The sequence below is a fragment of the Hevea brasiliensis genome, chromosome 9 (assembly GCF_030052815.1).
Source record: "Hevea brasiliensis isolate MT/VB/25A 57/8 chromosome 9, ASM3005281v1, whole genome shotgun sequence".
Classification (NCBI taxonomy): domain Eukaryota; kingdom Viridiplantae; phylum Streptophyta; class Magnoliopsida; order Malpighiales; family Euphorbiaceae; genus Hevea; species Hevea brasiliensis.
The window spans coordinates 3023575-3078830 of NC_079501.1; the positions used below are offsets into that span (position 1 = coordinate 3023575).

The following is a 55256-nucleotide window of genomic DNA, read 5'->3' on the forward strand; positions in this document are numbered from 1 at the left end:
TTTTCTTGATATTGGGCCCAAATGGGCCTTAGAGTTGGGTTAATGAACAGTTAGGCTTACTACGGGCCTCGGGGGCTTTAAGCTGGCCCAGGTCCTAGTGTCGGTCCGGCCCACAGGTTGGGTCGTGACAATTTTTGTTAAATTAACAATTGAAACTAACTTGAATGTTAATTAGCAATTTAAATCCTTTAGTAATATGTGAGACAAAAAAATATTGAGTGTTCAAATTATCAATTGATTCGAAATTTATTGGTAAATTTAAGAGGAAAAGTCTTGCCTTTTTTTTTCAAAAGTTTATCTTTTTCTTTTAATTATCAACAAATTTTAAAATTTGTTGATAATTCTTAATTTTTTTTAATATAGAAATAAATTTATAATCTATTGATAAATCACGTATTCATATCTTCATTATTTTATTGTCTAATCATTTCTTCTTTTTGCACTTATTTTATTCTCTTTTCTATCATTTTATTTGCTTACTTTTTTTTTCTCCTTTTTTATTTTATAATGTATTTTTTATTTTCTTTAATATAATTTTCCATCATTTCATTTCTTCCTTTTTTTTTTCTTTTTTCAAATATCATTTTTCTCCTCCTATTATAATTTATTTCTAATAATTATTAGTTATAAAATAAAAACATTTTTATAACAATAAAATAATCTTTAATATGAAAAAATTAATCTAAAAAATAATAACAAAATTCATTATTTTAATTGAATTTTTTTTTATTTTTTTAAAGTTACCGATGAATTGTAATATTTGATGTTTTTTATTTTTATATTTTTCTCTCAATTTCTCAATATATTTTAAAATCTTTTAGAAAAAAAAAATTATCAATAAGGTTGACTGCAATCAACTTAATCCATTTATAATTTCAGAATTACCAACAAAAAAAAAAATCTGTTGATAGACTTGAAAATCTTGCATTGTATTTTTTGCGAGGTAATAATTTTTTTTTATTTTAAAAATTAGTTCACTGTTCACATGCACATCTCAATAAAGCCCATGTAATTTTAAAATATTAGAAATTGAGTAATTTATGTATTAAATCAAAATTATGGAGTTAAAATGACCACCAAACAGACAGCGAGATGGACCGTGCAAATCTACTGTGAAATTTTGCAGGAAATAAATGGCTTGTGGTGAGAGAATAGAGTTCGTCTTTTTTTTTAATTTTTCGATAAAAAACTGCATATAATTTAGTGGCAAAAATAAATATTTATTAAAGTTATTATTTTAATTTTAATAAAAATTTTATTTTTATATAAATTATACATATTATTTATAATTAATATAAAATTTAAAAAATTAATCCATAAATACATCCAATTTACTTGCGACCTTTAACTAAAGCCACGTCGTAATATTCAACTTCTTTTTTTTTTTTTTTTTCCGGTGGACTTCATCTTCGCTTTTTAATTTCACTAAGGAAGCTTTTTTTTTTTTTAATCGGTAGATGAGTTCCTCCTCTTAAAAGCACATGCAAATGTATCCGTACATTTCTCTGCCCCTTTCAACGCATTAAATTTATTAGGTGAATGATCGATCTCCCTCTCTCTCTCTCTCCACGAAGTCGATAACCACGCAATTCATGTTCGCGTGCCAACGTCACCATCCGAGAGTTACGTCTTTTGTGCTGGTCCACCTAACACCTTGTTTGAATAGGTGAAAACGGGAGAGAAAGAAAAATAATAGGAGGAAAATAAATTCATGTTCACGTGCCAACGTCACAAAGGGAGAGAGAGAAAAATAATAAGAGAAAAATAAAATTAATAATATATTTAAATTTATTTAAAAAAAAAGAGGGGGAAAATTTTATATTATTTTTTTTTAATTTATTTTCTCTTTAATTTAAAGAGAAAATAAAAAATTAAAGAGTTAAAATAAGTTATTTTAATAATTTTTTATTTTTCATTCTTATTTTTTATTTATCTAAATATAAAAAAAGAAAATAAAAAATAAAAAATAAAAAGAAAAAATAAGTTATTTATATTTTTTTTCCCACTAATTATTTATCGAAACAGAATGTAAAAGTCATCAAAAACTTTTAATCGTGTGGGTCTTAGTAGGACGAAGCAATTAAACCAACGTGTCCTTTCTGAATATTGATGGATTTCCGATTGATTCCTTCATTATCGCCCATTTATAAAAATTTCATCAAATTATTATGATTCTATTGGGAAAAGAAATGCTTGATTAAATAAATAAAAGTCAGATAATTTAAACACATTTAGCATTATCATTCGCTTTGGTTTATAGTTTTATAGATATTCTAAATATAGATTATATCAATTAATTTATGCTCTTATTTTTATAATTAAATAAAATTAATTTTACTATATATAATTTCATTAATCTCATAAGTAATTAAATAAAAATATAATTAATTTGATTGCTTAAACAGTAAATACAATACTTTAAAAAAATAAAAGCAAGATTTTGAAATTAAATATGATGATTGAAAAATTAAAGCCAAATCAAAAAAATATCAAAAAACTATTAAAATTTAATTTGTGTTGTTAAATTGAGTTATGGAGGTTGTAAATTTTGCTGTTTGTTTAATATTATATCTCTTCCTATAGGTAACTAAAAGAATTTAAAAAGTTACATTCACGTTATGCCATTATTAATAGTTATCTACCTACTGCCTTTAATTAATTAAATTAATGAAATAAAATTAATTTAAAAAAAATAATTTAATTAATCTTGAGTCTAAAAATAAAAAAAAGTTTTTTGGTGTAAACACCATTAAAATTAATATTAACTTTTAAAATATATTACTTAAAGAGTTTTAAAAAATAAATAAAAATTAAATACAATACATTTTAATCATATAAACTCTAAAATCATTAAATAATTTTTCAAAAATTTGTACTAATATTTAAATAGTATTTTTTAAATTGTTAAAATATTAGTAATATTTTTATTAAACAATATGTTAATTTTAGTTAAATTTGGAAAATAAACATATAACTTAAATAATATGAAATATAGCAATTCAAATTAACAATAAGGCTGCGATTAGATTCTAAGATTTATATTTTAAATTTGGCCCATGATGTTTTACTTTATTAACAGTTTATTTATTGAAATTTTATTTTATTAACAATTTAATCTTTATATTTTAAAATACAAGTTCTATTAAATTAAAAAATTTTAAATTTAAATTATGATTACTAAAAATATGTGTTAATTACTTTAAAATTCTTAAAACTTTTGGTTAATTATAAAATTATATATGCAAATTAATTTTTAAATATTATAACTATTATAAATAAGCCATATAATTTTGTAAAATTTTATTTGTCATTATTATTTTAATATATATATATATATATAATATTTTCATATGTTTTATTATATTATATTTTTAGATATAAAAAAGAAAAAAAATAAAATGTGAATTTGGAATTAAATTATTAATAAAATAAAATATCAAAAAGTAAATTGTTTTTGGATTGAAAATTGAGTTGAGACATTTTGGGTTTTTTTTTGTTAAATTAATAACTAAAATTAACTTTGTAAGTTTATTAAAATGTTAAAAATTAGATTACTTAATTTTAAAATTATAAAGATTAAGATATTGATTTAATTAAATCTTAATGACTAAATTATCTATAAAATAAAATTTTTTAGAGACTAAATTATTTTTAAATTGAAAGATAAAATAAGAATGTTTTGATTATTTTTACTAAAATAAACAATAACTTAAATGAAATTTTAAATCACAGGACCACCTTATAAATTTATTAAAATATTAAATATTAAATTACTTAATTTTAAAAATAAAATAATTAAATTATAAATTTAAAAAAAATTATAAACTAAATTATAATTTAGCCTACCTTATGAATAAGGAAGTGGCTTTCGTGAAATAAAATCCCTCTCCACGAATCCACAAGAACCACACAATTCACCTATGTGGATTGTCTAGCGTCAGCCCAACCAACGTCAGCTGCCAAGAGCCCAAGAGTTAAGACTTTTTGTACTGGTTGTATCAATTGAGAATTTTATTTTTTTTCCAACTTTAGAATATATTTCATTAAAGCATCATGTTGCATAATAGGCCTAAAAATAACTCCAAACTAAAGTTCAGGCCCATTACAGAATAAAGACCCAAAAGCAGAAGAACCCTAACTCTAATAACGAGACCCATGGCTTATTACAACTTACAAGAGCCCTACATCAAATAACCCAACCTAGATGATCAAGATTCGGATCTTATCATCCTCACACGAGCTTGAAGCTCTAGTCGCTGCCTGGGTTCCAAAGTAACAGATGACCCAACGTCGAGGTCCATCGCAACTACGCTAGGGATACCTCACAGTAGCAGATAACATACCAATCTACGCTTAAATGAGGCCATATAAGCAAATCCCCAAAACAAAACGATGTCCTAGAGTTCCTCCTTTGCTTCAACAGGGACCCAACTTAATCAGATTAAGGGCGATATGGTAGAGCTCTACAACACCAGCTATCAATCTAACAAGTAGCAGAAAAGAGAGTCCCCAAAGATGCCATATCCACTAAAATAGACCCCATAATACAGACCTATTACCAACAAGCAGAATCGCTACCCAGGAGGACAGCATCAGCACCGCTGCACATAAGATCCATCACCATCATAGGTTTCTCCAAGACCCTCTCCAAATCAAACCACACCTGCATGCAACAAAAGCAAGCCCAAAAGAAAAATACACAACCTCACCGTAAGGAAGGGAGGGAGACTCACGTTTCTGGCAAGAGGAAAGAGAGCCGCCCCCTACCCATAGGGGTGAAAATCCAGTAGATACGAGACCTTTGAGTCTCAGAAGAAAACCACACCCAGAGAAAGTCTCTCTCTCTCTGTAGCAATTACCAATTGACAACTTTAATTGGGTGTATCTAATGTAAGCATGCGCTATGAAATGCATGACATATAAATAATTAAAAATTTTTTAATAATTATAATATTTTAAAATTCTTTCATATATAAATTATCCTACATAGAATTGTAGAGATATTATTTAACTTATCCTCGTGTAACATGAAACATGATAATTTTTTTTTTTTGGTATAAATGATTCTGATTGCGAAATCATAGAAATCTTATTTATTCTATAAATTTATTCAATTTTTACAAATAATAATAACAAAAAATAATTGATTTATTGCAATGAAAATTAATTTGAATAATCATTAAAAAAATATTAATTTGAAACACGGAAGTTTGCAGTAATAACAATAATATATATATATATATAAAGTGGAAAAAAAAATAATTATTAAGTTCGAGAGCTTCATTCCTTTAATGCATTCCTTTATATTCTTTTTGGATAAATCATCGGAGAAGAAAGAAAACAGAATAAAAAAATTCCTTTTTTATTTGTCATTTTTATATTTGGATAAATAAAAATAGAAAGATTTTTAAATTTTTTTATTTTTTAATTTTCCTTTTGTTGGATTTCTGTGTTTCTCTCATAATATATATATATTTTTTAATTTAAGATTGTTTATTGATAATTAAAAAGGATTAAGCTGCAAATTAAGCCTTTCTGATCTGGAAAGTTTCTTTTTCCCTTTTTTTTTTTTTTTTTCCCATAATCAGAAAATTATTGACATTGATAATATTTGCATCGCTCTCAAGTTTAAAAGCAAAACAGGGTCGAAGGCCCAAGTAAATTTTCAGATAGAGCCCATGGGCCATTGACACAAAGCATTTCCATTTAAGAATTCAGATTAGAGAGGTTTTGGGGTAACATTGACCCACGATCCAGTGCCAGTCCATTTATAGAAAGGGCAGTGCTACAATGCACGGGCGCATGCTTTGCGCAACGATTTCCTTTCATTTATTTTTATTAATGAATTACATTTTTATTAAAAAATACTTTTTATAAATTAAAATTTCTGTTCAACTTAAATAATTTTTATCACGAGTTTGTTTGGTATTGATATTGAAACTATTATTAGGAAAATTCTTTCTTAAATTTATTAATAAAAAAATATTAAATATTATTTTCAAATTAAATTTAATACATATTAATTAAAAAATATTAAATCAACAAAATAACATTTTTCATATTTAATTTTTTTAAAATGTACCTTTTTAACTCTTAATTCGGGATGTCAAACAAGACTTAAATAATTTAATTATTAAAAATAACATTATTATCAAAATTTGAAAATGAAATTAATAATATTAAAAACTTTTAGAGAACAACTGTTAAAGGTTGTTTTTTCCTTAATCAATAGTCTCGGATTTAAACTCTACATAAGAGGCAACTTCAAAATTTGAAAGGATCGTTGTGCCTCTTTTATGGGCCTGCCCACATATAGATCCACATCCTCTGTTGTGTTGATCAGAAAATCAAGTATACAAACGTAATCGCATGTCAAAGGCTCGTCTGGATAGTGACATCAGGCTTCTAATAAAAAGCTCTGCGTCATCTTCTGCAAAGAACCTTGGCGTTTTTAGATCTCCACTTTCAAATTTTATGTCAATTGGGCATGCCTCTACACTAGCCTTAAACTTCACTTTTGCTTCGTGCAGCATAGCGGCATTGTATAGCCTCATGAATCATGACTGGTTTGTTACTCTTCAACTTTGGATGGTTGTAAGATTGATATTTTCGAACCAAGTCAGTGAAGTGTGGCGGTTTCTTCGAAAGGTATTCTTCCATGCTCTTGTTTCTCCCGAAGGTCTTCGATGCTTTCATCCTTGGGCCTCTAATAAGTGAAGCATCTAGTATTCCAGAAACAATGCAAGCAAGAGAAGCAATTGCAGGTACAGTTAGGATTTTCATTTTTTCAATATCTGGAGTAAATAAGTAGTTTGATAAGTTGCAGTGAACAAGAGCATAGAAAGAAGAATATCTTCATTTATTATTAGAGCTGTAGATAGAGAATCCATATAAATCTTCAAGAACAAAGCAAGGAAGCTCGATGATGAACACAAGATCCGAAAGAATTATCCTTGCAAACTCGTCACTAGATAACTCATCAAATGTCTCTACGTAACGTAACAATGACATATTTTTTTTCTTTTTTATGGTTGTTATAGTAAATAAATAATATATACAATATCATGTAAAATAGTATTATAAATTAATATGATTCGCATTAATAACAGTATATAGGGTATGCTATTAGGACTTAAATTTATTGTAATGCACTCTTTAATTTTGACGGCAAGCTCAGTCCAATTTATCCTTGTCCTACAAAACTCTTACCAAATATTGCAATTTCTGTTTCTCCATAGGCTTTAATGCTTCTACCTTGTGGTGAAAAGGTCCTACTGAAATCAATTGAGGTGTGTAGGCTGTTGTATTTATTGCTCGAAGTTTTCTTGAAATCGCGGAGATACAAATCTCAGGCCATAAGGATTCAAGTCTTTTGGAATGTCAATGGTTATGTGCAGCTCTTTGTTTTCATATTCAATTTGATTTGAAGCATCTCCTGTGTGATTCGTTTCCATCTCTGAGAATAAAGCCACAAAAATTTGGTAAGGGCATAATCAATGATTCAACACAATAACTTGAAAGAACGATTACCACTAGGCATGAGTTCAAAAGTTTCACTTTAATTTGCTATAATTAAACCCCATATGCCTATGAAATTATAAAAACCATTAAACTTTATTTTTTTCATAAATTTATTAAAATTTAATTTAATTTCATAAAAGATACTATAATTAAAAATTAAAATTTTTTTTAAGTTAATTTATTCAACTTCAATTATTCTATAAATAAAATTATCAGTTCATGAATTGTGGATCGACAAATTGTAATTGGGCGGGTCTACGCATAACAGACCAATTAAGTCAACGTCTCATCTTATGACACGAAACATTTGAATTATGAAGATCGATGGGGTTCAAATTGACTCCTCCAGTATCACCCAATGTTGAAAATTTCATCAATTGGAATCCTTCATTTAAAAGAAAAAAAAAAATCCAAAAAAAAGTATAATTACAAAATAACCTAAATCTTTTTATATTTTTCAATTTATTCCAAACATTTAAATATTAAAATAATTCAGATTTTCAAATTTTATAAAAAAATTTATCCAAAATTTTTAGAATTTTAAAAAATTATTATAATTTTACAAAAAAATTTTCAACACATTCTAGCACTTCATTTTTTTTTTTACTAAATCAACCTTACCACTACCGTTTCCAAACTTAATTTGATATTCATGGCGTAGTCAAATTCTTAACCATTTGATCAAATTGAATGATTTTAATTACACTATCTGTCTCTCCATTACTATTAAATTTCATCGTTATATATTTGATACCTAATAATTCTCCTCATTAGCACTAAATTTTATCACTACTTAATATCTAATAGTTATCAAAATGAAATTATAAAAGAGTTGAAAAATGTGATAAAGTTAGATTTTTTAATAGTAACTTTAAACAAGTTGATAAATAAAGTTTAAAATTTAATTAATAATAATCAAATCAAATTTTAATAATATTTAGAAATTTAGTTAATTTTGCTAAAATTTAAATGTTTGAATTGGATTGTTAAAACACAAAAGGTTTGAATTAGGTTGTTAGAACGCATCAGGTCACTCGTAGCAGTCCAATTCTTAGTAGGATTCTCATCAAATGCGTATCCATTGTTCCCAGTGATCAGGTTCACGCATTTTCAAGAGGCTGTTCTTTTTACCAAGCCAAAATCCCTGCCTGGGTTTCAGAAGCTGCTTTGCCATTTGGGAAAATTCCAGCGTTTCACATGCCTGAAATGTTTGAATAACTAAATGAATTGAGAGTGAAACAATTGCGTTGAAAAGATAGAAAGAAGTGTATCTCATGAATCCCATTATGGTTGGTCGGTGAAAGATGAGTTGAGAAGGTGTTGTGATCTGGGAAAATTTATTTGACGGCAGTGTGTGGCGAGTTGGTGGGAGAGGTGGAAGGAGACGTGAAAGATTAATTTCTTCATTTCAAGGCCACTTTTTGCAAGCCACTTTTTGCAAACCACATGACTTGATGATGTTGAAATAAAATCAGAAAATAAAAATCAAATTACTATTTTTTTAGTGGTAAACTATTGATCTTTTAACTTGTGTAAATGAAAAAGTTATGGTAAATTTAAGTAATTAAGAGGGTATTTAATTCACCTATTCAGTGCAGTTGAAAGTTGATAGACACTACAACAATTGAATTAGAATGCTTGATAAGTTTAAAAAAATAAAGTTAATAATTGATGGATAACTGACACGATATTTCTATTTTTAGAACTATTTCTCATCAGTTATAGCTAATTTTATTTTATTTTTTATTTTGACTATATTATCATTTTTTATTTAACTTAAAATTTGATATTATTAATATTTTTATCTTTTTTATTTGTAATTTTAACATTTTAATTAATCGCATTTCAACTTTGTTAAAATTTTTTTATTAATAATATAAAATATAAAATATTTATTTATATTTAAAAATTTAAAATTAATTATAAGTTTTTCTTTATATATAATAATAATTACTTTATTATTTTATCAATATTTTTAAAGTTATTTAATTATTTTTTTAAAGAATTTAATTATTTTTTTGTTTCAATAATAAAATAAATAATATAATATAATAAATTAATAATTATACATTTATTTCAATAATATAATAAATGACATAATATATAAATTTAATAATTATATATTTAATTTAATAATAAAATAAATAAAATAATATAATATAATAAATTTATAATTTTATATTTATTTTAATAATAAAATAAATTATATGATATATACGCTTATTAATCATTTCACATATCAACAGTTAAACATAATTTTACCAAATTTTTAATATAAATCAACTATCATCGGCTACCAATTATCAACTATTAGGTAACAACTATCAATTGTATTCAACGATTAAACTAAACAGGGCCTGAGACAAACTTATAACACCACATAAAGCCCTTTCGATTCTCTTTATTTCAAGAATTACAAATTTAACAGGCAACATCAAGCACACAACAGAAGAATTAAGGAACATGATTAACTCCAACGATTCAATTTCTTAGATCCCACATGATTAATTTATCAATAGAGCTTGCAGATTCATGGTAAAACTATCAATGTACGATTCTTGCATGTTTTCATCGAACAGCACTTTCTTCAACTTATAGCGATTGCTCTTAACCACCTTGGCCACCTCACTGCTGTTATCCATGACGGATTTAATAGCTTTGTTCAAGTTCTCCTTAGAAATCCACCCGTTTCCTTCTCTTTCCACTTCAACTGCTACGTTATGTTCTTTCGCCAATAGCATGGTGTTCACTATCTGGTCATCCAGATGTGGCGCCAAAACTATTTGGCAGTCGCTTTGCAGAGCCTCCCACATGGAACTAAACCCACAGGAGAGAGAGAAAAATAATAGGAGGAAAATAAATTCATGTTCACGTGCCAGCGTCACCAGCCAAGAGTTCCGTCTTTTGCGCTAAGGCCATAAGGATTCAAGTCTTTTGGAATGTCAATGGTTATGTGCAGCTCTTTGTTTTCATCTTCAATTTGATTTGAAGCATCTCCTATGTGATTCCTTTCCATCTCTGAGAACAAAGCCACAAAAATTTGGTAAGAGCATAATCAATGATTCAACACAATAACTTGAAAGAACAAGTTGACAAATAAAGTTAGATTTTTTAATAGTAACTTTAAACAAGTTGACAAATAAAGTTCAAAATTCAATTAATACTAATCAAATCAAATTTTAATAATATTTAGAAATTTAGTTAATTTTGCTAAAATTTAAATGTTTGAATTGGATTGTTAAAACACAAAAGGTTTGAATTAGATTGTTAAAACGCATCAGGGCACTCGTAGCAGTCCAATTCTTAGTAGGATTCTCATCAAATGCGTATCCATTGTTCCCAGTGATCAGGTTCACGCATTTTCAAGAGGCTGTTCTTTTTACCAAGCCAAAATCCCTGCCTGGGTTTCAGAAGCTACTTTGTCATTTGGGAAAATTCCAGCGTTTCACGTGCCTGAAATGTTTGAATAGCTAAATGAATTGAAAGTGAAACAATTGCGTTGAAAAGATAGAATGAAGTGTATCTCATGAATCCCATTATGGTTGGTTGGTGAAAGATGAGTTGAGAAGGTGTTGTGATCTGGGAAAATTTATTTGACGGCAGTGTGTGGCGGGTTGGTGGGAGAGGTAGAAGGAGACGTGAAAGATTAATTTCTTCATGGGCCGGACCGGCACTAGGACCTGGGCCAGCCTAAAGCCCCCGAGTACCGTAGTAAGCCTAACTATTCCTTAATCCAACTCTAAGGCCCATTTGGGCCCAATTTCAAGAATTCAACCGGACAGAGTTCGACCGTAAAATGGACCTTTCAACGGGGAGTTTTTGACTCACCCGACCTGTAAACGCAAAATATAATCACTTGGGGAGCTCAGCTCACACTCCACATACTCATAACAACATAAAAATAAATGGGAGCTCAGCTTCCTCATCCAGCCCAACACACATGCATAAAATAATAAGTTTACAGGTTCAATATGTCAATTTATATTACTGACCCAATTCAAATAAATATTTCTAACACATGCGAAAATTCTAAGAGTTAACAGGTTATTACAAATATTAATAAACGACGTGCGAAGGAGAAAAGTAGGTTAACCTCAAAAATATCCTCCTGTGGCCTGAAAAATATTGAACAGGAGTGAGCGTTCGACTCAGAGAGTAAAATATTAATTTTAATCATAATCTCTATAACTATCTAAAGCTAATGCACCCCGTAGAGTGAAATGCAACATCAGCAATATTTTTACATCATAACAGCAAAAAGGTAATTTGGAGCACTCACGCACCCAGTAATGTCAAATCATAAATATATGGGAGCTGATCCCCTATACAGCTCTCTTAAATCCAACCTGTGCCAGCGAAGAACTCAAGCCGGACTTTCGCTTAATAAACCAAATCGGGGTCCCAGCAAAGAACTCAAGCCGTGACTACCCCGAAGGACCGGGTCCCAGCGAAGATCTCAAGCCGTGTCTACCCGTCCTATCCATAGCCAACACCACATCACACGCACACCAACGCACGCACACTGCTCCAAATTACCACAACAACATATATGGCACTTTAACAGTTGTGAATACAATATAAAACGTGCCTAGAGTTTAACTACATATATATATACATATAAGTGATGCATGGGCATGCTTGAACATATAATAATATCGAAATTACAATTAAAATTAATATTTTACTCACAGACTTGACAGCGGTCATTGTGGCGGCCGGGCGGAGGAAGAAGGCTGTCCCGGCTCACCTGATAATTTTATTACAATCATTTAATAAATCTGACTCAATACAAACTAAGAAAAGACCAAATACGTTCTAAGTCATGCCGAAAATCTGGCAGAGTCTCCCCTATACCTAGGACCTACCCAACCTGAAAAAAAGCTCAAAACCCACTTCTATATTCACAATTCATACACTCACAACTCAATCACATCACACAGCCCCTCCTGGACCCATCCAAACAGTCCTCAATCACAATATGTAAATTTACAGTTTAGTCCTTATAATTAATCATTTTTGCAAAAACTGCCCAAATAAGCTCTAAAAATTTTAAAACTTTGCCCCGCGGTCCTTAGCAATATTACTAGGCTAATGCAAAAAGAATCATAATTTTTCTGAGCTACCACGAATATTTTATGGATTTTTAATCCCATTTAAGCACTAGAAAATTACGAAAAAGTAAGGTTCGGGTTTACCTATGCCAATTCCGACTCTAGGGACGCGCTCGGGATGTCTGACAATGGTGGGGTAGCCAAAATCTCGATCCAATTCGGAGACCTTTTCTGTGGTCGGTCTGTCTGTCTGGCCGGAAATTCACGGACCCAGACAATTGTCGAATTTCCGCGAATCGAAGATACCTACACGAAGCCCACAACACGGGGGTTAGTACATAAATTTTTCAAAATTTTTTAAGCTCATTTAATGCTCAGAAAAACACTACGAAGTTCCGTGGGACCCAACGAAAAACGGTGTCGAAAAATTTCGAAATTTATATTGCCGCGAAGCTCTCGACGAGTGGAGCGCTATGGTATTCTCGGTTTTCTCGTAGGGTTTACTGTTTTTGCGAGAAATCTAGCCCAAAAGTAAAAATGGGCTAAAACTTCCCGGATAAAAATTGGACAAACTGCTCGATGGATTTTGGTATTCTTAGTGTCTATGGAAAACTCTCGAGGTGTAGATGTTGTTTGACACAAGACCTGGCCCAATCGGTGGCCGGATCGGCCGGGAAGATGAAGCGTCGTGCGGGCGCATGGGAGGTGTTCGTGTGCGTTTTCTGCCCGCCTAGAGCGTCGGCCGGCCGTGGGGAGGTGGTGGGGCGGCGCGCCGGCGAGGTGGGGTGGCTGGGGAGACGGCGGCGCAGCCTGGGGGTGAGGGAGGAGAGAGAAAACGGGAAGGGAAGGAGGGGAGGTCGGGACGCATGCGGGGAGAAGAAAAAAGAAGAAAAAGAAAAAGAAAAAGGCCGGTCCGATTCGACCGGTCCGATCCGGTCTGGTTTGATTTGACCGGTTCGATTCAGGATACAAAATTTTGAATTTTTACTTTGTCTTGGGACTGAAAACGAGGCCAAAAATTTCGAAAAAATTCTAGAAAACTCAGAAAAATTCATAGACTCCAAATATATTTTTAGTTTTGCTACGTGGTCTTTAAATTAATTTTTAAAAATAATCAAAGCTTTAAATTTTCGGGAAATCAAACCCGATTTCGAAAATCCGAAAAATTTCAAATAATTTCCTAAAATTTAAATAAAAGTAAAATATCAATATTTACCAAAAAATAATAAATTTAAAAATTAGGGGTGTTACAATGTTGAAATAAAATCAGAAAATAAAAATCAAATTACTATTTTTTTAGTGGAAAACTATTGATCTTTTAACTTGTGTAAATGAAAAAGTCATGATAAATTTAAGTAATTAAGATGATGTTTGATTCACTTATTCAGTGCAGTTGAAAGTTGATAAACACTAAAACAGTTGAATTAGAGTGCTTGACAAATTTAAAAAAATAAAATTGATAATTGATGGATAATTGATACGGTATCATATAGTCTGTAATTTTTAGAACTATTTCTCATCACTGATTTTATTTTATTTTTTATTTTGATTATATTATCATTTTTTATTTAACTCGAAATTTGATATTATTAATATTTTTATCTTTTTTATTTGTAATTTTAATATTTTAATTAATCACATTTTAACTTTGTTAAAATTTTTTATTAATAACATAAAATATAAAATATTTATTTATATCTAAAAACTTAAAATTAATTATAAATTTTTTCTTTATCTACAATAATAATTACTTTATTATTTTATTAATATTTTTAAAATTATTTAATTATTTTTTAAAAAATTTAAATATTTTTTTATTTCAATAATAAAATAAATAATATAATATAATAAGTTAATAATTATATATTTATTTTAATAATATAATATAATAACATAATATATAAATTTAATAATTATATATTTAATTTAATAAATAATATAATATAATAAATTTATAATTTTATATTTTATTTCAATAATAAAATAAATTATATGATATATACTCTTATTAATCATTTCACATATTAACCGCAATAACTAAATATAATTTTATCAAACATTTAACATAAATTAATTATAATCAACTACCAACTATCAGCTATCAGGTAACAACTATCAATTATATTCAACGGTTAAATCAAATAGGACTAAGACAAACTTATAATACCACGTAAAGCCCTTTTGATTCTTTTTATTTCAAGAATTACAAACTTAACAGGCAACATCAAGCACACAACAGAAGAATTAAGGAACACGATTAACTCCAACGATTCAATTTCTTAGATCCCACATGATTAATTTATCAATAGAGCTTGCAGATTCATGGTAAAACTATCAATGTACGATTCTTGCATGTTTTCGTCGAACAGCACTTTCTTCAACTTATAGCGATTGCTCTTAACCACCTGGGCCACCTCACTGCTGTTATCCATGACGGATTTAATAGCTTTGTTCAAGTTCTCCTTAGAAATCCACCCGTTTCCTTCTCTTTCCACTTCAACTGCTACGTTATGTTCTTTCACCAATAGCATGGTGTTCACTATCTGGTCACCCAGATGTGGTGCCAAAACTATTTGGCAGTCGCTTTGCAGAGCCTCCCACATGGAACTAAACCCACAGTGACTCACAAAGCACCCAACAGATGGGTGTCCCAATATCTGTGGCTGTGGAACCCAATCCCCATAAACCCAACCTTTTGCTTGAACCCTCTTCTCAAATCCTTCGGGTATTGCTTCTTCAATCGTTGAGCATCCTTCTGGTGGTGCCAAAGCCACCAAGAATGGCAGCCCACTTAACTCAAACGCTAAAAGCAGTTCTTGAAACTGATTCTTTTTCAGTTTGATTTGGCTTCCGAAGGCACAGAACACCACAGAACCTGCTTCAAATTTGCTTAGCCACTTGTGCCATTTCTCCTCAAGCTGTGATAAGGGATCTTCAGGCAAGACAGGTCCTGCTAGGAGCACCGGCTTTCCAAACTGTTGTGCCATGTAGTCAATGAAAGGACCCTCAAACTCACGGCAAGTCCTTAAGGCAATCGCGTCACTTTCTTCCTTGCTAGTAACTAGTCGATCATACTTTGACAAGCCACTTCCAAATTCCTCAGCGAGAGATCTAGCTTGGGCTACCTCATCTGGTCTCGGTACCACTGTTGAAGAAGGATAGCCAGGAGGAGTCTGCATCATCTCCTCAAAGCTCATGCCCTTCACTATCTTCATGGCCGGCACCAAGCGGAGAGAATGCCCAGCAGCACACACGGTCGCGTACATGACGGATTTGAAGCCTAACTCTCGGCCTAAAGCAGGAATCCAGTACGCAACGTCGAAGAGCACAAAGTTAGGCTTGATAACGGCTAAAATGGCTTTAACTTGGTCTCGAGTTAGATCAAGGGCCGTGCAAAGCTGATCATGAAGTGGATAGGGAACATCGGAGCAAGTTTCAGCACCTGGAGGTAGGCCTTCCACATGGGGAACCACCAAGGGAAAGAAGTGAATGAGGTTTGGATGTTGGTTAAGTTGGCTTAACTTTGGCTGTGCTCCTTTGGGCAGTAAGTAGGAGACTTTGTATCCCTTCTCGGCAAGCTTGTTGGAGAGATGAAGAAAGGGTATGAAATGGCCAAAGCCAAACCATGGAAACATCGCTACATGATTTGAGTTCTTTGGATCTGCCATTTCTAATTTCTTGCATACCTTCTCATTAAGCCCCATAAAAGTCTATTTATCCGGTGGTTTCCATGAAAAAATTGTGAATAATTGCTCACTCTATGTGCCGATCGTCTCCCAATTAAATCGCAAAGCAAAGATGACCACCTGATTCACCTACTTCGCTTGTCCGGCGTCAGCACAGCCACCGTGGCACTATCAACTGCCAAGAGTTTTATCTTTTATACTAGTTTTTTTTTTTTTTTGAAATTGCAAATTGCATTACATGGCCAGTCGGGCAATCTTTTATACTAGTTCCTGAAATGACAGAAGGGTCATTGATTCGTGATACATACACACACACACACGTACCGTTCATTAAAGTCCATCGGCCACGTTACACATTCACTGAATGAGACTTAGAAGGCATTTAACTCAATTTATAAAAATTTAGTCCTTTTAAATTTATAAATATTTAAAATTTTAATTAATTATATATTTAATTAAAATATTTATAAATAATTGATATATTTAATAAAAAATAATTTATAAATATATTTATTATTAAAATAATAAAAAATTAAATAAAATTTATAATAAAATTTTAAAAATTAAATAAAAATAATATAATAAAATATTTTATTAAATTAATTTATAAATATAAAAATAAAAAATTAAAACTTTCAACTTATTTTTATTTTATTTATAAATTTAATTTATAAATTTAAAAATTATTATAAATAAACAAATTAACAACATTCATCCTCTTGGTTTCATATCGAAAGACCAACTTAATATATAGGCCCCTTAGTTTTAAATTAGAAGACTAACCCAAAATGGAGGCCCAGCAATAGAAGCCGTTAATCCTTTTCCATAGGAACCTTAGCTTTACACTCAATCAAAAAGCCAACGCCACCTCATTGAGAAAGCTGGAGAACTAGGGCACCTATCGGTGACCAAAAGAGAAAGGAATTTCTACCACACCCATGCAAAGCTAGAAAGCCACACAAGGCCAAGAAGAAACCCCAAAGTCCCAACAAAAAGTCATCATCTCTAGAAGGAGCCACAGAAAATCTATCACCTTCAACTTGGAAAAGAAGAAAATAGAGGCCATGGTCTCTCTAGCCATGAAGCACTAGCAAGCAGCTTTTTAAGACACTGACTCTTAATTCTTGAAGTTATCTTCCTTAAGTCCGTCCTAAAGTCAAGAGCCTGTATCAAAGCCATCATACCACAAAAAACACAGATCAAAGAAATAGAATCCCTCCCATATAAACACAGGATTTGCAATGCCAACCCAAAAATCAAAAGAATATCTACGCTCAAATCAGAGGATGGGGAGGGAGACAATCCCATATATACTCAGCTGGGAAAAAGTTTCCTATACCTCGAATTACATGGAAACCCACCAAAAACGACTTTGGGTTACTCTGAAGAGAAATTGGACTAGGATCCAAAATGAGGGAAAATTCTTCCCTCAACAACAAAGGGAAAATCACCCTTTAGTTGATATATTTTAATAAAATTAATTATTTAATTTTTATATTTAAAAAATATATTATTTAATTATATATTTTATTTTTATTAAATTATTTTGTTATACCTTACCCTTCTGTAAGGTATAACATGATCCTGTAGAATACCTAATGAACTACTGAACTTCACCTACCGATAACTCATTAAGTACCCTACAAGAGATTTTAAAACAATTTTCTTATTTTTGATAAGTGGTGAGCATTTCTAATAAGTATTTAAAACATGTAATTAAGTGGAAGGCTAGTTGGAAATTTTGGCCCATTTTATTTTTTCGCAAATTTTATAAAAATTTTGTGAGTTACTGCGTATTTTGAGAAAACAGTTCTTCAAATACCTGTAAAAAGCACTTCTAAAAATTTTCCTCAACAACTGCTTCAGTTTCATACTCAATCTCAATCAATTCTCAACACATTTATCAACTTTCAAATTTCAAATTCACTGTCCAATGATCATCAAAATACTAGCAACCCATTTCATTCATATTTTATCAGAAACAAAACAATTTAAATAGATCATTACAAAATTTACATTAAGAGAATTTCAAACTATAATATATATATTACGACTTTATACAAATTTTATATAACTGCTCAAGACCCATTTTTACATGTCCATACATTTATGCGCAATATATATATCAAAAGAAATATTTACAATTAGGGTATAAATTATATCCAAGACTTTAGGTGAATGATCCTCAATCTTTAGCGGCTCGATCTGCTTTGCTCCTCTAGTCTTTGTATCTGCGGCGTGATAAAGTTATCATTGAGTACTAGGACTCGTGATTGCATCTTTATACTAAAATAATCTTTATGCAAAAATAAAATCATATTTATTCAAAAATTTAACTAAACATGAATTATGAGATTTTAATGCAAACCACGTTCATTTCGAAGTATCAAAACACATTTCATAAAACCCACAGTTAGATCATGCCATTCGAAATAAATAGAATCTCGATAGCCAGAGGCTAAAGAGAAATCACATCACAAGGCTAGCTAGCTCAAATATATAGATATCCATTCACATCCTCTTCTACTGGCATACCTCAACACTTCTCCAGAGAAGGAATCAAAATTCGAAACTAATTACCCCCACTAGTCGTGCTAGTGAGGTGTTCAAATATATAGTCATGACACTGTGGTTTCAAAACTTATCTTAACAATTTGCTAAACATTGCCATTTCAAATATACACAATAATTTTCACAATTTAAATCAAACATCCTGAATAAGATCACAATAAACTTTCAACAATTCAAAGCAAGAGTAAAAATGCATATTTCATTCACTTTATCAATAAATTTTAAGGCATAGTAGTGTTGTGTACAAACCTCAAGCGAGTCGTCCCTTAGCCTCGACTCGGTTCCTCGGGTTCCTTCCCGATATTCTTTTCAACTGAAACACACAATTTTACAATGTTTCAGTACTAGAACTTAACACAAATCCAAAATAAATTTAGCTTCACATTTACCTAGTTCTAACGTGTCAAATTCGACGTTCTCAAAATTTTTGTGTTTCGGGTTACTATTCACTGCACTATTCCAGTCAAATTGTCGACTTTCTAAGGCTTAATAGGTATGGGAATTCCAAATTCACCTACATACCACATTTTGGTCACTAAACTTGTTGGTTTTGGTCATTTTCTCAAAACTTAGGTCTTTTAGGCAAAATTGCAAATTTTCGGTTTTGGAGTCCTAAGTTGCACTGTTTCATTGGCCCTTTTACTGTTGGAATTTGGCAAACCTTCCTTCATAGAAAATGTTCCTTATTGTCTTAAGTGTATTCTCATTTTTGAATTACCCCAATTGGAGTTTTGTAGCTCAAGTTATAGCCAAAATACAATTACTATTTACGTGCACTGTTCATGCTGCAATTTTGGTTCTGGCAGATTTTTGATCCAAATTCGTTCAGTAATTTGATCAAGTTAAGTCCATAATTTGGTCTAATTTCCTTCATACGAATGTTCTACTATATCTTAGGTTTCCATCGGTGCAAGAATCGCCTAAATCGGAGTTTTCTAGAGAGAGTTATAGCCATTAGAACTTTACTTTTCAAATGGAAATATGTAGTTTTACAGGTTCAGTAACTCAATTTTGCTCAATAATTTGGTTAGGTTAATGGCATAATTTGGATTAGTGTTCTTCATGAAAGTTTTAAATCTATATCTTGTCTAATTACTGGTAAAATTTCAGGTCATTTTGACCTGCCTAGCTCGAGTTATGACTAAATGAACAAATACTGTTCATTTTGGTCGGTTGTCTTGTGTGTGATCGCACTTATCCAACTTTGGTCAATTTGTTCACTAGGTTTTGGTCAATTTTTGAGCATGGTTCCTAAATGAAAATTGTGTCATTTTATGTCTATTTTCATTCTCAATTTGTGCCATATCAATTGGACTTGTAAAATTTCAATTTTGGTCCTTCAAAGTTGACTTGGTCATGCTGCTAGCAGCATGACCATATACCCTCCGAATTTGGCTTCACTTCCAACAATTCAAACACAACTCATTTGGTCACAATTGACCATTTTTCATTTCACAATAGGTCAAACATGCCATTTACTCATTTCTTACATTTTTGGTTCACAAACCCTAAGTCCCAAAACCCTAACTCACTAAGTTGTTTCATTTAACCAATTCAATGCCTATATACATGCTTCTTTAACTCTATCAAGCTCATATACACCTTTAAGTCCATCAAATTCATGCACACACATCAAACCCTTAGCTAGATGAGTTTTGCTTTAATCCTCCAACAATTAATTTCTTTTCATTTTAAGCATAATTCTAATTAATTGAACTATAAACACAATTAATTCAACTAGAAATTTCAAGTTTAGCTTACTAACCTTTCCTTGAATTTTCAATCTTCAAATCTTTCACTTTATTCACTTTTCTTTCCTTAGTTCTCCTTTCCAAGTTGCAAGAACAAGGTGTAATCCATAATTTTTGGGGAGTTTGTAGGAAAATTTGGGGTTTTAAAAGCTTACACACAAGCTTTAATGGAGGATTTAACTATGGTGAGGGAGAGGGAAATGGGAGGCGGCAAGAATGGGAGAAGAAGAAGAGATTTTTTTTTTCTTTTCTTTTCTTTATTTATTTTAGTTATGGAAGACCACAAAATCCAAATTAATTAATCAAATTAATTAATTTAGTTATGGCATCATGCATGAGGTTATACATGATGTCATTACCTTTTTACTTTTTGATTTTCCTCTCTTTTTTTTATATTTTTTTATTAGTTCTTTAATTTAATTTTCGATTCCGAAATTTTCTTTTCTCTGATTTGATTTGACAGTTAGGTCATGAGTCAGCTCTCGGGGTCAATTGACCAAATTGCCCATCGCCGGTTCATCCCGGTTTGCAAATAATTTCATATTTCTTGGCTCACGACCTATTGGGAGCTCACCTCACCCTCCAACAACTGCGAAGGAGAAAAGCGTTTAACCACAATAAAATAAAGACCCAATACGCCCTAAGTCGGCCGAAAAAATCCAAGAGTCCTATATACCTACCTAGGACAACCCTAAAAGGCTCAAAAATTTTAGTGCAAAGACTATAGCCGCCATTTCCAAATCATGGGTGGGATAGTTGCCATGCCTCTTCTTTGCCTTTCACAGCAGCCACTACTTTTCCATTCCATTCGCAAACACACCTAGGCCAACTCTGCAGAAGGCGTCACGGTGTATCCTCCACTGGCTAGGTAGTAGGTAGTGTTAACGGGGCGGGAGTGTGTACCTTTCCCAGGTATAACGTAGAATCTAGAAACAAAAAATAACGGAAAAAAACGAAATCAATCCTCCTCTCTCATGTGACTCTGGTAGACTCTTCCCAACACTTTTTTATTTTTGAATATGAATCCTAAGCTGATACCATATTTACGACCCAACAACCTATGGGCTGGGCACCGGCTAGGACTAGACCTACCCCTAAAGCCCAGGGCCGTAGTAAGCCTAGCGTTCATTAACACTCTCAAGGCCCATTTTTGGGCCCCAAAAAAAACAACCGAAAGGAAACACGCCGAAATGGACCTTTCAATGCAACCTGTGGGAGTGATGCAACAAGCACCATAAGAACTCACTTCGGACTTCTTAATAAACAAATCGGGGGGTCAAAAAAGAACTCTCCTCTCACACTAGGCCAAGGTCTCAGGATCAGATCTCAAGTGTGTCTCGTCCTATCCTGGCACGCTAATGTGCTTATGATGCACATAAATCGTGGCCAGTTTTCCGGTAGCTGAGCATGCCGGCGGAAATTCAGTCCGGACAGGACAAGCCGATTCGCCGAATTGACTAATTATTTGACTGGCTTAACAGTTCTTTTTCGTGATTTTCTCTTTTCCACGGTGTTCATAAGGGTCCTAAGGACCGCGGCGTCACTTTTTACGATTCGAAATTTGAGGTTAAAATGACTTCGCAGTCGTTCCCGAGAAGGTCACCCTTCGCTGTGACTCTCGGTTCGTTTAACTTCTTCTGTTCTGCTTTTCTTATTTATACTCAACTAATTGAACATTACTAATTATTTGTGTTTATGGTTTTTCTAGTTGTCTTAAGTGTGGTTCTAATCCCCTTAATTGTCCGGACCGACACCGGTCACCGGAGCAGTGAAATATACCAAGCTATACAAATAGGGGTGTTACATATTTAATCCCTTTATCAAATTTTTTTGTTATTCATACTATTCAAATTACTATTTAGTCTTTCTATTTTAAAGAAATTAATTTGTTAATTCCTATATTTTAAAAAATACTATTATTTTATCCATTTATTTTAGTAAAATTAATTAATTAATCCATATATTTTAAAAAATATAGTATTTTAAAAATATCTTATTGGCTAAAAATAAAAATTTTATTGTGTAAAGACTAAATCTGAATTTATATATATTTTTTTAATTTTTAATTTCTTGTGCATCATTTTTGTATTTTTTTCTATTAAGAAATAATTTTTTTTGATTACTTATAAATTTAAGGAAACTTTTTATATAGACAACTTATATCATTTTTATTAATAAATAACAACAAAGAGAGAATGAGAGAGAGAGAGAGAAAGGTGCAAGCATAGAGTAAAAGAAATATGAAGAGAGAGAAATTAGGGTAATTTAGGTATAAAAAAATAATTATGAGACCAAATAGTTAATCGAATCAAATTACAGAGACCAATTTACTTTTTTAAAATATAAAGACCAATTAATTAGTTTCACTAAAATAAAAAGATTAAATAGTAATTTAACTAGTATTACTAATGAAAAAAAATTGATAGAAGATTAAATAATTTAAAGAAAGTAAAATAAATGGATTAAATAGTATATCTTTTAAAATATAGAGAGTAAATAGTTAATCTTATTAAAATATAGAGATTATATAATAATTTACCATAAACAAATAAAGATAAAATGGTTTGTTCGTGATACTCCGCTTGATATGTTGGAAAAAGAAAGGAATTTTTTGCCTAGACATACCCATTTAATGTATACCAATTTAATAAATAACTGATATATCACTAAAATAAAAATAATGATGGATCCTACCATAAAATGACTCACTACAAAATATAATTTCTTAATTTCTGATTGGTTTAATTTATAAAATAATTTATATACCTTAAATCAATTAAGAATTTTTTGAAAAAAAAAAATACCCATCTTACGCAAACGAGTGTGTGTATATATATATATATATATATATATATATATATATATATATATATATATATATATATATATATATATCCCACCTGCTTGAAGAAACTCTAATTTTGTGTTGGAATTTCACATTTTAATTATTGACTTCGAAATACCAAAAAAAATGTTGGAGTTCCACACTGGACTATTGAATATTCTTCGAAACACCTAAAAAATGTAATGAACGAGAATTGATCGATTTCTCTCTCCCTCCCTTGATGCTAAAGCCCCTAAAAAAAAATTCAGATTTTTTTTTTAATCCAGGTAAATTAAGAAAGGTAAAATTACTGTTTAAGTGTTTAGCTGTATTTGAAAATCACGATCATTTCTTTTGTTAATATTCATCATTGGTCCAATGTTCTAAATTAGCATAACTCTAAGGACAGCAGTTATAGGAGAATAGATCCATAAATCTTGTTTCGTTAATAAGAATCTGAACACCCTCCAAATACAAAACAAGAGAAGTTTCACTCGAGCCACTCTTAAAATGCATAGGACTCGTAGAAACCCATACATTACAAATCAAAGAAAAGCCTAAAACACTTTCAACTGAGAGGCCGGCATGAAGAATGAATGTTTGTACCAAATGAAAGTACTGCAAAGAAGATACCTTCCTACCATGTCAGTCAATTCATGTATTTATTTTTCCACTACTGAAGAATATCATATGTATCTTTCATTTGTTATGTTGTTTCTGCCTCTACCACTTTCCTCAAATTGTACCAAGCGAAAGGTGTCTGAAGAATGTCTAGAGAGATGCACTAGTTTCAAGCAAACAAGTCAAAGGGGTGGTGCTCTGTTGGCCTCCTTTAGCATATCATTTCAATAACAGAAGGTAAAATAGAAAACTTCCTGGGAAGGAAACCCAAATGTTCCCCATCAGACTGAACATAAACGCTTCCGCTGACAGAGATGTTCTCCACTTCGATTGAATGCACACTGCAAGAAAACAAAGAAACTATCAATAGTATGCACAGCTATTAAATGCCACCTACAAGCTACAACTTTGAACACCATATCAACCATAAACTTCACTAGGCCAGACCACAGGCAATCCAAGTCGCTGTCATTTACATTGCACAAGTATATTCATTAGTCACCTCATAAATGCAGAAAAATTAGATATGCGAAAATCTTAATACTCCACATGCTTCTGAAAAAATACATCATTTCATTGGTTGTGTTATTGGAACAGATTATGATTCCTATCATTTGAAAGCCTCCATAAAAATGAAGAGAGAACAATGTGGAATAAATAAGGTACAAGTGAATCCAGAAGGACATATCCTACCTTCTTGAAGATACATTTTTCACTGTTAAATGCGTCCCCTTGTATAGTTTATGTAGTTTCAGAATAAAGTCATACCACTTGAAGTCCTGAAGCATTACAACCTGCAAGAATATGCCTGATTATGCTATGTTACAGAAATATAAAAGTAATTTGAGCGAATTAACAGAGGAAGTACTTCACCTCAAACTCTCCACTGCGAGGGTCACCATTTGGAGTGATTCTCATGCCTCCACCAAAGTATTTTGCATTTCCGATGCAAAGAGCTGTTACTTGAGAACATATTTCCCATGCACCTCCATTGACCTATATGCAGAACATCCTATGGGTGTATATTCAGGTTATTAACAATGGCACAAAAAAAAAATATATCATGAGGAAGAGGAACAGAGAACCGCATGGTTGTAGTTGTACAGATATGAAAAGCACATAACAATAATAAGTCGATAACATAATTCTGAAAACTTTAAAAATAAAGTGACCTTTACTCTAAGGTCACAATTTCTATGCCCCATAAACGCTTGTAGAGCACCAACGACATAGCATAGGTTTCCAAATCTCTTGTATCTTGATGAATAGTAACCGGCCTTTGCACTCCTACAAAACTCCATAAATAGCAAAAAGACTTTAAGATCAGCATGCTCTTTGGTTAATAAAATTCCAAAAATTTAGCCCATAGCCTTACAAATGAATATCAGCCACGTTTATGAAGTAATGAGATTCTTCATTTTCTCCACTAATGACACCGACATCAACCCGTGATCTCAGCCCTGCAGAACAGCTCCATCAGAAATTTATTAATGACAAAGAAAATGCAAACAAGCTAACAACTAGTTTATAGCATTAAATATGAGTAGAACCTATTCCAGGTTCAGATTGAATCAATTTTTAGCATTTTAGTTATTTAAAATAAAACATAAGTACCTTCAACAATGCGATCAACAGCTTCATAAGGATCATTTTTCCTAAAAAAGAAAGTGATAATATAAATAAAAATATCTGTCATGATATACCATAAACAATCATACTGGTTTAATCCAGATGGGAATAGAATTGTTATGAAAAGTCAATCACTATATTATTTCTCTGTTATTTCACTGTATTCTGTATTCCTATTTAGAATTTCTTATTTAGAATTTCTTCCTAATTAGCAGAACACAATTATAGGAATCAATTATACATATATACCTATGCACAGATTAATTGAAATTAAGGAGAATCATTTTTTTCTACATGGTATCAGAGCAGGTCATCTATCTAGGGTGACTATTTGTTCTCACCACCCAGCTCAGGAGACACCTTGGCCACCAACCAGCCGTCCCATCTGATTCGGTCGCCGGAATCCAAGCGCGTGAGGCTCACGCGCCCAACTCAAGTTCTCGCTGTTTCTTCACTCTCCGGCGTGTGGAGGCGCGTCCGCCGGCCGTTTCGACTCGGATCAGCATCGCCGGCGTCGCCTCAACCCCCTCATTCCACCACTGTGTGCTGTTGCCTGATTCAGTACACCATTAAAAAACTTCTGAGGTTTGGCTCTAAAATCCTATTTCGGTACTTGCTTGATTTGTGATTTTTGGATTATTTTGCAGCTATAAGCATTTTGGATTAGCGTTTCGGTTAATTTTATTTGTCTCAATAAATGGCAAACAATAAGAATGTTATTTCTGATGTAATTCCGATGATGAATAAAATTACAGAACACAAACTTAACGGTTCGAATTACCTGGAGTTGAGTAAGATTGTTAGGGTCTATTTGCGTAGCATTGATAAGGATGATCACCTTACTAAAGGGCCCACCTACTAATGATACGCGGCAAACTTGGCTAAGGGAGAATGCTCGATTGTTTTTGCAGCTTCGGAACTCGATTCACAGTGAGGTAATTAGTTTAATTAATCACTGTGAATTTGTTAAGGAATTGATGAATTACTTAGATTTTCTGTATTCTGGTAAAGGGAATATCTCCTATATTTATGATGTTTGTAAGGCATTCTACCGTGCTGAGAAAGAGGATAAGTCTCTTACGGCTTATTTTATGGATTTTAAACGGGAATATGAGGAACTTAATGTATTGTTGCCTTTTAGTTCTGATGTGAAAGTTCAGCAGGCCCAACGAGAGCAACTGGCTATTATGAGTTTTCTTGCAGGCCTTCCTTCAGAGCATGAGACTGCTAAATCTCAGATTCTCTCCAGTTCTGAGATTTCTGCTTTGCATGAAAAGTTCACACGGGTCCTTTGTACAGAGAGTACTCAATCTTCACAGCTTGCTAGTAGTGCTCTTATTAGCCGTAATCCAAATGGATAACAGGGTAATAGAAGAGAAAGTAGAGGAGGAATTACAGGCAACAGAGATAATCAGCGTAATGGGGAGGCTAGTTCTAATCAGGACTCAAGATGAGTCATTTGTCATTATTACCATGAGCCTGACCATACAAAATATAATTGTCCGCAACTTCAAAGGAAAAATCAGCAATCACAGATGAAAAATATAGCAGCAAAGGATTCTACAGTATCTTCCTCTGAGAAAACTGTTTTGATATCTGCAGAGGATTTTGCACATTTTTAGTCTTCTATCTGTTTTTCAGTCTAATATCACTTTCTCTACTGTTACTTTAGCTGATGGTTCTACTTCTTGTGTCATGGGTTCTGGAACTGCGAACCCCACTTCGTCAATTTCTTTGTCATCTGTTTTGTGTCTACCAAAATTTTCTTTTAATCTACTTTCTGTTAGTAAACTTACCGTACCTTAAATTGTTCTGTTTCCTTTTTTCCTAACCAGTGTTTGTTTCAGGATCTTACGACGAAGCAAGTTATTGCTAGAGGACGTGAGTCAAGTGGTCTCTAGATTCTAGAAAATCATGTACCGCGGTCGTTTATTTGCTCTAGTACCTTAACACCTCTTGAAGCTCATTGTAGATTGAGTCATCCTTCTTTGTTCACCATGAAGAAGTTGTGTCCTCAGTTTCAGTCTTTATCAATACTAGAATATGAGTCGTGTCAGTTTGCAAAACATCATCGTTTGCCTTCTATGTCTAGAGTCAATAAACGAGTTTCATCCCCTTTTAAGTTAGTTCATTCTGATGTTTGGGGTTTTGTTCTGTTACTTCTAAAACTGGATTTCGTTATTTTGTTACTTTTGTTGATAATTACTCTCGCGTTACCTGGTTATATTTAATGAAAAATCATTCTGAGTTGTTTTCTATCTTTTGTGCCTTTTGAAATGAAATCAAAACTCAATTTAATATTTCTGTGCGCATATTAAGAAATGACAAAACAAAAAAATATTTTTCAGCACAATTTCAGTCTTATATGATACAAAATGATATTCTTCATCAGTCTTCTTGTGTTGATACCCCATCCCAAAATGACGTGGCTGAAAGAAAAAATCAACATCTTCTTGAGGTAACTCGTGCTCTTCTTTTTCATATTAAAGTTCCTAAACACTTTTGGGCGGATGCAACTTCTAAGCATATTTTTTTATCAATTGTATGCCGTCTTCTGTCCTTAATGGGGATATTCCTTATACTGCTTTGTTTCCTACAAAATCTTTGTTCCCTGTTGAACCCCATATTTTTTGTTGTACCTGTTTTGTGCGTGATGTTCGTCCACAGGTTACTAAATTAGATCCGAAGTCTCTCAAATGTGTTTTCTTTAGGTACTCCCGGCTCCAAAAAGGGTACCGCTATTTCTCTCCTACTCTTAATCGTTATCTTGTTTCTGCAGATGTCACATTTTTTGAGTCCACTCCATTCTTTCCTCAATCATCTGTATATGAGAGTCAAAGGGAGGAGGATGATCTCTTAATATATACTGTTCAACCAATATCTAGTCCTCTCCCACAGCCTGTTCCTTCTGTCTCTAGACCAACTTGATCTCCCGTTGTTCATGTTTATTCCAGGAGATTGGAGATTCCTGACTCAGATCCTCCACCAGCTACTTCGTTGGGAGATCCTGTACCTCATACTAATCATGATTCTGACCTAGACTTACCTATTGCTCTTCGTAAAGGCAAGCGTTCATGCACTTACCCTATCTTTTCTTTTGTTTCTTATAATCAATTGTCTTCTTGTTCTCGGTGTTTTGTTACTTCTTTAGACTCTGTTCTTATCCCTAATACTTGTTGTTGAGGTACTGTCTCATCCTGGCTGGTGTGCTGCTATGAAAGAAGAAATGGAAGCTTTAGATGCTAATGGTACATGGGAACTATTGCCTTTGCCCACTGGTAAGAAAGCTATTGGTTGCAAATGGGTATTTACAGTAAAGGTAAATCCTGATGGTTCTGTGGCTAGGTTAAAAGCACGCCTTGTAGCAAAAGGATATGCTCAGACATATGGGGTTGATTACTCTGACACTTTTTCTCCTGTAGCTAAACTTACTTCTGTTTGCTTGTTTATCTCTTTAGCAGCTACATATGATTGGCCCCTGCACCAATTGGATATCAAGAATGCTTTCCTTCATGGTGATCTTCAGGAGAAGGTGTATATAGAGCAACCACCTGGGTTTGTTGCTCAGGAAGAGTTGGGTAAAGTTTGTAAGCTTCGGAAGTCTCTTTATGGCTTGAAACAAAGTCCTAGGGCCTGGTTTGGGAGATTCAGTGAAGCAGTACAGGAATTTGGTATGCAAAAGAGTAAGTGTGATCACTCAGTATTTTATAGGCAATCTGATGCTAGTCTAATTCTCCTGGTAGTCTATGTGGATGACATTGTCATAACTGAGAGTGACTCTGTAGGTATTTCGTCTCTTAAAACCTTCTTCCAAATCCAGTCTCAGACCAAAGACTTAGGATTATTAAAGTATTTCTTGGGTATTGAAGTTATGAGAAGTAAGAAGGGTATTTTCTTGTCTCAAAGAAAATATGTCATCGATCTATTGACAGAGACGTGAAAATTAGATGCTAAGCCTTTTTAGTGCACCAATGACTCCAAATTTACAACTGTTAGCAGGGGATAGTGAATTGTTTGAAGAACCAGAGAGATACAGGAGATTGGTAGGAAAATTGAACTACCTTACAGTCACTCGTTCTGACATTGCTTATGCCGTTAGTGTGGTAATTCAGTTTATGTCTTCCCCAACTGTTGCTCATTGAGAAGCCTTGGGGCAAATCTTGTGTTATCTAAAGGGCGCTCTAGGAAGAGGTTTGTTATATGGTAATCATGGGCATTTGAATGTTGAATATTTTTCAGATGCCGACTGGGCTGGATCTAAGGTTGACAGGAGGTCATCTACTGAATATTGCATTTTTGTTAGAGGAAATTTGGTGTCTTGGAGAAGCAAGAAGTAGAGTATAGTTTCTCAATCTAGTGCTGAATCAGAATACAGAGCCATGGCACAATCAGTATGTGAGGTAATGTGGATATTTCAATTACTAGATGAGACAAGTTTTAAGACCTCCCTGCCTGCAAAATTGTGGTGTGATAATCAAGCTGCTCTCCATATTGCTTCTAATCCAGTGTTTCATGAGCGGACCAAACATATTGAGATTGATTGTCACTTTGTTCGTGAAAAGATTCAACAACAGATTATCTCAACATGACACATCAAAACTGGAGAGCAGTTATGAGATATTTTGAAAAAAACTCTGAATGGAACTAGGATTGACTACATTTGTAACAAGTTGGGTATGATTAACATCTATGCTCCAACTTGAGGCGGAGTGTTATGGAAAGTCAATCACTATATTATTTCTCTGTATATTCTGTATTCTGTATTTCTATTTAGGATTTCTTATTTAGGATTTCTTATTTAGGATTTCTTCCTAATTAGTAGAACACAATTATAGGAATCAATTGTATATATATACCCATTTACAGATTAATTGAAATCAAGAAAAATCATCTCTTTCTACAAGAACCAACTAACCAGCCCCATGTTCTGGCAAAATCAGACCCAGTTCCTAAGGGGATGAGCTGCAAAACAAAATCATATCTACACATGAGAAATCTACAACATGTAAATCATGCATCATACAAACATGCAAGTTCTAGTTTTGTGGTTGGGATCAAATCAAAAGGAGTAACCCAAGACAATTTGGCAATCACAATAACATACACCTAGAGCAGTTGAGTGGGCATCTTCTCTATCATGATTGATAACAGGTTTCCCAGCCCAAAAGAATCCATTAACAACCTGCTCAGGACAAGTCAAAGTCAATGAACAATAATCCATCGCCAAATACAGTGACTGTAACAGGATTGATTTTCTCTATTCATCTATTTATTAGATGGAACAGTAGAAATAAAGCTTAAGCATTTACTCATTTCTTTAATGACCCAACAAGTTATCTAATTTTTCTCTACTTATTTATTTACTTAAGAGAGAGTGAACATGAAGCCCAAAGAAAGTAATAGTTCTACTACAAGAGATGGCAAGTTGTACCTCATGAAGAGTGCCATCTCCTCCAACTGCAATCACAGCATCAGCACCCTCTCTTATTGCCTACACATTATCAGATTCACAATTAATATTTAATCAATCTTGTTGCAGACATCCTCAACCAAGTTCAAGATCAAAAAAGATTCTAATTCGTACCTCTCTTGTTATGTCAATTGCATGATAAGGACCTGAAGTCAAAGATTCACATATCTGGACACAGTGCAGTGAACTTTTCTCATTCAATAGAGAAAAAACAAAGCCAAGTAGGCATGGCATTCAAAGAGAACAATTCACAGCAGAATACAACCAAGCAGGGGTGAGTGTCAACACATTCTTGCTAGTCAAGTTAAACAAGTTCAAAATAAACATTTAAACTTCAAGTTAGTACCATAATCCTACCACCTCATTGTAACACAAATAATACACACTCGAGAAGTTGTAGTATTTGGTCAATTCATGGAAGTGAAATGTTTGAGCCACAGAAGATTTAAAATTATAATGTATTTTGAGCTATTACCCAATGGTGAAGTGTTCAAATGATGGATCATGGTCAGGTAAAACAAGTCACTGAGTATTTTGCCTATCAGATCAAAAGGAACGGTATGAATGAAAACACAATAATCACGAGATATATATATATATATATAGGATTACATGCAACATTTTTCTCTAATTCTTTAAAGAATATTGACAAGAAACTAAAACACAGGGCTTTCAATAACAGTTGGTGTATGCCAGTACTATTTCTAGGATATAACGTCCCTATTGCTGATCGTCAAACAATTCTATATAAAAAGACAAAAAAAGTGCATTGGAGATTCCAACTTCGTTTTATTTACTGAAAATAAATTAACCCTAGCATAAACTAGAGTTTTTTATTTAATTAAAATAAATAAATAAAACTTTGAATGTATACTGGAGGACCCTGAAAACAGCCCCCCCACAATCAGAAAAACAGCGAATAAATAATAATCAAATCGCAAGCAAACCAGATAGTCCAAATCATTTAGTGGTGGGATAGAGTAACTCGAACTAGAAAGCAGAAAGATTGAAAGGGACACAATTACCCAAAAAGCAAGCACAGAGATGGCATTAGCAAAAAGGAAGCTCACATTGCAATCTTTATCAAGGCGAGACCTGAGATACGGAAGCAGCTTCTTCCATTCCTTGCCCGTTGTCCCATTAGCTCCTAAGTGAATTCCAACTTCAATCATTTTTCTGTCTAGGTTAATGAAGCTAAAGAAAATAGTAATTTCAAGAACTCAAAATTCTAATCACATTCATTTTCCCAAATTCTCTCAAGAAGCGAACAGAAAATTCCAGAGAGAGAGAGAGAGAGAGATTCAAATTAAAGAAAAAGCAAAACCTCGAGGGTTGACGACGAAGACAAGATCGCGACGGGAAGGAGAGGAAGAAGAGGAACCGCCTTGCAGGATGGAGCGGTGGAGAGAGAGATCAGAAGACATAGGAAGCTCTGCTCTAAGATACCAAGGTTTGGACACAGTAGACACCATTCCACTGCCCGGCCCTATCTGATAATAATAACCTGCCATTTTCTTTCCTTTTTATTTTTTTGGTTGTCTGTGCAACGGTTCTCAGTACGGGACTATGGTCCTAATTTTCTCCATCCCATCCCACCTCCTATCCATCCCTTCTAATCTTTGGCAATTTGCAAGTTATTTATGCAATGGAATGAGTGGGCCCGACAAAGCTCGCGAGACATCTTGTTTCTTTGTTTCGTTTAGAGCGGTGGCGGTTAAAACGAGGATGCCCTCCGGGCGAAATTATATTCTATATAAAACAAATACTATGTTAATAAATATTTAACATATAAATAAATACAATAATTTTTTAAAAAAATCGTTTAGTAATTTTTATTTTTAAATTCCACTTTCATTTATCTATTTCCATATTTATTAGTTTCCATTTTATATAGATGAGTAATTTTTCCCCCTTAAGCTTCACCTCCTCAGTTTTGCTGATAATCATTGGACTACGACCATCCATATAATCGGTTATATGTTGTAGTTAATTGGATATAGGCCTGTATTATATATATATAAAAAAAAATTAAATATAGGCCTGTTTCATAGCGAGAAAAAATTAAAGGGTAGTGGAATTTACTTCTATATAAATAAAAAAAATTAAAAGTTAATTTTTTTATTTTATAAAAAAATTATAAGAATTTATGTAACTATTTTTTTTTTTTCAAAAAGAGTATAAAAAGCATTAATTTTTTAATTTTTTATGTGCCATTTTTCTCTCAAATAATTGTTCTTGGGACAATTGAACTAAAATTGCTAAATATTTAGGTAAAATCATATTTAGATTCTTAACTTTTGATTTAATGCGAAATAATTAAATCTTTAATATTTATCACAATTATGACAAGAGTGATTGAATTAAATTTAAAAAGAATATTAAATGACAGAATAAATTTAAATACTTATCTGTATTACTTATTTTATCTAAAACTTCTAATTTTAAATAATTTTTATTTTTTTTAATTTAATTCCTCCCGGCCCCCATCCCATTCTCTCTCTCATTCACACACTATATAAAAATTCTTGTGTAGTAAAACATGTATACTCGTCAAGAAAAGGAAGAAGTCTAATATATTATTCGCAGAAAATAATTGAGAAAAAATAGATATATATGAGCAATGATTTCGATCTTTTTATTTTATTATAATTTCTTTTTTCTTTAGTAGCTAATGTATTAGATTGGAATTGAGTTTGGCATTGATAAAGTTGGGTTTTGTAGGGGGCAAAGCAGTGTGTGTTAGGTGTTACCCCTATTGTGAAAATGAGAGTAGAATCAAAAGGATGAGAGACCAAAATAAAAAGAAAATTATAAATTTTTCAAAATTAGAAGATTTAAATAAAATAAGCAATACATATAAATATTTAGATTTATTCAATAGTTGATTTTTTTTTAAATATAAAGTTTAGTAAATGAACTATTTTATTAATCAAATAAAACTTCAGGTACTATATTGTAATTTATTGTCAACTTTCAAATTCAATTTAATTATTCTAAGTGTAATTGCGATAAATTTTAAAGGTTTAACTATTTCATATAAAATTAAAAATTATAAATATAAATATAAATTGACCTACGCATATTTAGTTCAATTGGCAAATATAATTGTATTGATATATGAGTAAAATAGTAAAAATGTAATAATTTTTTCTCATTACAATATATGAATAAGAAAATCATTTTCCTTTCTTTTATTTACCTAAAAAAAGATTTGTATGGAAATAATAATCTTTCTTTTCAAATAAATTTTAATTTTCTCATCATTCTACTTTTTTTATTTGAACTTTTCTTTCTTCAAATCAGTCCATAAAGTTTTTTCTTGCCTTTTTTTTAAATATTTAGGTCGGTATAGTTCTATATAATTTTTTTTAGATGAGGCACATTAACACAAGTTTCTTTTTTATATTTTTTAAAAATTTTATATTTTTTTTATTATTTAAAATAAAATATTTCTAATTCTTTCATTATTTTATAAAAAAAATTCCCAAACAAAGTGTGGAAAAAACTAAGGGTGTGTTCGTTATTATTGTGGTTTTTTTGTTTTTGTTTTCCTTGAAATAATAAATTGATTTTTATTTTTTATTTCGTGTTTTCTTAAAACAGCTTTCTATTGTCTTTTTTTTTTTTTTAATATACAAAAACTCTTAGGTTCATATAAAATTCATTACTTTTACTTTATATGTTATTTACAGCAAATACATTAAAATTTCTCGATCTCACTTTTCTTTCAATAATATTTACCCAAAAATTCAATATCTCAAATTTTGTAACAGTGTGTATTCAATGGGTCAAGAAAATATCTAAAAAATGATTATAAATTGAATGAAAAGATTCAAATTTTTTCACAAAATAAAGGGTTTTTTTTCTGACAAATGAAAAGGAAACACTCAATTGAGTTGAACATGGCTAATTGTTTCGTGAAATAAAGAAAAAGTTGCAAATGTAATATTATAATTGGTCTAATAATAATAATTTCGCTACTATAATTGTCCTTTTTGTATTTTTGGGATAAATATATTCGAAAGTTAGATTTATAATAGAAGAATGAAAATCTATCAAAATTTCAAGTGCATTTAAAATTATATATTTTTAATAAATAGTTCAAATTTATACTTGCTTGATAATAAATACTTATAAATTTTAACTATATTTAATATATCTAACTAACCAAAGAAGATTTACAACAAAAAATTTTATTTCAAGCAAAATTCATACATTAGCATACTTGCTATTACGTTTGCATTTATATCCAGCTAAGAAGGCAAGCTCATAAAATGGAGGATGTAGCCATAGGCACGCATAAAAATCTCACATGGTCACGTTAGAAAGAAAAATAATTATGAGTTTGATGGCACAAAAATCGTCTCTAGTGTTGTAGTTTCTCAAGTTCGAATACTAATTGGAAGCCAAAATAAATTAAAAAAAAAAAAAAATCAGGAGTCGCATACCTCAAGAATTTAAATTGCCGGCAAGCTCAAGCTGAAGAGAACAACACTACGCATTTCTCTCCATCTTTCATTCATGTTTATCAACACATCCATAAGGCTAAACATTTGAAGCAAAAAATCAGAACAATGTTTGTTACCTTAGATTAGAGACAAGAACATAAACAGTACATACACGAATGGCAGTTGCCAAATGCAAATGTAGAAAACTCTTATCGTCGGCCCTTTGACTTTGAATCAAAATGATGCTTCTTCAACTTCTTCTTGCGTAGCAGAACAGTAGTACCACTACTTTCTCTGAACGGCATACCCATGAGAGCCAACAGCCTCTGGCCTTCTTGATCAGTTTTAGCGTTGGTTACTATACAAACATCCATTCCCCTTGGCTTACCAAGTGCATCATACTGAATTTCAGGGAACACACTCTGCTCACGAATTCCAATGCTGTAATTCCCATGTCCATCAAAGCTGTTTGGGTTTACACCTTGAAAGTCCCTTGTCCTAGGAAGCCCTAGATTAATAAGTCGATCTAAGAAAGAGTACATCACCTGTGAAGTAATCAACGTACACATGAGTTTATATAATTTATTTGGTTCGACAGGAAAAAAAAAACTCACAAAAAAATTAATACACAAAATTTGAAATGTTATTGCACATGACAAAAATTGCACTTGAGAAACACTAATTTGCAATTTCATCATCTTACAACCATCACCATTGCCAATTAACTGCTATGTTAAAATAATGCCACCTTTACTACAACTATTTACATTCATCATTACTACTGCTGACCATAATTGATAACCAGTTACACAGCTAGATCTGTTGCCCTCACTTGCATTTTAGTTGTTATTAAAGATAGATTCTCGAGTCTCATTTTCATCAAGGAAGTCCATATTAATTCCAATAGAATTAGAACACACTAATTTAAGTCTTCTAGTTATTTAAGATTATTCTCAAAATGTTAGAAGAATCAAGCAATGACAATGTTTAACTTCAATATGAAATTTGAAAGCTAAGAGTCAAGACAGAGCATTTATATCTGGAAACAAAGAATGGGAAATAGATGACAACAAAATTTAGAGACAAAGCAAAACCATAAACCCAAACTTAAAACAGACCACATATAAGAATGAAAAACATGCTTACATTTCCTCTGAGTGTGACAGCAATGCCCAACGGTTGACCTTCCCTGATCTTGAAGGTAGCAATAGAGTTCCTTGCTCTTGTCTTGATAGGTCTTTGGCCTGTAATGAGAGCCAAATCATTCATTGCAGCTTCCAAACCCTTGGCATTCTGAGCAGCATCTCCAATGCCACAGTTCACCACAACCTTCTCAATTTTCGGAACCTAGGGAATTCAATACCAGAAAATTGCAAAAGAAAACAATTCATCAAGAGTTGAATACAGAACACAAGGTAATAATGCACAAATTAGACGAAAAGAGAATCAGAACATCTAGAGTCCACTTGCTTTGCAGAATTTACATTCTGTTTCTGTAGAAAGAATGATATTTTGTTGCTAAACTGGACAACGGTTTCACAATTGTTTTTCCCTTCATGGTAATTATAATGGGAAAAACAAGAATATGAGTACTGTGATGTCCACTGCCCTTGATTTCCAGAAAAAAAAATATTAAACTCCAGTTATCCAATTTAAATAATTGTGCAGAGCTAAATTAAGCATCATAGACAATCTCAGTCATAATGAAGCTACAAAATATGAAAAACCCTCATCTTTTCCATCAATTAGCAACAAAACAAACACATTTCAAGCAACCTTATCCAATACAAATAATCTCTCAAAAATTCAAATAGATAGCCCGAGACAATCTACAACAGCACCAACTCTCACTTCACGTCCTATTACCAATTAAAACCACAAAAAACCCCTTGGAGCAAGGTAAACCAAACAAGTGATAAAATGTTAAACAAAAACTGAAAATGCTACCTGGAGAATGTTAGTGTACGAGAACTCTTCCATGAGCAAGGGAACGATCTTTTCAAGGTAAGTGGTCTTTAGGCGATTGGCCTTTTCAGCTTCTGATTTCTCCACCAACACAACACCGCCAGTGGCCCTCACAGACACCACCCAATTGCCATTTTTAGGGTTTCCGTAAGGTACTCTAGCGGACAACGGAGGTGAAAGAATTGGGAATTGACCACGAAACGACGCAGCTGCGGACTGTAAAAGCGAAGGGGACGCCATTGGATCCGTGTTTGTTGTCTGTGGAGTGCGCGTGGAGCTGAAGGAGTTTAGTTGCTGGTTGCAAAAATGATGTTGCGTTGAGTTTATTTACGAAAATGCCAAACCGAAGGAATGCTTATGTGGGTTTTGTGTAATTTTTGAGAATGCCAGTCAGTGGTGGTTATTTCCTCATACGCTTCAGCTCCATATAGAGAATAAGACGGATTACCTTACGTCGTTGCCTCTCCTCTCCCTTACTATCCACGTTGTGTGCTGTACCTATGGTTGCAGTAGCTGCAGTTCTTGCGTCTGGTCCGGTCTGCTGTATTGTTGACGGGGGTTATTTATTCTACTCGATGTATATTCATCATAAGTCTCCCTTACTATAATTAAAATTAAAAAAAATAAAAAAAAAACTGAATTTGAGGTTTTTTTAATTATAATTTAATTATAATTTAATTTTTAAAAATTAATAAAATTTATAAATTAATTTTTATAATTTTAAAATTATTTATTTATTTTTTAATATTTTAATAAATATAAAGATATATTTTTCTTTTAATTTTCTACTTAAATTAATCTTAATTCTAATAAAAATGACTAAAATCTGTTTATTTATAAATTTTAATATGAAATACAATAATTTCTAATAAAATTAAAAATTTTAATTATTAAATTTTAAAAATTTAAAGTTATAAATTGCATGTTAATTTTTTAATATAATTAATAGTTAATTTTACAAAATAACTATTAATTTAAAAAATCTATTAACTAAGAGGATAAAATTTTACAAAATTAACTATTAATAAATCTTATTTTTTAATTGTTATAAATTTTATTTATGTTTTAAATTTATTTATTTTTATATAGAATTAGTATAAAACTTATTTGTAAATAATTATAATATTTAGAAAACAAGTAATCAAAATAAAAGGATGAGTTGTAATTAAAAAAAATATAAAATTTAAATTTATGGACTATTTTATTAATAAATCAAAATTTAAAGAATTAAATTATTTTATATTAAAATTGAGTAAAGGACATTTTATAAATTTTTCTAAAATTAACAAAAAAAAAATTGTCAGTAATTATAAAGATAGAGATTAATTTGTAAATTTATTAAAATATTAATGACTAAATATGTAAGTTTTAAAAATGTAGAAACTAATATGTATATTTCATTAAACATTAAAGATTAACTTATAACTTACATTTTAATCAGGCTTCAATTGAGATTAAAATTCAAAATTTTATATTTTAATATTATTAAATTAAATTTATTAAATAAAATTTTTATTAATTATATGTAAAAATAATAATATTGTGTTGCGTTCCGTGGTGAAACTGGGGATTATATCATAATGGGAATATAACATATTTATATAAATATGAGTTTACATATTTATATAAGAATATATTAATTACATAGTATAAAATTTGTAACACCCCAAAATTTTTAATTTTATGAGCATTTTTAGTATTTTAATTTTATTAAATTTTTGAAATTTTTTTGAGATTTTTCGGATTTTAAAAATCCGATTCGATTTTCCGAAAATATAAACTTTGATGATTTTTAAAAATTAATTTAAAGACCACGTGGCAAAACTAAAAATATATTTGGAGTCTACGTATTTTTCTGAGTTTTCTGAAATTTTTTCGAAATTTTTGGACCTCGTTTTCGGTCCCGAGGCAGAGTAAAAATTCAAAATTTTGTATTTTGAATCGAACCGGCCGAATCGAACCGGACTTGATCGGACCGGTCGAATCGGACCGGCCTTTTCCTTTTTCTTCTTCCCTTCCCCGCGCGCGTCGTCCCTCTCCCTTTTCTCTCTCGTTTCTCTCTCCTCTCCACCCCCGGCCAACGCCGCCTTGACCTAGCCAGTGACGCCGCCCGACCAGTCGGCGTGCCGCCGAGCAATGAAAAAGCGCGCGAACGCCCTGCGGCGCCGCTCCAGCTTCCCCGGCCAAATTCGGCCGATCCGGCCACCAATTGGACCGGGTCTTGTGTCCAAAATCATCTACTCGGCGAGAGCTTTCCATAGACACCAAGAACGCCGAAATCCATCGAGCGGATTGTCCGATTTTTGCTCGGGAAGATTTTAGCCAATTTCGATTTCTGGGCTAGATTTCTCGAAAACAGTGAATCCCACGAGAAAACCGAGGCCACCAGCACGCTCCATTCATCGAGAGCCGCGCGACATAAATTTGAATTTTTAGACACCGTTTTTCGGTGGGTCCCACGGAAATTCTCAGTGTTTTTCCTAGCATTTAATGAGCTTAGAAAATTCTGAAAAATTTATGTACTAACCCCCGTGTAATGGGCTTCGTGTAGTTATCCTCGATTCGCGGAAATTCGGCGATTGGCCAGATGCGCAAATTTGGGCGAACGGACCGTTCTGGAAAAGTCCCGAATTGGATCGAGGTTTTGGCTAGCCCCATTGTCGGACGTCGGCGCGTTCGAAGTCGGAATCGGTAAAGGTAAACCGAACCTTGCTTTTCATAATTTTCTAGTGCTTAAATAGGATTAAAAATCCATAAAATATTCGTGGTAGCTTAGAAAATTACGATTCTTTTGCAATAGCTTAGTAATATTGCTAAGGACGCATGGGCAAAGTTTTATAATTTTAGAGCTTGTTTGGGCGGTTTTGCAAAAATGATCAATAATAAGGACTAAATTGAAATTTTACATATTGTGATGGATGACGATTTGATGGGCCCGGAGAGGCTGTGTGATATGATTGAACTGTTGATATATGGATTGTGAATATAGAAGTGCGTTTTTAGCCCTTTTGCGAGTTGGGTAGGTTAGGTATAGGGAGACTCTGTAGGATTTTCGCACGACTTAGGGCGTATTGGTCTTTTCTTTGTTTGTATTGAGTCGATTGTATTAAATAAATGTAATATGATTGTCGGTGGCGGACAGCCTTCTTCCTCCGCCCGCCACGGTGATTGTCGTCAAGTCCGTGAGTAGAATATTAATTTTAATTGTAATTTCGATATTATTATATATGTTCAGATGCCCATGCATCACTTATATGTATATATTTATGTAGTTAAACTCTAGGCACGATTTTTGATGCATTGATAAATGTTAAAGTGCCATGTATGTTGTTGTGGTAATTTGGAGCAGTGTGCGTGCGTTGGCGTGCGTGTGATGTGGTGTGGACTATGGATAGGACGGGTAGACACGGCTTGAGTTTTTATTTGGGACCCGGTCCTTGGGTAGACACGGCTTGAGTTCTTCATTTGGGACCCGATTTGGTATTTAAGTGGAAGTCCGAGTGAGTTCTTCGTGGCACGAGTTGGATTTAAGAGAGCTGTATAGGGGATCAGCTCCCATATATTATGATTGATGTTACAGGGTGCGTGAGTGCTCCAAATTACCTTTTTGATGTTATGATGTGAAAATGATGTGGATGTTGCATTTCACTCTACAGGGTGAATTAGATTTAGATAGTTATAGAGATTATGGTTAAAATTTATATTTTACTCTCTGAGTCGAACGCTCACTCCTGTTCAATATTTTTTCAGGCCACAGGAGGATATTTTTGAGGTTAACCTGCTCCCTTTTCTCGCAGGTTGTTTATCAATGTTTGTGTAATTTTATTAACTCCTAGAATTTCCGCATGTGTTAGAAGTATTTATTTGATTATGGTCTGTAATATTATTATCATGTTGGACCTATAAACGTATAATGATATGCATGTTTGATGGATTAGATGAGGGAGTTGAGCTCCCATTTATTATTATGTTGATGAGTATGTGGAGGGTGAGCTGAGCTCCCCAATTGACTATATATTGTGTTTACAGGTCGGGTAAGTCGAAAACTCCCCGTTGGTAAGTCCATTTTATGGCCGGACTCTGTCCGTTTGTTTTCTTGAAATTGGGCCCAAATGGGCCTTAGAGTTGGGTTAATGAACAGTTAGGCTTACTACGGGCCTCGGGGGCTTTAAGCTGGCCCAGGTCCTAGTGCCGGTCCGGCCCTGAGGTTGGGTCGTGACAAAATTTATATTAAATTAATTTATTTAAAACTAAATATATATATATAATTATTTATTAATTAAAACTATTTTAAAATATATAAAAATAATTAATGAATTTAATTTAAATTCTTTTTGTTATTGGTATAATTTATTAAATAATTATCTTATTAATAAATCTAAAAAATTAAAATAGTGTCTATAATCACTATAATAAATTTAAACTTTAATATCACATTATATTATAATTTTATATTTAATTTAGTATTCAAGGGCATATCATTATTAAAATTTTTACATTTTAAATATAAAAAATGTTTTTAAGAAAATTTTATGAACAATTTTTTATTAAAAAATATATATAATTTTTAAAATGATAATTTAATATTTTTAATCTAACTAAAAGTTTAATTAAAAATAATTTATTTTTATAATATATAATATGATTGTCACGACCCAACCTATGGGCCGGACCGGCACTAGGACCTGGGCCAGCTTAAAGTCCCCGAGGCCCGTAGTAAGCCTAACTGTTCATTAACCCAACTCTAAGGCCCATTTGGGCCCAATATCAAGAAAACAAACGGACAGAGTCCGGCCATAAAATGGACTTTCCAACGGGGAGTTTTCGACTCACCCGACCTGTAAACACAATATATAGTCAATTGGGAGCTCACCACCCTCCACATACTCATCAACATAATAATAAACGGAGCTCGTCTCTCATCCAATCCATCAAAATGATATAGAATATTAAGTTTACAGTCCAACATGATAATAATATTGCTGACGTACAAATTCAAATAATTACGCTAACACATGCGGAAATTCTAGGAGTAAATAAAATTACACAAATATTGATAAACAACTGCAAGTAGAAAAGCGAGTTAACCTGCAACAAAATATCCTCTTGTGGCCTGTAAAAATTTTTGAACAGGAGTAAGCGTTCGACTCAGAGAGTAAAATATCAATTTTAACCATAATCTCTATAACTATCTAAAACTAATGCACCCTGTAGAGTGAAATGCAACATCCACATCATTTTCACATCATAACATCAAAAAGGTAATTTGGAGCACTCACGCACCCTGTAGCATCAATCATATCATATTGGGAGTTGATCCCCTATACAGCTCTCTTAAATCCAACCTGGTGCCAGCGAAGAACTCAAGCCGGACTTTCGCTTAATAAACCAAATCGAGGGTCCCAGCGAAGAACTCAAGCCGTGACTACCCCTCGAAGGATCGGGTTCCTAGAGAAGAACTCAAGCCGTGACTACCCGTCCTATCCATAGTCCACACCACATCACACGCACGCACACTGCTCCAAATTACCACAACAACACTCATGGCACGTTAACAGTTATGAATGCGACATAAATCGTGCCTAGAGTTTAACTACATAAATATATGCATATAAGTGATGCATGGGCATGCTGAACATATAATAATAGTGAAATTACAATTAAAATTAATATTTTACTCACAGACTTGACGACAATCACCGTGGCGGTGGCGGAGGAAGAAGGTCATCGCTCACTGACAATCATATTACATTTATTTAATACAATCGACTCAATACAAACAAAGAAAAGACCAATACGCCCTAAGTCGTGAAAATCCGCAGAGTCTCCCTATACCTAGAACCTACCCAACTCGCAAAAGGGCTAAAAACGCACTTCTATATTCACAATCCATATATCAGTTCAATCATATCACACAGCCCCTCCCGCCCATCAAATCAATCATCCATCACAATATGTACAATTTCGATTTAGTCCTTATTATTGATCATTTTTGCAAAAACTGCCCAAACAAGCTCTAAAAATTCTAAAACTTTGCCTCGCGGTCCTTAGCAATATTACTAAGCTATTGCAAAAAGAATCGTAATTTTCTAAGCTACCACGAATATTTTATGGATTTTTAATCCTATTTAAGCACTAGAAAATTACGAAAAAAAGCAAGGTTTGGGTTTACCTTTGAAGATTCCGACTTGGGAACGCGCTCGGGACGTCTGACAATGGGGGGCTAGCCAAAACCTCGATCCAATTCGGGGACTTTTCCAGAACGGTCCGTTCGCCCGAAATTTGCGCATCTTGGCCAATCGCCGAATTTCCGCGAATCGAGGATACCTACACGAAGCCCATAACACGGGGGTTAGTACATAAATTTTTCAGAATTTTCTAAGCTCATTAAATGCTTGGAAAAACACTGCGAAGTTCCGTGGGACCCACCGAAAAATGGTGTCGGAAAATTTTGAAATTTATGTCGTTGCAAAGCTCTCGACGAATGGAGCGTGCTGGTGGCCTCGGTTTTCTCGTGGGATTCACGGTTTTCGAGAAATCTAGCCCAAAAGTCGAAATGGGCTAAAATCTTCCCGAGCAAAAATCGGACAATCCGCTCGATGGATTTCGGCGTTCTTGGTGTCTATGGAAAGCTCTCGCCGAGTAGATGATTTTGGACACAAGACCCGGTCCAATTGGTGGCCGGATCGGCCGGATTTGGCCGGGGAAGTCGAAACGGCGCGCACGCGCTGCGCGTCCCTTCCAAGGCCGTTTTCCGGCGTTCCAGGCGGCGGCTGGTCGTGGGGAAGGGCCGAGGTGGGGCGCCGGCGAGGTGGGGACGCAGGGGAGGCGGCGGCGCGGCAAGGGGAGGAGGGAGGAGAGAGAAAAGAGAGAGAGAAGGGGAGAGGGTCGTCACGCGCGGGAGGGAGGAGAAAAAGAGAAAAAGACCGGTCCGATTCGACCGGTTCGATTCGAAATGCAAAATTTTGAATTTTTACTCTGCCTCGGGACCGAAAACGAGGTCCAAAAATTCTGAAAAAATTCCATAAAACTCAGAAAAATACGTAGACTCCAAATATATTTTAAAATCTCAAAAAAATTCCTAAAATTTATATAAAATTAAAGTATCAAAAATACTCATAAATAATAAAATTTAAAATCTTGGGGTGTTACAATGATAATTATAAATTTAAGATTTTTAAAATATTTAAAAATATAGTAAAAAAATTTTAAATAACTATTAATATTTGTATAAGATAAGATTTTAATAGATGAAATTCAAAAAATTTTAAGATAAAAATTAATATTTAATGTGATAAATTAATTATTATGTAATAAAATATAGAATTAAAAATAAAAAGTTGTATCATGCGGCTTTTTCTTAGTCACCCTTAATTAGATAGTATACTAATGTAAAACTATTTTTAAGGCTTGTTTTAATATATATATATATATATATATATATATATATATATATATATATTTATATAATGGGATTCTTATATGATATTTTTCAAGGGACTTGTAACAATTGTTTCTCCATTCCAATTATCAATTTTACTAGTACTAAGATTGCGTTTTTTCATTGTTGCTTATATTTGCAAAATAAAATAAAGAAGTAAAAATAAATAAAAAAATAAAATTTAAAAAGAAAGTGTTTAAGTCAAGTTCAATAGTCAAATTTAAAGATAAAAAATGAAAATAAATTCACATAAAATTTAAAATTAATTTCATACATGATGCAGATGCTCATTTAATCCATTTAGGCGGTCTTATAATTTCTTATATAGTCCTTTAATCTTTTTTTTTTCAAAAAATAGATATCGCGCGCGTACGAGTAAATGATAAAATGTACACTTTCATAGTCTATATATTATCTTACAAAATTACATGACTTTTTAATTAACCATTTAAAACTCAAAAAATTATTTAAAAACTAAAATTATGGCTTGAGTATTGCTTAACATTTAAATTAAATGAATATGAAATTCATTTAATGAAATAAATTTTCATTGTTAAAACTTATTTGTAAATAAATTATGATATACATCATAATTGTTAAATGTGTGATTTATTTATAAAATTAACTAATTATAATTGAATTAAAATTGAGCGTTATTATTTTATAGTTTATTTATAATTTCTAAAATTGGTAGAATTTGGTTTTAATGTAACAAATTTTATGATATATATATATATATATATATATATATATATATATATGTGTGTGTGTGTGTGTGTGTATAGTTTTTTTTTTTTCAAGTTTTTGTTTAAAAATTTTGTTGACAGAAAAAATTTTCAAAACATTTTTTTAAAAAAGTATTTTCAAGGAAAAAATTATCCGTTTCAAAAAAACTTTAGTCATCTTTAAAATTTAAACGTTTAATATTAAAATTTTGGAAATAATAAATTTTTATTTTTTAAATTTGTATACAAAATAAGTTTTATTGGAAAAAAAGTTTTGTATAAATGTTTTCAAGATTAAATTTTCTTTAAAAGAATTATTTATTAATATTTTCGGATAGTGAATATAAAGTAAAAAACTTTTTGAGAAAAAAACTATAAATAGAGAATGTTTTTTAAAATTTTGTGCACCTTCAGACAACTTTTTGAGAAAAAAAATTATAAATAGAGAATATTTTTTAAAATTTTGTGCACCTTCAGACAACTTTTTGAGAAAAAAAAATTATAAATAGATAATATTTTTTAAAATTTTATACACCTTCAGACTTTTGTATTATTATTATTATTATTATTATTATTATTATTATTATTATTATTAATGTTAATAGAGAAGAGTATAAAAATATACATTAATAAAATCAAATATATAAAGTTAATTGATTTAATTATTAAATTGTATTGTTACCCACCGTATTTTTACTTTTAATTTTTATTTAATTTAAATTATATGAATTTAAACTATTTAAATTATTTATTTTCTCTCTATATATATATATATTTAAATTCATATAATTTAAATTAAATAAAAATTAAAAGTAAAAATACGGTGGGTAGATAACTATTTTATTACTAGCATTTTTTTTTTTAGATTATCATGTATACATGGTAGCTTTTATATAGGCTTTGATGCAGATTCTTGCTATGATTGACAGTTAATACTAGAATCAGATTGGAAACTCATTGAATGTTGGAACTGTAAGCACAACGAAAATCACTTGTGGACATTCCAAGTAATTGGGAAATATGATGGGTGAACATCATTAGTCGGTGTCAACTGAGTATCTAAGGATATACTCAAGTAAAGCTTACTCGTAGTTGGTTGTCACGACCCAACCTATGGGCCGGACCGGCACTAGGACCTGGGCCAGCCTAAAGCCCCCGAGGCCCGTAGTAAGCCTTAACTATTCATTAACCCAACTCTAAGGCCCATTTGGGCCCAATATCAAGAAAACAAGCGGACAGAGTCCTACATAAATGGACTTTCCAACGGGGAGTTTTCGACTCACCCGACCTGTAAACACAATAAATAATCCATTGGGGAGCTCAGCTCACCCTCCACATACTCATCAACATAATAATAAATGGGAGCTCAGCTCCCTCATCCAATCCATCAAACAGACTTAAAATATTAAGTTTACAGGTCCAACATGAATATAATATTACAGACCAATTTCAAATAATTACTGCTAACACATGCGAAAATTCTAGGAGTAATTAAAATTACACAATATTGATAAACAACCTGCGAGGTAAAAAGGCAGGTTAACCCAGAACAAAATATCCTCCTGTGGCCTGTAAAAATTTTTGAACAGGAGTGAGCGTTCGACTCAGAGAGTAAAATATCAATCTTAACTATAATCTCTATAACTATCTGAAACTAATGCAACCTGTAGAGTGAAATGCAACATACACAACATTTTCACATCATAACATCAAAAAGGTAATTTGGAGCACTCACACACCCTGTAGTATCAATCATAACATATGGGAGCCGATCCCTATCTGACTCTCTTAAATCCAACCTGGTGCCAGCGAATTACTCAAGCTCGGACTTCCACTTAATAACCAAATCGAGGGTCCCAGCGAATTACTCAAGCCGTGACTACCCCTCGAAGGAACGGGTCCCAGCGAATTACTCAAGCCGTGACTACCCCGTCCTATCCATAGTCCACACCACATCACACGCACGCCAACGCACGCACACTGCTCCAAATTACCACAACAACATCCATGGTACATCAACAGTTATGAATGCAACATAAATCGTGCCTAGAGTTTAACTACATAAATATATGCATATAAGTGATGCATGGGCATGCTGAACATATAATAATATCGAAATTATAATTAAAATTAATATTTTACTCACAAACTTGACGACAAATTCTTGTGGTGGGCGGAGGAAGGAAGGCAACTGACAATTACATTACAGCTATTTAATAAATTAGACTCAATACAAACAAAGAAAAGATCAAGTACGTCCTAAGTCGTGCCGAAAATCCGGCAGAGTCTCCCCTGTACCTAGGACCTACCCAACCTGCAAAAGGGCTAAAAAACGCACTTCTATATTCACAATCCATATATCAACAGTTCAATCATATCACACAGCCCCTCCTGGGCCCATCAAATCAATCACCCATCACAATACGCAAAATTTCAATTTAGTCCTTATTATTGATCATTTTTGCAAAAACTGCTCAAATAAGCTCTAAAAATTATAAAACTCTGCCCCGCGGTCCTTAGAAATATTACTAAGCTATTGCAAAAAGAATCATAATTTTCTAAGCTACCACGAATATTTTATGGATTTTCAATCCTATTTAAGCACTAGAAAATTACGAAAAAGAAAGGTTCGGGTTTACCTTTGCCGATTCCGACTTCGGGAACGCGCTCGGGATGCCTGACAATGGTGGGGTAGCCAAAACCTCGATCCAATTCGGAGACTTTTCCGGTAGCTGGTCTGTCTGGCCAGAAATTCACAGATCCGGACAACTGTCGAATTTCTGCGAATTGATGATACCTACACGAAGCCCAATAATAATATAAAAAAAATCAGGGGTGTTACATTCTTCCCCCCTTACAGAAAATTCGTCCTCGAATTTTACACAAGGCAGAATAAAGCACATGATTATACATTGAACAGATAAGGGTACTTGCTACACATGTCCCGTTCTAACTCCAGTGCACTCTTCCAGCGACTCCTCCACAAAACCTTAACCATAGGGATCTGTTTTGATCTCGGTATCTCACTTGGTAGTCCACTATGGCTCTGTTTGCTCCTCAAATGTCAAGTTCTCTTTTAGCTCTATCACATCATTTGATACATGAGAATGATCGGGAATGTATTTCTGAGCATGGAGATGTGAAACACGGATGAGCGTGAGAGAGGTTGGGTGGTAGCTCAAGCCGTGGCAGCTGCTCCACTCTATCGGTAACCTCAAAGGTCCGATATACCGAGGTGTCAACTTGCCCTTCTTTCCAAATCTCATGACTCCCTTCATTGGAGAAACCTTCAGAATACATAGTCGCCTTTGCAAACTCCACATCCCTCCGTCAAGTGCATAACTCTTACGCCTCAAGTGTCCTCGATCGTTCACGATTAAAGGAACTACCTCAAGTGTCTTGCACTAGGTCTACATCATGCACTTCGCTTCCCCATTTCTGTCCAACACGGAGAGACCTACACTTTCTTCCATATAATGCCTCATAGGGTGCCATCCCATTGACCTCCAAAATCTAAGACACTCATGCGAAGCATGTCTTCCGATGTTTGGATTGTCCTTTCTGATTGTCAGTGCATGCGAGGGTGGAAAGGCATCAAGTTCAATTGTGTGCCAAGTGCCTCCTGCAACTTTCTCCAAAGCGAGAAGTGATCGGGGCCCTCTGTCGGATATTATGGGCGGAACTCCATGCAATCGACTATTTCTCGAATATAGAGCCGGGCATCTGTGCCCGAGTATGTAGTCTTCTGAGTAAGAAATGAGCTGATTTAGTCAAACAATCTTCAATTACCCATATCGAATCATATCCCCGCGTGGTACGAGGCAACCCAGTTACAAAATCCATAGTGATCATTTCCTACTTCCATTATAGGATAGGGGGCTCTTACAGCTTCCCTGACGGGCTCTAGTGTTCAAACTTTACCTTATGACAAGTCAAGTACTTGGACACAAAGTCTGCTATGTCTCTCTTCATGCCATTCCACCAATAGCTATCTTTCACATCATGGTACATCTTGGTGGAACCTGGGTGGACACTGTACAGTGTGTAGTGTGCCTCTCGCATGATTTCATTCCTGAGGTTGTCCACATCGGGCACACATATCCTAGAACCTTGCACTAGGGCGCCATCATTGGCAAATCCAAACTCACCACCTTCACCTTGCTGTACTCTTTCTATGATCTTCATCAGTTGTTGGTCTCTGTGCTGGGAAACTCTAACTCTGTCCCTCAAGTCTGGCCTCACTGAAAAGTGAGCCAACAATACCCCCTCATCTGACAGATCTAGGATTAAACCTTGATCCATCAACTCATGTACCTCCCGAATCAACGGTCTCTTCTCTACTGAAATGTGCGCCAAACTGCCAGAAGATTTTCTGCTCAGAGCATCTGCCACAACATTGGCCTTCCCAGGGTGGTACTGGATGGTGCAATCATAGTCTTTCAGAAGCTCCATCCATCTCCTCTGTCTTAAGTTTAAATCCCTCTGCTGGAAGATGTACTTCAAACTTTTGTGGTCGGTGTATATCTCGCACACTTCACCATACAGATAGTGTCTCCAGATCTTTAGTGCAAAGATTACAGCCGCCATTTCCAAATCATGGGTGGGGTAGTTCTGCTCATGCCTCTTCAGCTGCCTTGAAGCATAAGCCACTACCTTTCCATTGCATCAAAACACACCTAGGCCAACTCTGGGCGTCACAATACTCGGTGTAACCTTCACCACTCTCAGGTAGTGTCAACACAGGTGCAGTTGTTAGACAATCCTTAAGCTTCTGGAAACTCACCTCACGATCATCTGTCCAAATGAATGGAACATTCTTCTGGTCAACTTAGTTAGGGAGCCGCTATCCTGGAGAAATCTTGTACAAAACGCTTTGTAGTAGCTAAACCCGAGAAAACTTCGCACCTCGGTGGTATTGTAGGCCTAAACCAATCGATTCTGACTTCAATTTTCTTGGGATCCACTTGAATACCGTCACTTGAAACCACGTGTCCCAAGAATGAGATGCTTTCTAGCCAAAATTCACATTTTGAAAATTTGGCATATAGCTGGTGCTCCCTCAACGTCTGCAACACCATCCTCAAGTGCCACACGTGTTCTTCCTCGGTCCGAGAGTATACCAGAATGTCATCTATGAATACGATGACAAAACGGTCCAAAAATGGCTTGAACACCCTGTTCATCAAGTCCATGAAGGCTGATGGTGCATTAGTGAGTCCAAAAGACATCACCAAGAACTCATAATGACCATATCTTGTCCAGAAATCCGTTTTGGACACGTCCTCATCCCTGATTCTCAAGCGATGGTAGCGATCGCAGTCTATCTTGGAAAGAATCTAGCTCCTTGGGTGATCAAACAAATCATCGATCAGGAAGTGGATACTTGTTCTTCACGATCACCTTGTTCAGTATGCGTAGTCGATACAAAACGTCAATGATCCATCCTTCTTTCTCACAAATAGAACAGGAGCACCCCAGGGTGAAGTGCTCGGACGTATGAAACCCTTGTCCAAAAGCTCCTGTAGTTGCTCCTTCAACTCTTTCGATTCTGCTGGTGCCATCCTGTAAGGTGGCATGGATATGGGGTTTGTACCCGGAATAACATCAATGCAGAACTCTATTCCCCTTTCTGGTGGCAACCCTGGAAGCTCCTCAGGGAAGACATCCATGAATTCTCTGACAACAGGAACATTTTCCATGCTGACACCTTCTACAGATGTATCTCTCACCAATGCCAAATACCCTTGGCATCCACGCCTCAACATTTTTCTGGCACTAATTGCTGACACCAAATTATATGGAGCCACGCTCCTGTCACCATCAAAGCTAAACTCTTCCACACCAGGTATGTGGAAATACACCTTTTTGTTCCTGCAGTCTAAAGTGGCATAGTGAGTTGCCAACCAATCCATCCCCAAGATTACATCGAAATCCATTACTGGTAGAGGAACCAAGTCTGCTGGGAGGATCTTTCCATCCACTACTACTGGGCTACCCGGAAATACCATGTCTACATCTATGTTGTCACTAAGTGGGGTAGCTACTGACAAAGGGCACTCTAAAGTTGTAGGGTTTCTACCCAACCTCATGGCAAACACAGGGGAGACAAATGAGTGCGTAGCACCCGGATCTATTAAAACACGAGCCTCATAAGAACAGACCAGAAGAATACCTGCCACAACTGCATTTGAAGCTTGAGCATCCTGGTGGGTCAGGGTGAAAACCCGAGCTTGACCCTACCGAGTGGCGTAACCACGATCACGACTTCTACATCCTGTTGTGCCTCAAAATCCACGTCCCCCTTGTCCTCGGCCCTGTTGGCCATCGAATCTGCCATGTTGGAAGCGCCGGATACAAGCGAGGAACATTCGCAGAACCACGTGACCCCATCGTGGCTCGAAAACAGGCGATCTCTAGCAAAGTGGCCCGGTTGGCCACACACAAGCATACTCGACCCCATCAAACAAGGTCACGAATGTCCTCTTCCACCTTGTGCACAAGGTGCCAAGGAGGATCTGAACTGGACCAGAACTCATGTACCCTTCTTTGGATCCGTACCACAGTGCAGATCCTCGTGGTCGGTGTCTGAAACCACTTCTCTTGCTCCTACCCTTTCCTCTGTAATTACCACAGCCTGCCAGTACCCATGGAAGGGACACACGAGGAACCCTCGCTCTGTTTTTCTTTGCTCTTCCATTGTCATCTCTGACATAGCTAATCTCAATCATGCTGCTCGATCAACCACCACATCAAAAGCGATCCGACATCATGGCGGGTTCGCATACCTCTGTCAAGCCCCTTTAGGAATCTTTTCACCTTCATAGTCTCTGTAGATACTTGTAGGGGCATATCTGCTCAATTCCAGAAATTCTGTAGCATATTCATCTACAGACCTGCCATTCTGTCTTAAGGCCTCAAAGGCCCACCCTTCGATCTCTGAAGCTTTACGCACAAACCGATTGATAAAAGTTCCACAACCAGCCCATGTAAAACCCTCCATCCGGGGTAACACGTAGTCATTCATCCATTGTCTAGGCATGGGCCCCATGAAGTGCTGCATACATTCTATCAATCTTCTATCAGTCAATCAGTTCTGCTCGCTGCGGGAATCCAAAAACCGATATGCATCGTCGACACATCATAGGTACCGTGCACCAACTTCTTAAAATTTATGATCTGCTTGTAAGGTTCCCCTCTTGGTGCGGTGGATCTGCTGTGGAGGGTGGACCATATCTTGCGCCATCATGTCGATGGTTCTCTGCTAGAGTAGGCGCCATGGGGTCCATGGGACCACTGTGCCATAAAGGATTCTGTCTTGGGGTTGTTGCTCCTCTACTTGAGCGACTCTAGGCCTCCTACCTCGCCTCCTCGGGCGGCGCCTCATCTGTCCGACACCTCGTCGGGCACATCAGTGCGATGGCGGCTCTCACCTTCTACGCATTTTCCTGAAATTCGACATTAGCCCATAAAATTCAAAGCGCACATTGCACGACTCTATCGACTCAGATTTACACACAATATATGAAGCAAAAACTAGAAGCAAAGACGACAATGCAAGACGAATATGGACCCTATTTTTTCGCATGTGACTCCTATTAGACTTTTCCCAACACTTTAGACAACATTCCCTAAGAATGGAGCCTAAGCTCGATACCACATTTGTCACGACCCAACCTATGGGCGGGCCACTAGGACACAGGCACCCTAAAGCCCCCGAGGCCCGTAGTAAGCCTTAACTATTCATTAACCAACTCTAAGGCCCATTTGGGCCCAATATCAAGAAAACAAACGGACAGAGTCCGGCCATAAAATGGACTTTCCAACGGGGAGTTTTCGACTCACCCACTGTAAACACAATAAACAATCCATTGGGAGCTCGGCTCACCCTCCACATACTCATCAACATAATAATAAATGGGAGCTCGGCTCCTCATCCAATCCATCAAGCAGACTTAAAATATTAAGTTTACAGTCCAACATGAATATAATATTACGGACCAATTTTAAATAATTCTGCTAACACATGCGGAAATTCTAGGAGTAATTAAAATTACACAATATTGATAAACAACTGCGAGGTAAAAAGGCAGTTAACCTAACAAAATATCCTCCTGTGGCTGTAAAAATTTTTGAACAGAGTGGGCGTTCGACTCGAGAGTAAAATATCAATCTTAACTATAATCTCTATAACTATCTCAAACTAATGCAACCTGTAGAGTGAAATGCAACATACACAACATTTTCACATCATAACATCAAAAGGTAATTTGGAGCACTCACACACCTGTAGTATCAATCATAACATATGGGTGATCCCTATCTGACTCTCTTAAATCCAACTGGTGCCGGTAATTACTCAAGCTCGGACTTCCACTTAATAACCAAATCGAGGGTCCCAATTACTCAAGCCGTGACTACCCCTCGAAGGAACGGGTCCCAATTACTCAAGCGTGACTACCGTCCTATCCATAGTCCACACCACATCACACGCACGCCAACGCACGCTGCTCCAAATTACCACAACAACATCCATGGTACATCATGATTATGAATGCAACATAAATCGTGCCTAGAGTTTAACTACATAAATATATGCATATAAGTGATGCATGGGCATCTTGAACATATAATAATATCGAAATTATAATTAAAATTAATATTTTACTCACAAACTTGACGACAAATTCTTGTGGCGGTGGGCGGAGGAAGAAGGTCATCGCTCACTGACAATTACATTACATCTATTTAATAAATTTGACTCAATACAAACAAAGAAAAAGATCAAGTCGTCTAAGTCGTGCAGAAAATCCAGTCTCCCTGCTAGGACCTACCCAACCTGCAAAAGGGCTAAAAAACACACTTCTATATTCACAATCCATATATCAACAGTTCAATCATATCACACAGCCCCTCCTGGGCCCATCAAATCAATCACCCATCACAATACGTAAAATTTCAATTTAGTCCTTATTATTGATCAATTTTGCAAAAACTGCTCAAATAATATATAAAAATTATAAAACTACGCATGGTCCTTAGAAATATTACTAAGCTATTGCAAAAGAATCGTAATTTTCTAAGCTACCACGAATATTTTATGGATTTTCAATCCTATTTAAGCACTAGAAAATTACGAAAAGAAAGGTTGGCCCGGGTTTGCCAGACTTCTGAACTCGCTCGGGATGCCTAACAATGGTGGGGTAGTGGCCAGAAATTCACAGATCCGGATAACTGTCGAATTTCCGCGAATTGAGGATACCTACACGAAGCCCAATAATAATATAAAAAAAATCAGGGGTGTTACATTGGTATTCGTCCGCAAGTACCATTTACGAAGGCTGTATTATTAATAAGGTCACTGCTTATCTGATCTAGTCATAATAACCCCAACACCAGATATATACCTTATCACTCTAACCATGCAAGCTTCCAAATCTGCAAGACAAATCAAACCCAAAAATTATAGACAACCTAGACTAAGTTAGGGATGGGAAGCCATTGTCCAATGGGGAAAATCACCATTGCCTACCCTCTGGGCAGGGGGATGACCACC

General features: G+C 33.8%; 3 protein-coding genes and 1 pseudogene across 7 annotated transcripts; all 4 read right to left on the reverse strand.

Annotated features, from left to right (window-relative positions):
* Nucleotides 1-4208: 4208 nt before the first annotated feature.
* On the reverse strand, nt 4209-10537 carry LOC110637440 (uncharacterized; annotated as a pseudogene).
* A 4199-nt stretch (nt 10538-14736) lies between these two features.
* LOC110637444 (UDP-glycosyltransferase 79B6) lies at nt 14737-16471 on the reverse strand. The gene has a single exon (XM_021787552.2). The coding sequence runs from the start codon at nt 16274-16276 to the stop codon at nt 14867-14869; it is 1410 nt and encodes a 469-aa protein (XP_021643244.2). The 5' UTR covers nt 16277-16471; the 3' UTR covers nt 14737-14866.
* A 7345-nt stretch (nt 16472-23816) lies between these two features.
* On the reverse strand, nt 23817-32767 carry LOC110637433 (sphingoid long-chain bases kinase 2, mitochondrial). 5 transcript variants are annotated; one of them, XM_021787525.2, is made up of 12 exons: nt 32449-32761; nt 32195-32271; nt 31239-31292; nt 31086-31145; nt 30759-30836; nt 30570-30616; nt 25640-25680; nt 25401-25485; nt 25198-25312; nt 24899-25021; nt 24719-24819; nt 23817-24366 (listed from the first exon to the last, which is right to left on the reverse strand). In XM_021787525.2, the coding sequence occupies exons 1-12, from the start codon at nt 32633-32635 to the stop codon at nt 24237-24239; spliced, it is 1098 nt and encodes a 365-aa protein (XP_021643217.2). In that variant the 5' UTR covers nt 32636-32761; the 3' UTR covers nt 23817-24236. The 5 variants fall into 5 exon arrangements, with proteins under 5 accessions (XP_021643217.2, XP_021643220.2, XP_021643222.2 ...); XM_021787528.2 differs by having other exon boundaries at nt 32195-32318; nt 32449-32589; XM_021787530.2 differs by having other exon boundaries at nt 31239-31311; nt 32195-32318; nt 32449-32589.
* Nucleotides 32768-35569: 2802 nt separating this feature from the next.
* Nucleotides 35570-38021, reverse strand: LOC110637437 (50S ribosomal protein L5, chloroplastic). Its single transcript, XM_021787540.2, has 3 exons — nt 37520-38021; nt 36719-36919; nt 35570-36117 (listed from the first exon to the last, which is right to left on the reverse strand). The coding sequence occupies exons 1-3, from the start codon at nt 37775-37777 to the stop codon at nt 35782-35784; spliced, it is 795 nt and encodes a 264-aa protein (XP_021643232.2). The 5' UTR covers nt 37778-38021; the 3' UTR covers nt 35570-35781.
* Nucleotides 38022-55256: the final 17235 nt, after the last annotated feature.

Bases quoted from the DNA above. Each gene is read 5' to 3' on its own strand.
- LOC110637444 (XM_021787552.2), bottom strand. From the start codon at position 16,276: ATGGGGCTTAATGAGAAGGTATGCAAGAAATTAGAAATGGCAGATCCA.
- LOC110637433 (XM_021787525.2), bottom strand. From the start codon at position 32,635: ATGGCAGGTTATTATTATCAGATAGGGCCGGGCAGTGGAATGGTGTCT. The intron at 31,293-32,194 runs GTGAGCTTCCTT...CACTGTGTCCAG, and splicing joins GCCTTGATAAAGATTGCAAT to ATATGTGAATCTTTGACTTC. The intron at 25,022-25,197 runs GTCACTTTATTT...TTCTGCATATAG, and splicing joins ATTGTGACCTTAGAGTAAAG to GTCAATGGAGGTGCATGGGA.
- LOC110637437 (XM_021787540.2), bottom strand. From the start codon at position 37,777: ATGGCGTCCCCTTCGCTTTTACAGTCCGCAGCTGCGTCGTTTCGTGGT. The intron at 36,920-37,519 runs GTAGCATTTTCA...TGAATTCCCTAG, and splicing joins CGTACACTAACATTCTCCAG to GTTCCGAAAATTGAGAAGGT. The intron at 36,118-36,718 runs GTAAGCATGTTT...ATTACTTCACAG, and splicing joins CTGTCACACTCAGAGGAAAT to GTGATGTACTCTTTCTTAGA.